Source organism: Ailuropoda melanoleuca, chromosome 10, assembly GCF_002007445.2.
Source record: "Ailuropoda melanoleuca isolate Jingjing chromosome 10, ASM200744v2, whole genome shotgun sequence".
Taxonomy (NCBI): domain Eukaryota; kingdom Metazoa; phylum Chordata; class Mammalia; order Carnivora; family Ursidae; genus Ailuropoda; species Ailuropoda melanoleuca.
The window spans coordinates 83,740,728-83,809,174 of NC_048227.1; the positions used below are offsets into that span (position 1 = coordinate 83,740,728).

At 42.4% G+C, this 68,447-nt stretch overlaps 1 protein-coding gene across 3 annotated transcripts; it reads left to right on the forward strand.

The window, feature by feature from the left end:
- The first annotated feature begins 4,669 nt into the window (after positions 1–4,669).
- On the forward strand, positions 4,670–19,909 carry TNFAIP3 (TNF alpha induced protein 3). Of its 3 annotated transcripts, none has more exons than XM_011219537.3 (9): positions 4,670–4,836; positions 8,195–8,504; positions 11,710–11,900; positions 12,570–12,717; positions 12,876–13,046; positions 13,858–14,038; positions 15,430–16,349; positions 17,003–17,199; positions 17,911–19,909. In XM_011219537.3, the coding sequence occupies exons 2-9, from the start codon at positions 8,210–8,212 to the stop codon at positions 18,193–18,195; spliced, it is 2,388 nt and encodes a 795-aa protein (XP_011217839.1). In that variant the 5' UTR covers positions 4,670–4,836; positions 8,195–8,209; the 3' UTR covers positions 18,196–19,909. The 3 variants fall into 3 exon arrangements, with proteins under 3 accessions (XP_011217839.1, XP_002915133.1, XP_034525087.1); XM_002915087.4 differs by having other exon boundaries at positions 17,003–17,184; XM_034669196.1 differs by having other exon boundaries at positions 15,430–15,998.
- The last annotated feature ends 48,538 nt before the right edge of the window (positions 19,910–68,447 follow it).

Below are 68,447 nucleotides of genomic sequence, written 5' to 3' on the forward strand. Positions count from 1 at the left end.
CCACACCCAAACTTTGTCACAAACTGTCACATCGCTTATTTGTTCTTCTAAGGGCCCATTCATCTTCCCTAAAAACCATTTACTTTCCCCTAAATTATCTACATCCCTCCCTCCCTTCCTCTACATAAGCTGTCAAACCTCACCACTGTTTGGGGTATACACTGTTTTCCTATGGTGTCCCCATGAACGTAATATTAAAAATTATCAAATTTGTATACATTTTCTTCTGTTAATCTGCCTGCTGTCAGTCTATTTCATAGACCCAGCTATCGAATCTAGGAGAGAGGAGAAGTCTTTCCTTCCCCACACAGAGAGAAGAAAGAGGAACGTGATGACATCAATGAATGTAGCCCATTGTCAGTGAGTAAAAGAAGGGCCGTGTGTACATTTAATATTACGAGGCTGATTCTCCCACATTATTAAGTCTATGGGGTGTCTTACAACTACGGATTCCCACATGGAAATATAACAGCTTCTTCTCCAGCCTGCTAAGATGCTTAGAATTTCCACCATTAAAGCTCTAGGAAGTTCTGATTTCAATAGGAATGTTTCTCAAGAAATATAGCACAGTAACACATTGCAATCTTTTTTTTTTTTTTGGAAAATGAACATGATTTACCTTACTAGATAGCCAGTCCCAGAAGACAGGCCCCTGAAAATGTGAAAGCCAAAATTCTTTTTTTATGGAGATGAGGTGGTGGTGGAGGGGTAGGATGGGAGAGGAGGCAAGACTGGTAAGGAGACAAACATTATGGCCATCCCTAACTGGACCGAGGGAGTTCAGGCACAAAGGAAGAGAAAAGGGGAGTATCAAAGGCCAATTTTCACAACAGCCGCACTCTTCGAAATAAAAACAAATTTATTTCAGTTAACATCCTGCTTACTGCTAAACCCCACACTGCATTCCATCTGGTTGCCAGCACCACTCACTTCAGATCTAGCATTGCTCATATTTGGTCACCAACAGCAGCTTCCACAGAAACAGAAATGAAACCAAGAATTGAATATTTATCCATAATGTAATAAAATTATTTTTCCAGGGACTTCAGCCAAGTATTGACAGGAAATTCAACCAGAATTCACAGGAAAATGAATTTTCTGACAGGTTTTAGGTTTCAGCCTCCCATAGTTTCAGGCAAAATGGAGTAAGAGGAGTTGTGCTTGGCAGGGAATCAACTCCCTCCCTTCCACTGGAAGGTCTTTGTTCCTGTTACCAGTGACTCATTGGATTATCTCAGTTACGTCCTTTTACCATGGTGGGTCTTTGTTTCTCCACACCCCCAGATAATACCTGCAAAGGATCTGAGGTGCCTAGATAAGAAGTAGCATTTCAGGAGAAGTTGGCATTCATATCGTAATGAAATCTATGACATCATTTATCGCAGTTCTCCTTGTAGCTAGCGCCCACAGAGAGCCTGCATTGTCTTCTTGGCATTAGGCTTTGAGAAGGCGAGCACCACTTGTAATCTCAGAGCCCAGCCAAGGGTTATTAAAATTTGAAGCAGTTTTCAAAGGAGCCTGCAATAACTAATCTGCTATACTCACAAGAGGCTGTTTCCAAATATGTTTAGTGTGGGGACCTTCCTTCACAACAGAGCACAATGCCGGGGGAAAAAAGGAAGATTGGCACCATGGCCATGAAATGTGCGATTTTAGTTTGACCCACAATTGCTGTGCCCCATTCCATAAAGTCTTAGAAACACACATGGCCATATCTTGATTAAGACTCAGGAACTACAGTTAGTGCTGAGTCAGATTCAGGTCCCCTTCGCAATTGTCTTATCGGCCTCTCCGGCCTCTGGTTTCTCCTGCTCCCTGCCCCCTCCCCCAACCCACTATCTTGGGATGCACATCCTTTTCATTATGTGGTATACGCATACAGGCTGCAGACACCGCCCTACAGACGAACTCCAAGAGGTCACACGTGCTCACTCTCTGTGGTTGGTGACATGCAGACGTTGGCACCACAGTGAAAATGGCACATCATTCAGGAATTCTCCAAAATGCTCCATATAATCAGAATTCAATTTTCATTTAATAAGGAAACAGGTTTCTTCCTCCTATGTGTCCACTAGATGTTAACAAGCACACCTTCCACCTTGCGGAGTTCTTTTCATGTTGCTAAAGACGATCACGGAAATTAAAGTGCCTTGCAAGGCTTTGGGGCACTCTGCATCTGTTTGGTTTCAATTTATTCCACCAATCTCTCCAAATTCTATATTTCCTTTCCCATACACCCATACGGAGTCTCTCTGTTTCTCCTCCGCTGTTCCCTCTGATTTACCACTGAGAAAATCCTTATTGGTTTTGCCCACGTGTTAAGTTTTAGAAAGGGAAACGTGTATGCCAGAGCCTTGTCTTAGAAGACAGAAAAGGACAGTAAGCACTGGGGGAGGACAGGATTGAGGATGCCTCCGGGACAGAGACAGTCACTCCAGCAGAAGAACTGTGGGAAAATGCAGAGAGAGCAAAACTGAGGGTTACAGACCACTCCTGCACCTGACCGCTATTAACGTGTCACAAATCCCGGCAGGCAAGATGGTATAGTGGCAGAGGTGGTCATGGTCTTTCAGGCTTGTTACTCCCACGACTGAATTCCCAGCTCATCAAACCAAGCAGCAGGGGCAAAGGAAGCTGCAGGAGGGGCTGAGGGGCCAGAGCCAAACAGGACACAAAGAAGGCAAATTCTGTTTCCAAAGAAATGTAAGGGGAGCGTGGTCTGAGGATGTTCATTCAAAGACACCATCTTTCATCATCTCAACTAGTCCAGGAAGTTTCCCGAGGATGGAACCAAGACCTATCTGGCTCCCACGCCCACATTCTGCCACTGCCCAGCATCCACGTTTGACTAAGGGACTGCCGTGTGTTTGTGAGGCTGGGGCCAGGGTAGAAACAGGAGCCTTGAGGTTTTAAATCCTGGAGGATCTTTCTGAGAGTAATAGTTAAGACTTAACAGCGCTTACCTTGCTCGGAGTGAACAGGCCCAGTTCCAGTCGCAGCTCTGCCACTAACTGATTGTGTAGACTTTGGGCAAATGGCTTAAACTTACACTTCAATATCTTCAGCTTCAAAGTGGAGCTGTTTTGAGGTTTAAGTGGCGGAGTGCATTTCAAACACTTAGCCTGGAGAGTGGCATAGAGTAAGGACATAATCAACATTATTATTATCTTATTCACTATCCATTGTGTGAGAGTTGGCAGCTAAACACATTTGTGAATGAGTAGCTTATACCAGCAAGTATAAGAAGAAATACCAGGAGGTTTGGAGTTGTCAAAAGTCCCAGCTATCGGTTTCAAATGGCCAGCACCAGCCTTGGAAACTTGACCACTACCAACTCTCTGCTTTAAGTCTCCCTCTGCCAAAAAAGTGCCACCCTCTGCCCAGCCCCCATCCCGGTCTCCGCAGGTCCTTACTGGAGAGGGAAGCATATTTTTCTAATTCCAAAGCTGAGATACAAGGCCTGACAAGCGTAGTGAAGTCAGAAGGGGATAATGCCCAGAATGTTTCAATCTGGTTCTAGTTTAGCTATACTGAGAAATGGGCCTAGGGGGACTTCTAGACAGTAAAAGTGCCTGCCTCTCGCTCTGCAGTTCATGCACCTCCACTGCCCAGGTGCCTGATACCTGTTTCCACAGGACGTCCTTTGGGTAGACAGTGGGTTACCACACTATTTAATAAGGCGTAGGGATGGTGGGTGGGTAAAAAGTACTATCAGCCTTTGGCACCTTGGCATGAACCAACTGTCAGTTCATCTAAAAGAACTCCTAGGGGCACCTGGGTGGCTCAGTAACTTAATCGTCTGCCTTCCGCTCAGGTCATGATCTCAGGGTCGTGGGATGGAGCCCCCCACATCTGGCTCTCTGCTAAGCGGGGAACCTTCTCCCTCTCCCTCTGCCTGCCTCTCTCTCTCGCTGTCAAATTAGTAAATAAAATATTTTTTTAAAAACTAAAAAATAAATAAAAGAACTCCTAGTAGGGTCTTAGAGAGACATGTAAAGGATAGTAACGAACTAGAAATGATTTCTAAACTGAAATGCTACCTGAACATGGCGTCACCTGAGCAGAAATGGAGAAGGGGAAATCAATTAAGCGCAGGACAGGGCTGATAGTTGCTCTGATTCTTAATTTCACCTAAGATTGGTTTTGCCCCTGCAAATTTCAAGGCTGCGGGGCCTCGGGATGTCACCTCCACCAGCCTGGGGTCTGGGTGGCGGGAACGCTGGGGTGGGGACCGACAAAGGGCCGTGACCGCTTCTTTTTCTCGAAATCCCCACTGGGGCCCAGAGTAGGGCGCTCCCCTACGAGCTCATCACGTGCACAGCCCCAGCTTCTCAAACCCGACCCGAAGCCTGCAGTCCTGGACGCCCGGGTGGTTTTTAGGGTTTTCTTTCTTTATTATTTCCCTTCTTGTTCTCCACAGTTGGTGATTTTCTGCAGAAAAACGGCTGAGAAAAAAGAACCTATTTCATTTCCAGTTCCCATCACCGCGATTTCCACATGGATGTGACGTTGGGCCAGCTTCCGAAATGCCCAGGTGACTCACGCGGGGACACCCGGGGGCGGAGCTCAGGAGTTTCTCGCGCGGGGGGCGGGACGGGGCGGAGCGGGACGGGGCGGGGCGCCGCTCGCCTCCTGCGTGCCGCGCCTCCCGCGCCCCCTGCNNGGCGGCGGGGCGGCAGCGGGCGCGATCCACACCCCCAGCCGGCCCAGCGAGCGAGCGCCGAGCCCCGGCGTCCATGGGGCGCCTCCTCCGCGCGGCCCCGACCCCCGCCTGCGGCGCGCGCCTGCCCTGACCCGGACTTGGGACTTCCGAAGAGGATCGCGCGGCCGGGATAGGTAACTGCTGCGTCCCCTTGCCGTCGGCCACCGGGTTCGCGGGGCCAGGGCTGCGGGTGCGGAATTGGCAGCGACTCCCGGGCTGGCCTCGTCTACCTGCCATGGGTTTTGCAACGGTCCTGGAGGGAAATTTGTTGGCTGTTCGTGGCCACTGTAGGTTTTGAAATGCTAGGAGTCGAGGTCGCCGCGCCAGATGTTGGGGTGACAGCTCTGGAATCCTCCAGCCAGCTGTTCCTTTTAAATCCTGCAAAGAACTTAAGCTGCAGCAGACTGCTGGCGAGTAGCCTCCGGACTCCCAGGTCGGGTGGTTCTTGGTGCTTTGCTCCTTTTCGTGCCTTTTTTATTTTTAAATCGAACTCTGGATGCTGTTGGCCACGTCGACCTCGCAGAACCAATGTGGCTTCTTTCCAGATTGTGCAGAAGCAGCCCACCGCGGGTGGGATGTCGGGAGGCCACAAAACCCGGCGGGGGTGGGGGACTCCGCCACCCAGCCTGTCCAGAGACAGTTTGCAGATACACGGAGTGAAGTGCAGGGAGGTGGGTGGGGTCGAGGGACAGTGTTGATCTTCAGTGGCAGCGCTGGAAGAGAAGTGTGCATGTTAAAGTGGGTCGTTGGCCTGCTTTTCGGGTGCTCCAGTTTACAGGGATCTGCAGGCCCCTGCCACAGCCCCTAGCCCACAGTCAGACAGTCTTTGTCAGCCCGGGTCGTCCCACATCCTGCCACCTGGCCTCTCAGGAAAGCAGTGGTATTAAGTAAGGAAGGAGCTCAGCTCTTTTGAGACCGCTTTGTTTTCAGTTCTCCCTGCCTCTGATCTTCTTTCCTTGGAAAGCTGGTGGCTGGTCAGGTGTCTCAGGGCAGCATTTGGGGAGAACCGTTGTCCATTCAGCAGTCCTCTGGACCATAGCCCTAGTGCCCCCAATTATTGAGCACCCAGTTCCATTCTCATTGTCTGAGGTGCTGCTTTGATTTTTATGGTTCTTTGTACAGTTTTCGAAGTTTGGGAGGGAGACATTCCCAAAATTCGATGAGGCATTTGTTGATAAAAAGTCAGTGAGGTAACAAGTGTAAAAGAAATGTTAAGGGTGATAGCGTATGTCTTTACCTGTAAGGACGTTACAATCACAGGTCAGGGAAATTTATTCTTTAATCTTAGATGTGGAGAAGTCCAAGAACTGGGAATTTGGATGGTGGGTTTTGATTCTTTTAAGGAGGCGATTCTGCAGTCAGTGCAAGGCTAAACCTATGAATGAGATGACCCTGGGCTATGTGGTACTGACATTTGCATGTCTTGCTTACGGCTTACAGCTCTCACTATTTGAGGTCTTAGCAGAAAAATCTTTTAGTGAGAAGAGAATAATAGAAGGCTTAGAAAAACAAAAAGGCAACACCTAGTTTGTTTCAAATCTTTTTACTTCCCGCCTCTTCTCCTCTGAGAGCAGGCACTAGAGCCACAGGGGTAGTGTTGTGGGAATAGCAAGGGGCAGGTGTTAGGAAGAATATCTGGCGTCTAGGCAAAGCTGTCTGCCCTCGATGGTGTGGAACCTGAGCAGGGCCTGTCCTTCTGTTGTTTTGGCTGCAGACAGGGAATAAGGCCACCTTGGATTTTTAGCCCCAGCATCAAGCATGACACTCAACCTTCAGTAGGTGGGCAGGCAGTGCTTTTTGAGTGATGGACAGATGAATGAGTGACATTGAGAGACTTTGGCCATGCCACCAAGTGGAAACGGTGTAATGTTTTTATCCCCTCATTGTGCTTGTGGTCCTGCTATAATTTTGCCCAGTTCCACCTTCAGGGAATGGCTGACGTCAAAGGAAAGATTACCAACTGACCCAGAGAATTACTTCTCCCAGGCCTCACTGGCAATCAGATTAGGAATCCTGATCCAAAACTATCACCAGAAAGCAACCTTGTGGTCATCTAGTCCACCTTCTCTACTTTGAGTGGACCACAAGAATTTAAACCACTTCATCAATGACTTTAAGAGAGCCTAGACCCACCTAGGAATGGCTTCCCTAAAAAGCTAGGTTTTTTGTCACTCTTACATAGGTTTAAGGTCTTCCTCAACTAAAAGCTTGCCCTGGCAAATAGTAGGATACAGGAGTGAGATTAACAATTGCCATGAAACTTCCTGGGGAATATGTTCAGGCTCTGAAACCATCTTTGTCTTCATCTTGGAAACCAAGATGTGTGGTAAGGGACCCTGCTAAGGCTTGTGAGTGACAGCTGGCTTTCCACACAGCTCCACACTGCAAGGATCCCATGTCGTGTCAATTCACAACATCCCAGGCTGTTGGCATGGGTTGTAGATGGTGGGTTTTGCCCCCTGCTTCCTTCATTTGTCCTGAGTGTCCCCCTGGCCATCTTCCCTTGCCTGCTTCCAGACTTTCATTTCCTTCCAGCAGTGGATTATGCTTGAAGATTGCAGGGTGAAGACGGGGTGGGAAATGCATCTGAGTGTTGGTACCTGGAGCATGGTAATAAATGTGGTTGGCACTTGAGTTGGAATAATGGAACTCTACTGCCTGCTCTTGAAAGTGTTGAAAGTTGAAAGCTCTTAAAAATTGATTCTTCTATTATTGTTAAAATTCTATTTCTTATTCTGATGTTGTAAAGTTCAATGGAGAGGTTCCGAAAGACTTATTGTTTGCTCTTAAAATTGCAAAGCATCTTACTGGAGATAGGCTTATTCAGTTTTTAACCTTAAAAATATTATAATACATTTTATAAATGAACTCTTTGTAAGTATTTCTCTTTGGGGCTGAAGAGCAAACTCTGATCAGCGGCCTAGGTGACAACGTAAAATTGCAAGATTTTTCACAAAACATTTACTTTGCTGTATAGAGAGGGAGCGCTTAAAAGAGATAAATCAAGGCTTTGCCTGAGAGCAGGGGTTGCTGAGCAGTGGTCTTAGGGGAGGAGCTACAGACTTGTCAGGGCCGCCTTGTGGCCGCCACTGGCATCCAGAGCTCCTGAGATCCAGGGGCTGTGTCAGAGTGGCACGAGAATGGGATGGGAACTTGTTGGTTATGAGGTGCAGTACCTGTCGCTGACAGATAGGCTTGGCTCCCTGACAGACGTTACTGAAAATACGGGTTATTCCCCTCCTCCTCAGCACCCACTCCCCGCCTTCCTTCTCTTGTTTAGACTAATCTTTAAAAGTGATGTAACTTAGAACAGTCCAGTGTGAGTTAATCTTGGGGGCCAGCTAGTATCCTGGGAGATGAGGTGACTAAGATCTTTTGCCTACAGATGAGGGTAATGACAAGCTCAAACCCCGGGGTTTCCTGCAGGCAGGTATTTAGGAGTGGTCCTCAGAGTCGGGCTAACGGAATGGGTTTTGCTCCCCTCCTCTTCAGGTCTTACAGAGCACAATGGCTGAACAACTCCTTCCCCAGGCTTTGTATCTGAGCAACATGCGGAAAGCTGTGAAGATACGAGAGAGAACTCCAGAAGATATATTTAAGCCTACCAATGGGATCATTCACCATTTTAAATCCATGCACCGATACACACTAGAAATGTTCAGAACTTGCCAGTTTTGTCCACAATTTCGGGAGATCATCCACAAAGCTCTCATTGACAGAAACATCCAGGACTCCCTTGAAAGCCAGAAGAGGCTCAACTGGTGTCGGGAAGTCAGGAAGCTGGTGGCTCTGAAAACGAATGGTAAGAAGCTCTCGTCTAAGGCTTGGCACCCACAGCGCAGGTTCCCTGTTCCTTCATTTTTGATAGCACTGGCCCAAACTCAAGTCTCTTGAGAGCATAGACCCCTTAGCAAAGAATCCTCTATAAAAGGCATGTGATAAAAGCAAGCTTGTTTTTCAACCTTTTTATGAAGGATATTTTGTTAATTGTGCGTATTAACAGAGCCACTGCGGCTGGAGGGTGCTTTTCTAAACACCGTGCCTCCCACTGGAGGACTTAGGTATCTAATTTTTGTGGCTGTTTGTGTAATCATTTGTAAAATACCCTTTCCTGGCCAGTAATGGAAACATTAAAAGCCTTTAAGTTCAAAAAGAAAAGCGTGGTGTGAAAACTAGTATTACTATCGTTTGCCACTCTCATTAGAAAATGCTAGTAATGACGACCTTGCACATCTTGAATTGATGACATTTTATGGCTTAGCCAGTGAGTGGCTTCTGTCTGCCTCTCCCTGACCTAGGTTCTGTTGGCTTTGGTCCCGTGACATGAAGTAGAAAGATACTCGAGATTTTTAGCACAGACTTTAGACCTTTTCTTCATTATTTTTAGGGATTCCTAGTTCTGAATTTCTTGCTATCTGTATCTGCCCAGTGGTCCTTTACCACTAGGAACTGTTTGCTGTTCTAAACTTTATTGTTTTGTTTTTTGATTATTTCCTTTGAGCAAGAGTATGTGTATCATGGCCAAGCACACTGTTTCATGCAGATACATAAACCTTCATTATAATGTCGCTAATTATTACAAGAAGCAAGGAGACTGCCACAATCAATTAATGCTTATAGTCTAGAAGAGGGCAGGAACCAGGTTCTTATTTAAGTAACAGTCCTTCTTTAAGACCACCTCGATTAAAATAATACATCCAAGCACAGAAATCCTTGTTGACAGTGAGAGGATAAGAGTATTAATTAACTTTGTGCATTAACTGTGGCCATTTTTGAGTTGGGTAGCGTGGAGTGATTGGAGATAGGTATTTTGCGGTGTTCCTGGGGGTGGCGGGGGGAGGGGGNGGGGGGGGGGGGGGGGAAGGGTTCTTGTGCATTATTTCAACATCTTGCCTCTACTTTTGAAGCACAGATTCTTAGAAACAAAGGTAGAATGAAAACTGGGGAGAGCTAGTGTTTACATTTTTCTTGGCCTTAAATCAAGCGATGCGTAGAAGTGGGTAATTATGTTAAGTCATCATCAAGGGGTTTATATTCCTGACAGTTTGTGGTTTTAACTCTCTCCCATTTTGTTACAAAAAAGAAACGGAGTGAACTCTGGGAGAGTTGGAAACAGATTCTGCCAAACTAGAGATGTGGTAGGAAGAGGAAAACCTTATCATTAACAGAATTAACTGACATTTTAGGTTGAACTTACTCCTTAAGAAAATAATGGATATAAATAGTAAACACTTGTTTTGCAAAGATCTGTCATTAAAGTCAACAAGGATTCATGCTATAAATAAAGCCACAAAAGCAAGTGCATTTTGATAACATTTTCTTGGAAAAAGGAATGTGGGAGCTCAGATCCTCTTATTTCCCCACTTTCAAGAAAATTCCTTAAAATTCTGGAAAAGGAAGAAAAGATATTTAGGGGAGGGGGAATAGACAAAGTGACTTTTACTCTCTGGCTTTTATTAAACACCTTTTTTTTTTTAACCCTTCCCCTCTAGGAGGGTTCTACAAAGTCAGTGGTCTATTTGGGGAGGGGGTGATTCACAAGTTTGCATTTGAGGATATGAGACTGCGGTGAATGAGGAAGGGAGTAGGTGGTATAAAATTGAAACTTCATGTGAAAAATTCCAGCGTCTATTGGCTGCCGCGATTTCACTTGTATAATGAGTAGCCCTATTCCAGCTCACCCTGACCACACCCACTTGGAAAGTCCAGGGCGCCCTTCGCAGTTTAAATGTCTACACACCAGAACAAAAAGTACAATAGCTGTTGCTCAATTGCTAGTCAAATAACTTAGCACTGGGGAATTCCAGATGTTGCTTAGGGAATTTTGTACTGGTGCATCTCAATAAAGAACTGAAAGTAAGCGCAAGAAGAAGAAAAAAAGCCTTATCTTTGCTCTAGATTTTGCAAAGGGGAAATTTCAACAGAATGCAATTGTTGCCACACTTCTGCCAAGACAAAAGGCTGAGCGATCTTTTTTCGTTCATTCTTGTGAAGACTGACTTAGCTCGTCTTTCCATATGTGTGAGTTGCAGGGATACTAGCTCTGGATATATATGATTGAGGAGTTTTCTTTGTTGTTTTGTTTTTGTTTTTTACAGTTTGACTGTACTTAAGATTTGATATAAAATTTCAAAAAGCGTTGATAACCCTGCTTGTAGAGTAATGTAAGAAATTAGTTGACCTCTTCTGCATAAAAACAGTGGTGTACTTGGCCACGAGATATTAAGGTGTTGACTTTTTTGGTATTAAACATTCCCCGAAATGTTTATTGCATGGAGGTTGGGAAAAAAGTCTGTGTCCTGAATTGTAGGTTTTAACCTGTGAAAGTAATAAACTAATGGTAAAATTGGACCTGTTTCTCACAATGCTCAAAGGCAGGCTGAGGAGATAATGCGGTGTCCTCCATCCCACTTTACAAACCAGGAGAGGAAACTCCCAGGCCCCAGAGGCCTCAGTGGAATGGTCAAGTCATTTACCACTGAGTCATAGCCAGACCGTCCCTGTCTAGTAAACCGAGCCCAGGCAGCTTCCTGCTTTGTGCATATTGCCCTGTGTGTTCTCTCCAGAGCTTCAGAGTGACAGTGACAGTGCCAGTGTCTTGGGCAAAACATCAAGGAATACTGGAATGCAATGGACTTTAGAGATCATAATCCAATACTCTCATTTCACAAAGTGAAAAAAAAACAACACTCAGATGCTGAGGAATTTCCCCCAAGGTCACACCTAAACCAGTTAAGGCAAGTCAGGCTAGAACCAAGGTCCCCTGATAATCAGTCCCTGGCCCCTTTGCTCTCTTGGTGTCAGTCATTAAAAATAAGAGTGAAAAGAATGGTTTTTTTCCTCAAAGCCACCATCAGCTTGTGAAATGTTCTCAGTTGGCCATTGGACTAAGAAAGTAAACCGTTTGCATCTCTCACACGCCCTGTTGGGTCCCCGTAGCAGCAGCAGGGCTGGTGCATTCTGCAAACCTATGCTCGGCCTTTGATGTGTGTGGCTTCTGTCCTCAGGTGATGGAAACTGCCTCATGCATGCTGCTTCTCAGTACATGTGGGGTGTTCAGGACACAGACTTGGTCCTGAGGAAGGCGCTCTTCAGCACTCTCAAGGAGACAGATACACGCAACTTCAAATTCCGGTGGCAGCTGGAGTCCCTTAAATCTCAGGAATTTGTGGAAACGGGGCTTTGCTACGACACTCGGGTATGTTAACAAATGTTCCCCCAGTAAGTATCTATCGCTAGAGCTCCCTGGTAGGTGAAGGGTCTCTCTGGCCAGCCCCTGCTCTCAAGGAACATATGATGTACTAGGTCACATGAACTTGGCTAAGCAAAGCATAGTCCATGGAAAACACCAGAAAGCTCCTGTGGGGTGAACCTGAGGCTTTTGTCACTTCTGGGAGGCTTCCAGGCAGCAGATTCCCAGCTGTGGATCTCTTCTGTTGAGCAGAAGGGCTTCTGCTCACGGCCTTTCCTATGGTGCTTTGGTTGCTTTCCAATCTGATCACCCTTTGCATGCTTGACTGAGCCTGCCAGTCAGACTCAGACATGGGGCTCACCATTCTCAGTCACGGGCTTGGAATTTTTGTGTACATTTGGATAAGGGGCTTTGGTGTTATGCCTCATCAGGGATTTTTTTTGAAAGCAGGTGCTGTCCCCATCCTCCCCCGCTTTTAAGTTGGCCTTATAGTGGAAAATAGTAAAGGAAGAAAACCAAAATGGGGAAAAAAGGGTGATCATTTGAACGATGATTTCCAGAAAGGGGAAAAGTAAGCTGAGTTATATAAATGAATAATTGTAAAGCAAAGTCAGACTCAGTTTTTAATGCATAGTACATTCAATCATGATTTTCCCTTTACCCACTTCTCCTTAGAATTGGACGGATGAGTGGGACAGCCTTGTCAAAATGGCATCAACAGACACACCTGTGGCCCGAGGTGGACTTCAGTATAACTCACTGGAAGAAATACACATATTTGTCCTTTGCAACATCCTCAGAAGGCCCATCATTGTCATTTCAGGTGAGATCCCTGCAGGTTGCTTATTTGTATTCACGTGCTGCTTGGCCGTAATGCTTTAGCTCTCAGGAAAAGACCCCAAGTCACGCACGATAGAAGCTGAAGGGAATTCGATGGAAATCACCTGAGGGCCTTATTTCTCTTGCTCTTTCCCTAAACAGACAAAATGCTGAGAAGTTTGGAATCGGGTTCCAATTTCGCTCCCTTGAAGGTGGGCGGGATTTACCTGCCTCTCCACTGGCCAGCCCAGGAGTGCTACCGATACCCCATCATTCTCGGCTATGACAGCCAGCACTTTGTACCCCTGGTGACTCTGAAGGACAGTGGACCTGGTAAGAATGCTGAGCGTGGATTCACGTTTGTAACTGCTGGTAGATACTGGGACGCCCTGTTCCCACTGAACATCGGGCTCTTTGGGGACCTCTGGCCTCATTTATGTTTTTTAATTATTTTTATGTGAGTACAGTGTTCTGTCATTTGCCTGATTATCAACAGTAATGCAATGACAGTAATCCCACTATTTTTGCCTAAGGCTTGGAAGCACTTTCCACAGCTTAGTTGCAAGTGGGAGATGTAGGTATACACGTGACTACCGCCCTTTGATACATGACGGAGTAAGGCCCACAGAGCCCTGGCGTGGAGCAGCTAAATGTCAGGGTAGCTATTACTATGATAGCTTCCTCTGCAAGAGGCAGGGTGAGAAGTGCTTTAGGGACATCATCTCACTTTATTTCATCCTCTCGGCATCCCTGTGGACTGTAAGCCCTGTGAGCTTTGTTTTACGGACGAGACCCTTGAAGCTCAGAGAGGTTCAGTAACCTGCCTGATGTCACAGAGCTTGCTAGTGGCAAAGTCAGGATTCAGACTCAGATCAGTGTGATTCTGAAGTGTGGCAATTTATCTGACGAGATCCACTGCCTCCAGGCTGGCTAATATTCTCTGACCTTCCAGAACAAAGCCTTTTATGTTAGAGTTTAGTGTTTTTCTTCCCCATCTGAGTTTGGCTGTGGCTGGATGATACTTTTCCACCCTTTCATTGTATCCTTTCTGTGTTTTCGAAATGTGATCGTTATATATGCGGCCTCACACATAATCTCATTTAGTAGAATCATGTGTCGCTTATGGTATTTTTTTTTCCCTCAGAAATCCGAGCCGTTCCACTTGTTAACAGAGAGCGAGGAAGATTTGAAGACTTAAAAGTTCACTTTTTGACAGATCCTGAAAATGAGATGAAGGAAAAGCTCTTGAAAGAATACCTGATGGTGATTGAAATCCCTGTCCAGGGCTGGGACCATGGCACCACCCACTTGATCAATGCCGCGAAGTAAGAGTTTATCCTTTGCTCTGTCCTTTGCCATCTTCAGCCGTTTTACTTCGGCCATATAAGCTGATGCCACCCCAGAGCTCCACCATAATGTTATTTGAAGCCAGTTTCCTCCCATGTGAAACAAATTCAGAGCGGTGTACATGAATCAGAGAGGATGACCAGAGGCCGTACTAACTTGAGTTTCACCTGGGAACGAGGAATTTCTCCATGGTGACTTCCCTGCGTATCTGGATGCTGACAGTCAGAACTGTGGCTTTTGAGTATATTAAACCAAAGATAGTTTTGCTGCGTTTTGTTCAATTGCCCTAGTCCTAGGCTAGCAAGTGAAAATTCTTGGAAACACCTTTTTCTCTTGGCTTATGGGTGAGGACAGACACAGCAGACAACAGACGGGGTTGTAGACTGTGTGTATGTGGCAGCCATAGGGTTTTTGCCACGTGGAAGGTGGAGGAGAGACCCAGAGCGCATGTTGTGCACGTATCCAGATCATAAACACTGGCTTTCTGTTGGAGAGATACCTGTTTGTTAGGACTTGAGATAGAGCAGAGGGGACCATGGAGGCATAGGAGAATCAGTTTCTCATTGTGGAGGCGGACATGTGACGGAGGCTCAGAAGTCCATGGACGCACCTGTGGGTGCGTCGCTGCTCAGTCACTGTGCGGGGTGGTTCATGTGGATAGAGACCAGGCACGAGTTTAAGATTAATAACTGAAATATAGGCAACAAGGTCCTTCGGTGATTTGAACTGTAACACAGACTAGTCCCAAATGAACACCCAACATAATGTTTTACGAGAAGTTTGATCTCTGAGACGTTAAAAAGAAAAGTGACTTTTTAAAAGAGGAATAGAGGGGCACCTGGGTGGCACAGCGGTTGAGCGTCTGCCTTCGGCTCAGGGCGTGATCCCGGCATTATGGGATCGAGCCCCACATCAGGCTCCTCTGCTGTGAGCCTGCTTCTTCCTCTCCCACTCCGCCTGCTTGTGTTCCCTCTCTCGCTGGCTGTCTCTATCTCTGTCGAATGAATAAATAAAATCTTTAAAAAAAAATAAAAATTAAAAAAAAATAAAAGAGGAATAGAGTAACCCACTGTAGAGGCATCCCCAGAAGAGCCCTTTCTTTAGAAGTATCGGTCATTTGGGGTGGACCAAGTTGATTAAGTAAGACTGTGATTCTTGAAGTAGCGAAATCTTCTTAGCGGTACTAGACTGTGCCGTGTTGGAGGTGCGGACTCTTAATCATATGACCCTGCATTTCAGTGATGGGTTATCAAGTCATTGCCATAATCCACATTCTACAAGTTTGCCCTATGAGCTCATGATGTGAAAGCGTGTGTGTGTGTGTGTGTCTGTTTGTGTGTAGTCTCATGTTTTTCCTTTTGGTCTTCAGGCTAGATGAAGCCAACTTACCCAAAGAAATAAATCTGGTAGACGATTACTTTGAACTTGTCCAGCACGAGTACAAGAAATGGCAGGAGAACAGCGAGCAGGAGCGGAGAGAGATGCGTGCTCAGAACCCTTTGGAGCCTTCCGTTCCCCAGCTTTCTCTTATGGACGTAAAATGTGAAACACCCAACTGTCCTTTCTTCATGTCCGTGAACACCCAGCCTCTGTGCCATGAGTGCTCAGAGAGGCGGCAAAAGACCCAGAACAAATCCTCAAAGCTGCACTCCAAGCCAGGCCCCGAGGTGCTCCCCGGCATGGCTCTTGGGGCCTCCCGGGGGGAGGCCTGTGAGCCCATGGACTGGAGCCCCAAGGAGCCAGCTGGGGGGCCTCATTCGGCCCCTCCAACGGCGCCCAGCCTCTTCCTGTTCAGCGAGACCACTGCTATGAAGTGCAGGAGCCCCGGCTGCCCTTTCACGCTGAACGTGCAGCACAACGGATTTTGTGAGCGCTGCCACAACGCCCGGCAGCTTAACGCGGGCCACCCCTCGGACAGCACGAGGCACTTGGACCCCGGTAAGTGCCGAGCCTGCCTGCAGGACGTCACCAGGACGTTTAATGGAATCTGCAGTACTTGCTTCAAAAGGACTACGGCAGAGCCCTCCTCGGACCTCAGCTCCAGTGTCCCTCCTTCCTGTCACCAGAGGTCTAAGTCAGACCCCTCACAGCTCATCCAGAGTCTCTCCCCACATTCTTGCCGCAGAGCCGGGACCGAGGCTCCCTCTGGCTGCCTCTCTCAGGCTACACGGACTCCAGGGGACAGGATGGGGACGAGCAAGTGCAGGAAAGCCGGCTGCATGTATTTTGGGACTCCAGAAAACAAAGGCTTCTGCACGCTGTGTTTCATCGAGTACAGAGAAAACAAGCGTGAGTGACAGGATGGACTCCTAACCCCCGTTTCTAAACCCCTGGGCTAGATGCAGTTTTACTCCCCAGCTGCAACAGAGCAGCTCTGGGCAGTGGGGGAGAGAGTGGCTGGCCCAGAGGGACAGTCACATGAAGGCGAAAGACACAGAAAACCACCTTCCAAAGCCCTACAGCCCCTCTTAGATAGAGTTCATAGAATTTGTCTTCACGAGGTCATTCAGTGTCTGGCCTTTGTGTGATAGAGTTTAAACAAGACTTCTTTGGACACGTAGGTGTAATAGAGAAAAATCCAAAGCTGAAGGGCAGTAGCTGGAGAGGGGGAGGTCTCCGCTGACACTGTGAGAAAACACGGGTGGTTTTAGAAATCTCTCGTTTGCAGAGGGACAGACGGGCAGTTAGTGTCTCTGCCTTTTCTGTTCCTATGCCTCGCCAGTGTGGCATGTTCAAAAGCGAGAGGCTTGTAAAGTCAAAGATGTTTCGGTAATGGCATTATTGTTTTTCCTTTGGCTGAATTTAGAAAAGGTTATGCTCACATACGCACAGTCCAGGCTGCCCTAACCTGTATCCAGAACCTGTCTGTCTGTCCCACAGCGGTGTCTCTCTCTCTGCTTAGAGACCACACGTGGCACTGATGAGCTCCAACTCTCTTTTAGATTTTGTCACTGCCTCCACGAAAGCCAGTCCCACGGCCCCCAGGTTCCAGAACGCTGTCCCCTGCCTGGGGAGGGAATGTGGCACCCTGGGAAGCACCGTGTTTGAAGGATACTGTCAGAAGTGTTTCATCGAAGCTCAGAGTCAGAGATTTCATGAAGCAAAAAGGACCGAAGAGCAACTGGTGAGACATTTTGAGGTACTTGCCCTCCCCCATTGGGCCAGCCCTCTCGCTGGAGCCCAGACAAGCAGACGTTCCCCCGTGCCAAGTTCCGGGAAAGAACCTGAGGGGGTGGGGGGAGAAGTCACTGTGGCCCCCGGCGTTGGAAGTGCAGCAGCTATTCTTGATGTTCATGGCCTAAGTGTGCTCTAGAATTCATTTAAAAAGTAAAGCAGGTCAGTCATAGAATAAAACCTCTTGGAGTCTCCGAAAAGCCGGATGCTGAGCAGAGACTTCTGATTGGTTAGTAGCAGCACAGGCGTGAGTGGAAGTAATCCTTTATCCCCAGACGCAGGGGGGAGGCAGCAGCCCGGGTGCCCCCACACAATGGCATGTAAGAAAAGCAAACTTTGGCTGGTGGTTGCCTCCCCTGTTGTTTAGAGAATGGTAGGGAATCTGTCTCGAGAAGGGCAGCTTATTATTCATGCAAGCGGAGGCGAGCTGGGCCAGGGTTCGGAGGCCCCTGGGTGGTCGCCCTCGGCCTCCAGGGGCCAGGCCTGCTGTCATGGGACTGGGAGGAAGCGTCCTTGGCCAGCTCCCAGTCACAGCACAGGGAGCTCTGGTTCCCTGGGTCAGGCGGCTGCTCTCCAGCCCGCAGAGTTCTTGGGACCACCCGTGCTGTCAGACGGGGTTGCCTGGTGCTCTCCCTGAGCAGTGGGGCCAACAGTGTTCTCTGCTCTTTCCACTCAGAGATCCAGCCAGCGCAGAGACGCGCCTCGGAGCACAGCGAGCACCTCGAGGCCCAAGTGCGCCCGGGCCTCCTGCAAGAACATCCTGGCCTGCCGCAGCGAGGAGCTCTGCATGGAGTGCCAGCACCTGGGCCTGCGAGTGGGTCCGGGGGCCCACCGGAGCGAGCCAGTTCCCGAGGAGCCCCCCAAACAACGCTGCCGCGCCCCTGCCTGTGATCACTTCGGCAACGCCAAGTGCAGCGGCTACTGCAATGAGTGCTTCCAGTTCAAGCAGCTGTACGGCTGACGGATGCGGCGGGCCGGCCGGGCCACGGGGGACCGCGAGCCTTAGCCGGCGTGGTGCTGGCCCCTACGTACTGCGATGCCCAGCAGGGAGCTGCGGGCGGCCTCGAGCAGGGGAGCAGAGAGAAGCTCGGGGCGCCGTCGCGGCCGGCCTGCCCCGGGGGCCTCGGAGCGAGAGCGAGGCCAGGGACTGGCAGCCCATGGTGTGTCCGCTCTAGCCCGGTCCCCATCGGGGCTGCTGCTGCTCCTCGCTGCCTGCCACGCGGAAGGCCGGGAACTTCATGGACATGGAATGTGTGCCGGGACAGCTTCATGGTCTCGGGAGAGAAGGGAGAAGATGCCCCCAGCTGTCCCCCCGCGCGCCCCACGGGGGCCTGGCTCGGAGCCAGGGAGCTGGCCCGCCGCGCCCACAGGTGCTCTGCCGCAGGTTCAGAAGCTCAGGGAGAACGGCCGGCCGGAGCCAGAGTGTCAGCGGGGAACAGCCTTTCCCTGCCGCCTCGTTCCTGTCCGGCGGACGCGGCGGACACAGAGCCACGCAGACTGTGGTTCTGAGGCTGCTGAGGCCGAATCAGTTCACACTGAAAAGCAAACCAGCTGCTCTTTACAGTATGCACCTTGGAAAAAGTCTGAATATTCTAGTGGGAAGATGTGTGACCCTTGTGGTTGTCACTGTCTTCACTCCTGAAGAAGTTAGCCAGAACTGAGGCGTGCATAAAAATGTGTACATATATATTGTACCCTTATATTATGTATGAGGGAATTTTTTTTATTATGTTGAAACACGGCCCTAGAGATGTAAGTAGGAAGACTGAATAATAACCTATTTTCTGGTTGTTGTTGGGGCGCCATCTGTATACAGCTAGCATGAATTCAACCAGCTGCCTTGTTAGAGTGAACTCCCTATTGTGTCTATGTAATTCACTTTATTTATTTTATTTCAAACTTCAAGGTTATTTAAATGAAGACGTTTCTTCTGCTCTGGGTAAAGTGCTTGCTGTAGTGTCGAAATAACATATTCCTATTAAGTCCTCTTTCAGGAGGGCACTGCGTACCTTGGGGATTTGGTCTCTGTGATGTGATGTGGTTGTCTTCCCTAAGAAAGAAGGAATTGCATCAAAGGGATATTCATTAAAAGCTCATGCTTCTTAATGAAACTTGGGTCAGAGCCCCTTGCTAGCCAGACAGAAAAACAAAAACCAAAACTGCTCTCCACAGTAGACAGATGCCTTGAATATCCTACCTCCTTAGAAATAAGATTGGGAAGGAATGGGGATGAGATTGGAGAAGGTCACCGGGAAGATGTGACCTTTAATGATGGTTCTATTTGCTGTTAACGCTGTGTCCTGGGGTGCTGGCAGTGACCTCACAACCAGTGGCACCTTAGTGCTCGGACAGCAAAACTCTGTGACCATGAGCATAAGGAAATTTCTTTCTGTCCTTGGCCTGCAGATTCTCTATTTGCTTTGTGTTGCTGCCATACTTTTTCTAGAAAAAAAGGGGGAAAAACATTGTCCCCAGAGGTAAAGGCTGCCTTTTTTTTTTTTTTTTTTTTTTTTTGTTGTAACTTATGACCTGAAAATATTAGCAATCTATAACTCTACACAGCCTTTCCTGGTGTTGCCTGACATGTTTGCCACCTCAAGTGCCATTAAGTCTATTTCCTGGACATCTTAATAATTTTTTTCTAAAGATATCAAATAAACTTCAGTGTTCATCCAGTTCTTCTAAAGTCGATATTTTAATATTTTGTGTGTCTCAATATTTTCATTCTTAATGTGAAAAAATGGAATTATTTATACTTATTATAGAAAGCATTTGAAATTTGCACATTTAGTTGTCCTTAATAGAGAGCTGTTTACTCTGTTGGATTCCTTCAAGCTTTCCTAAATATGTGTAACTTTTCCCAAAACTCAATATTAAAAAATAAATTATTTAAGAACAGATTTTGATGTTTTCTGTTTACAAATGGTGAGAGAAAGAGACCCGAATAGTAAGGCCATGTTTCCCAAATAGCTTCATTTTGAGGTACACCCGGACAGCGGACATGTGTCCCATCCCCATGTAGTAAGAGAACTTGGTGAATGTTATGAGGGCAGGGCATTGTTCAACCGAGGGGACACCAAGGCCCAGACAGGAGTGGGAAGGGTCCACCTGTCCCATTCCCAAGAGACATTAGGTCTGTGCCCTGTGCCCCTCCAAATGTTCCTGCCCTCCTCATGCAGGGCAGAAAAGGAATGCAGGAGAGAGGAGTAGAGAGAGGCTTGAAAAGACAAATAGGAGGGAAGAGGGAAGCCTGGTGTAAGATTTCCTGGGTCAGACCTTAGCAGAGGTAACGGATGGCCATGATGGCTGCGAGGACTGGCAGCACCAAAGTCCTGGGAAATTGTGAAATGACACGTTCTTCCACCCAATCAAACATACCCACAGAAGATTGATTCAGCAGGACTGCAGCTCCCGGAATCTCTTTTTTTAAAGCTCCCCAGGAGATCTGATCTTCAGCAAGATTTCAGAACTGTGCTTCAACAAATCATTCGTGATCTTTTGTTAACTTACTATGGGAAATGTTAACACAGAAGAAAGTAGGGTCTGATAAACCCTCATGTATCCATTATCTGGTTTCAACAACTGTCAGCATTTTGCCAAATCTGTTTCATCTTTCACCCCCTCTTTTTTTTCCTGTATGATTTCAAAGCAAGTCCCAGCCATGTGTGTCCTCACACCCATAAATACATCAGTGTGGATCTCTAATTGATGATTTTTTTTTAAAGATTTTATTTATTTATTCAACAGAGATAGAGACAGCCAGCGAGAGGGGGAACACAAGCAGGGGGAGTGGGAGAGGAAGAAGCAGGCTCATAGCGGAAGAGCCCGATGGGGGGTTCTATTGCATAATGCCGGGATCACACCCTGAGCCAAAGGCAGACACTTAACCACTGTGCCATCCAGGTGCCCCCTGATGATTTTTTTTTTTATACAACCACCGTTTTTACACCTAGCTAAATGACTTTTAGTGTCATCCAATGCTAAATACGTATTCTAACTTCTCGGGTTGCCCACTGTACAGAGTCTGATTCCTTTGGGTTGCTAGCAATGAAAGAGCTTAAGCCTCTTTTATTCTGTAACATTCTCTTTTCATTTTTCATCCTATTTATTTGTTGAGGCAATTGGGTCATTTATTCTGTAAAAGGGCCCACATTCGGAATTTGGCTGACTGTTTTCTTATGGTGCCATTTAGCTTGTTCTTCTCTACTGCACTTTAGATCCAGTTCTGGTTCATTGAGGCAAGAATCGTGCACAGGTGGTGCCATAGGTCCCATCGAGCCCCATCCTGTGTGAGCTACGTGAATGTCAACCCGGAGGAATCATGAAGCCCCAAATTCACCTCTTCCCTTTTTATCCATTCTTCCTCCCATCTCTCACCCAGCATTAAAAACTACAATTCTTCAATCAGCATGATGAACATAAGCATTTGACCATAAGTCATCAGCACTTCTAAAATAGGAAGTGACTTAAAATTAGCAAATTATCTCTGACTCAGAAGAATGGCACATAAAGAGGGAAATAGGGCAGGTTGGGAGGACAGCAAGGGAGCCCGTCGGGGCAGGGCTCCAATCTGGAGTCATGGGTGGGCCTCTACAGATGGGGGGCCTAGAAAGCATATGTACAATTTTATGTCAGGGTGTGTACATTATTTTTCTGGAGTGAAGCCAATCAGTGGCTTTCTTCAGAGTCTCAAAGAAAAGATGACTTTCCATAAAGGGCAAGAACCTTAGCATAAAGAGGGCCGAGGAATAAGACTTGGGGGAAGCTGATCTTTGCTTCCAGCTCTGCAAATGTCACCCTCATATCACACAGGGGTGGAAGTTCATATCCAAAATTGAGTTCCTAATATTCTATCCCTGCCCCCTTCTTTCCATGCTCAGAAAAGGGCATTATCTTCCCAGCCACTCTAGACTTATTCCCCCTCCTCCCACATCCAAACCTTATGAAGCATATCTCCAAAGTGTCTCTCCGAATCCATTCCTCACGTCTATCCTTCTGCTGCTCTGGCCTGGGCCCTAGGCTCTTTCTGCCTTTTTGCCTCCACTCTCCACTTTCTAGCCCATTCTCTCAATGTAACTTTATTGCTCACCTGTGCTTGTAGACCAGAGACCTGGTGATGCGTCTCCTCTAATTAAAACTCCCTGATGGCTTTTCCAAAGCTGGGTGCGGGCAACAGGAGGTGCAGGAAGAAAATAGGAAACCTCTGAGTTCATTTGGTGAATATTTGATACATGAATTACTACTGGCGTTCTCCCTTTCTCAACATCAGAGCCCCCTGTCCCCTGAGCAATCCTAAAGGAACGGTGAGCTGCCCAGCTCAGGGGGTAGTAGTGATACCTGCACTCATCTGCTTTCTGCATGTTGAGACACTACATTTGAATTCTCCCACGCTATGTGATTTTAGGGCCAAAACTGATGGAGCCATGCCCCCTATAAACTTTCCTATCTGCACACCTAAGCTTGGAAACCACAATTTTTAGTCTGCTTAAAAATTATCCAAATGAAGAGTTTCAGGGGGTTTTGAACCCAGTTATCGAAACATAACTCTACATCTTCCCAACAAATTGACATCAAAGATTGGAATTTACTGACTTTCAACAAAAACCATTGCATTGTCGGTAGCTAGAATGAAATGTAACTCATCACGAATAAGAACGCACAATAATTTTTTTCTTTCTATTCTGCTTTCTATCCTCTGTAGGTGTCCTTTCCAGCTCTGGAGGTCATTAACCTCAAGGATCACAACAAAGTGAACTTAGACTCAGACTTTGGAATAGCTTTATCACAAAGTGATAATGATTTTAAAAAAATAATGAAGTATATTTATTGATTTCATTATGTCTTATTGAGAGCAAAAGGTGTTTTTACCATTAATAAAAAATAATCACTTTAGAATATTGCTTCATCTTTATCTCAGTGCTTTGAAATCCCTACATTGTGTGATTTTTTAATGTTTTCTATAAACAATAGTATATTTTCATTGATTTAAAATAATACATATATTGTGAATGCACTCTCAACAATGTTTTTAAAGATTTAAATCATTATATGAGATGAGACCAAAAGCCTTTGGAGTTGAATTTCCAACATGTTATGCAGTGCTGTTGACAATTTGAACCAATTTAAGTATTCATTGTTGTCTTCTGCCACTATTTTAAGTATCTCACGAACTTCAATACTCTCTTCTGTATTCTCTAGAAAAGACAACTTTTGGTCTCAGGACCCCTTTACATTCTTAAAAATTATTAAAGACTCCAGAGAGCTTTTGTTTATGTGTGTTATGCATATTAATATTTAGCATTTAGAAATTAAGCTAAACAATGTCAAAACACAGAATATACAAGCAAACATTCCATTAGCTTCCAAAACGGTGATATCCTTACATGTCATGGAGCCTCTGGAAAACTCCACTGCATACTTAGGAGGGTCTGAGAACAAGAAAGGCAAGTAACACCTGAGTATTTTTATGCACATAATTTTTGACCTCATGGAGTCCCTGACAAAGTCATAAGGACCCCTGGAGGTCTCCAGACAATACTCTAAGAACCTCTGCTCTAAAATAATGATTCTTATTAACACAAGGTTGCCATCACCACACCAGTGACACCTGTAGAATGTTTTGAGAATGTCTTGTGTCTGTGCCCTGCCTGCGGCCAGTAATTTGTGCCTATTGCCAGGCAGTGGCCTCTACGCAGCCCTAATGGAGAAGATCTTCTCTAAACAATGGACTGTGTGTCCCAACCAGTAAACATTTTTTGAGCATGTACTCCATTATATGTGTATTTATTTCTTTATAAATTATATACATATATGACCATATCAATGGAATCTGAACCTTGTAAAACATTAAAAAAAAAAAAAAGAGAGAGAGAGAGAGAGATAAAAAAACCAAAACAAAAAAATTCTACATCTTCCAGCCATGCCCCAGGGAGTTTTATGCACACACCTTGAAGACAGTTGTAGAGATCATCCTGCAAAATTTTCTACCTCTTTTCCTTTTCTTGGAATGTCTTTCTGGATGCCCTTTCTGCCTTCCTCTCCCATCTCCCTTCTCCCTTCACCAGAATCTGGCAGAATTATTTCTTTGTGTTCTGCATTCTCTCGGACAGCATAGAAAGAACTTGATATTTTGTAAAAGAAATGTTAGGTTCGAACTCTGGCTCCATTGCCTGTTAATTATTCAGATTTGAGCAAGTTGCCTCCTGTCTCTAAGTCTCAGCTTCCTCAACTATAAAATGCTCCTTAAATGTTTTCTAAAATATATTAGGGAACTTCTCCCCATTCATCCTACCAGAAAATGTTCGTCTCTATCAGTAACTGAGCTAATGGTCCTCATTGCTGAGAACATATTAGAATCACCCAGAGGGCTTTTAAACAAAGCCAATGTCCAGAGATTTCCACCTTTCATTGGCCTGAGATGGTGCTTTTGGGTATTGGATGTTTTTGTTTAAATTCAGGTGAATCTAATATGCAGCCGGGATTTGGAATCAGTAGTAAACCGAAAGAGCACTGTTTTCACAGACACAGTGAAAGAAAAGAGAATGCAGTCACACTGCACACCTGCAGCATTTGAAGAAGGCAGGCGTCTCCTTTCAGGTGGTGCCTTCTGCAGGTGATCAACTTGTCATCTGCAACCCCACTAGGTAGCATTGATTATCACTATGTGCCTTTTTTGGCATAAAAGCCCCATCTTCCAGAGGCAATGTCATGTTAACCAAGATCAGAGATATACTAGTGTATTGGTAATTTGCATGAGAAAAATTTACTACCAAAGAGGTACAAACATTTGCACCCTCTGGTCAATGCACCCCTTCATCAGAGGCTCAATCCACGAGAACCCTTATTAGGATGCCTGGCGAGCCTGGAATCAGATCGAGGGAGCTAGTGTCTGAGTTCACAGGACAGATGCACCCTTCTGTGTCCTGGGACATGCCCATCTCTAGGTCCCAATGGTCAAGTCTTCTTTCCCTACACAGCAGGAGTCCAGGATGTGGCCTCCTACCCATGGTACTTCAATGGACCATGTCTGCTTTTGAGACCCTGCCTGTTCTTTGTGTCACTAGCCCAACTTCTGATTGGCCCACTTTCCTCTAATCATGTCAACACCTTCAGTTAGGCCACAATCTGTCTCTTCCAGTGACTTTGTACACTTCTGAACTGGTTTGTTATTTAACTCACAGAGGAAATTCCTATTTCCAAGCTACGCCCTCATTCAGTTAAGACCTAAAAATCTTGAGTTACAGGTAGTAACTTGAGAAATCCTTAGAGATTGTTAGAATAAGATTCAACATGATATTTTTAAATATTACTATAATATTTTATTATATTTAAAATGACATCCAGCTGTCAGTCTATACAGAAATCAATGTAAGAGAAGACATTATTTGCAGCATGAGGAATTATGACTTTGCTAATATTAAGAAACTTGGAGTCCTGAAATGACCAAGGAGAAAAGTGGAATAAATCCCTCTCTTGCTCTCCTCACCCACACCTACCCCTCACCTACCTACCCCCCGCCTCTAAAACAATACTGATGGGCATTTGGGTGGCTCAGTCGGTTACGCATCTGCCTTCAGCTCAGGTCATGATCCCAGGGTCCTGGGATCGAGTCCCACTTCAGGCTCCCTGCTCAGTGGGGAGTCTGTTTCTCCTTCTCCCTCTGCCCCTCCTCCCCACTCGTGCTCTCTCTCTCTCTTTCAAATAAATAAATCTTTTAAAATTTTTTTAAAAATAAAGCTATACTGATTTATTTATTTTCCAGTCCTAGTCTGCAATTCTGCTCAGGGCTTAGGGACCCAGACTTCATTCAAGTCCTTGCTCCCCAGATCCTCCTGTGTCCTCGCTCGACAGGCTTTGTGAAGTGAAGTCACCGAACGTGTTGGTTGACTGTCGAACACGTTTCACAAATCTACACTGCTGCTCTGTGAATTCCAGTTTTATAGTTAGATTTTCCAGTACAATAATGAGTCAGAAAATAGGAAGTAGCTAGCTAGCACTTCACAATTTTCATGCTCATCTTTAGAAAACTTAAACAGAAAACGACTTAAACTCAAGTTTTAGAAAATTTAAAATGACTAGATAGAAGCCTGGTGGTTGTTTTATATTTTCCTCAGGATTTAAACACATCAGGTTTGTGGGTTTTAAAGCAGGTACTTGAAAGTAAAAGTAATTGTCATGTTATTAATTGTTTCTCAGTTTTCAAAGTATTATATTTTCTAACTCATGTCTGAAATTACATTTTGTTTAAAACGTCATATTCAAAGTGGAGAATATTTCAAATATTCAACATTTGAATATCTAAAATGGCAACTGACCTTTTCTTATCTGAAACTGAGACCTCCAACTTTCTAATAGCTGAAACGGACTAAAGGCCAAGCATGCAAAATTACTGCTGGTAAAAAAAAAAAAGAAAGAAAGAAAGAAATTTTTTTTTTAAGATTTTATTTATTTATTCGACAGAGATAGAGACAGCTAATGAGAGAGGAAACACAAGCAGGGGGAGTGGGAGAGGAAGAAGCAGGCTCATAACAGAAGAGCCTGATGTGGGGCTCGATCCCATAACGCCGGGATCACGCCCTGAGCCGAAGGCAGACGCTTAACCGCTGTGCCACCCAGGTGCCCCAGAAATGTTTTTAATAAATAAATATTGAAAAGGAATGGTCTTTTTCACAGGGGGAAAAAAATTCAGGAATAGTTTTGAAGAGTGGAAAGGAAATTGCTTCCACAGAAGTTTCTGGATCCACAAAAGGATCTGTTGGCCCAGCACGAGCTACACAGGAACCCTAGGGACAGCAGAATAGTTTTTGAGCCTGTGGAAAATGTACCACAATTATTTTTAACCACAGAGTTTAGAAATATATTGCTTAAACTGACTTTATGCTCCTTTTGTTGTCTATGTAGGGTTTTGTATTTTTGAAGAAAGGACAACTTGGTATTTCAGGTCCAAGTAAATCCACTCCTGTCTCTTCCATCCCCAACCCATGTTCAAGATCACACCTGATTGTCAGAGCATTTGCTAACGGATGTCATAATAATATAGTAGGGATATGTCCCAACCATCAGGTAAATACAGAATCATACTATAAAATATTATGTAATACAAATGAAAATGAAATGAAATGAACCAGAAAATTTTTAAATGAAAAAAAAATTGTTTTTAAAGGAGAGAGGAGAAGAGTCAAAATCTGTTCATTTGGAATCTATGGATCTGGTCTTTTAGGCTTCCATATCATCAACCAGATTGCCTCTCATCTGGACCACTGTACCTACCAGCTTGTTAACTGGTCTTCTTGCTCTCAATTAGGACCCTGAACACCATCTTTTGCAGGGCAGCCAGTGGGATCTTTTCAAATGTCCATCTAATCAGGTTTATGTACCTATGGGATACCCTAGAACTAGAGGATTTCAGGGACAAAGACTTGAATGAAGCTGGGGGTGCCTGAACTGAGCAGAATTTCACTGAAACACAGGATCTATATTTAATGGCCCTCCATGGACTTTCAGCTAAATCCAAGCCCCTACGCATGGCCCACAAGGCTCTTTGTGATGTGGGCCTGGGGTCTCTGCATCCGTGCACACCCACACAGAATCCAGGCATGCCGTGAGCCCACAGCCCAGAGCCTGCCTCTGTTAGTCCCATTTTCATTCTTCACCACTTTCGTTCATTAGCCAACTCCTATATAGCTTTCAGGTGTCAATTGCAGAGTCCCCTAAGAAACACCTTCTGGCTCACTCTTCAGTCTGAATTAGCTGCTTTTCCTCCATGCTCCCATTAAACTGTCACTATTTTGTAATTATTGGTTAAGCTGTTTATCACCAATGTGAATTGTTTAAAATAGAAAAACTTACCTGTTCTGTGTCCCAAAAGCTTAACCCAATGTCTGACACAGTTTAGTTTAGACTTTGTCTGAAGTAAATGCTGAGACAGTATTGTCTAATATGTTTAATGTCTGATGTCTAATATGTTTATTAGGGATCAGAGTTTTAGGTTTTGCTCGGGGTCCACCCTCTCTACTTCCAACAATGGGCCAAAACTGGACAACATGTATGTAGTTTGTCTTACAGTGATCACCACTAATGAACTTCAGTGAGAAGGCATGTCACCATTGAGTTTAACCCTAACAAGAACATCAATGCTAATTTGCAGGATGTACAAATACATTCTTTTTGTGATTCTTAAGAGGTCCAAATTGGTTATAAAGAGGTTTTATTTGCATAGAATTTCTTAATTAAGATAGTGCTGATTGAATGAACTAGTTGACCAACTAAAACCAGTCTGGGACTTAAAGATTAACACTTGGAATATTTTTTTTTCCCCTACTCAGGATATACATTTCTTGGCTCACTCCAAAACACCTCACTCTCTCCTTACTCAAATTTATTCTTTGTGTATTCTTTCAACATTTATTGAGTGCTTTTTATATTGCAAGCATTGGGATACAAAGATGAATAAGACACATCCATGTCTTTGAGAGACCAGAGAAAGCAACATTCAGAGTAAGAAACAAATATGAACACCAAAATTACAATACCATGGGGAAAGTGCTATCGTCAGTCAAAATTAGGTCAAGAAATGCTACCACTCTATAAATGCTAAGCAGGAAGGGATTTAATATAAGAAATGCAATGCTACTAAAATGGAATTGTTGGAGGAGAGAAGCTCAGAAAAAAATGCTGTTGATTTTCAAAAATGTAGGGAAATGCAAGAACTGCATTTCCATTCTGCCAATATCTGCTACCCATCTCAGCCACCACGGGATAATGGTTGCTTTTGTTTTTCAAGCTCTAGTGAGTTCCTCTCAGAGGGCCACTCTAAACAACAGTCTTGCTAGCAAGATAGCCTGGGAAATGTCATGTCCAGGCCTTCAACCCCGACATAGAAAGGGGAGTCTGGAAGGGTTGGCAAAGATGGTAGCAACTCATACTACCTATACACTATATATAAGATAATTTTTCTATTCTGGAGATAGCCAACTCACACTGCCTATACACTACGTATAATAGGAAATTTCTCTATTCAGGAGAGAGCCAAGTCAGCTTGGATCTGCAGAAATCCCATACAGAGCTCTGTCCCCAATAGGTTTATGCCAATAAAAGCCATATTGTCACATAGGAGCTAGTTCTATATTCAAGAGACCAGTAGAAATTTAAGGGATGTTTCTCAAAGGTCCTTAACATCCACTGGTTTTTATCCTACTAACTACACAGTATCTGATATTGATACCCATTGAGCAGCTATTTGGAGGTTAAAGTATCCTGGGAGGCCTGATACATTAATCTTTCATGCTGGCAAGTTGGCTGTCTCCTGAGATGAACTCTAAGGTCAGTTCAAAGTGAAGGTTAGTCGGGGCACCTAGGTAACTCAGTCAGCTAAGTGACTGCCTTCAGCTCAGGTCATGATCTTGGGCTCCTAGGATTGAGCCCCACATCTGGCTCCCTGCTCAGTGAAGAGTCTGCTTCCCTCTCTCTCCCTCTGCCCCTCCCCCTGGCTGTGCTCTCTCTCTCTCACTCTCAAATAAATAAAATCTTTAAAAAAATAAAAAGTGGAAATTAGTCATCTCTGGCCCACATCAGATGGAAAACCACTGAAATAAGACACAAAAGTCCTGTGTTCAAGACCTAAAGACCAATTATTAACTATGTAAATATCAATATGTCATTTGACTTCTTAAAGTTAATTTCCTCTTCAGTGAAACAGAAATGTAATAAGACTTCCCTCCTACCTCTAATAGTTACTTTAAGACTTAAAACTAGAATGAGAAAAGGCATATGAAGATATTTTTGCAAGCTATAAATGTTGTGAAGTTCAGAACCCAGGAAAGCTTACATGAAAAGTCTGCAAAGACATTGGCAGAGGGGAGATGAGGCTAAGAGGGGAAGCCAGAATTGATGTGGAACAAACCTAGCTACAGAACGGGGTCCTAAAATGGGCAGCCAGATTTTCAAGTTAAAGTGTCCAAAGAGATTAGTAAACTCCATGTGGTATCAATATCTAAGAGATCCAATTTGGGGCAAAACAGGACAGTCCAGGCAGCGGTGATTTTCAGAATCAGGCACTTAGCAGGTTGACCGAGGTCTATCTGTTTTGAAATGATATCTTATCATTCATTTAGCAGCAGATCAAAGCCCAGGCCATAGATCCCCAACCTAGTACCTTGGCATGGAAGAGGTAATCAATATATTTTTATTGACTTGACTAGCAAAATAAATTAATAAATATCTGGTGATAAGAAAGCATGCTGTCAAGGCCCCAGAAAAGCTAAGTACAGTTTTATAATCTGGCTCCAGGAACATATGAGGAATTTTAGTGTTAATCAGGATTAGCTGCCCAGTGACATGGGCTGAGCAAGCTCAGTGCAGGCCAGAAAGAAAAGAAAGGATGCAGCTCAGTGGGCTAAAGATGTAAAAGCCCACCCCATGAACAATGGCAGGGCTCCCACGTAATTTAAAGATTACATCTATGGTTAGGGTGGGGCACTTGATATACCTCCAGGCTTGATAAGGCCAAATAGGTCAAGACTAGTTGGAGCTAAGAATGAACACAGCAGGTGCCTAAAGCTTTATAGGAAGTGAAAATTTACATTAATAAATTATTATACTAAGTTTTTAAATAATTACTCACTTAAAAAATGAAAATTTTGCTCTAAGATCCAGAGGGAGCATAATTTGGATTCACTTTAATAATTAGCTTAATATACAGCTACTAAAATTCCTGCAAATGAAGTTGAAAAAGAAGTAAAGTACTACATACTATGATCATAATTCTATGTGTGTGTATGCATGTGTATGTGTGTATCTAAGATTATGCAGAGATATATATGAAAAGTAAATTGGACATATTCTGCACTAATTGACAAAAAGTTCCGGGAGAATATATACCAAAATATATTAAGTAGTAAATTAGCAGTACTTCCTAAATACTAACAGTATTTAATAATACTAGAAAGGAGATTAAATCAGCAATAAAAACCTCCAACAAACAAAAGTCCAGAACCAGATGGATTTGCAGGTGAATTCTATCAAAGATTCAAAGAAAATTTAATACCCATCCTTCTTAAACTCATGCAAAAAACTGAAGAGGAAGGAATCCTTCCTAATGTATTTTACAAGGACTGCATTACCCTGATACCAAAACCAGACAAACACACTATGGAAGGAAGGAAGGAAGGAAGGAAGGAAGGAAGGAAGGAAGGAAGGAAGGAAGGAAGGAAGGAAATTACAGGCCAATATCTTTGATGAACATAGATGGAAAAATCCTCAACAAAATAGGGGGAAATCAAATTCAATAGTACATTAAAAAAATCATATACCATGATTAAGTGGGATTTATTCCAGAGATACAAAGATGGTTCAATGCCTGAAAATCAATCAACTCTACAGATCACATTAACAAAATGAAAGATTAAAAGCATATGATCCTCTCAATAGATGTAGGAAAAGCACTTGACAAAATTTATTATAAAAATCCTCAATAAAGTAAATATAGAGGGAACCTACCTCAACATACTAAAGGCCATATATGATAGGTCCACCGTTAGCATCATATTCAATAGTGAAAAGCTGGAAGCTTTTCCTCTAAGGTCAGGAACAAGACAAAGATGCCCACTCTTGTCATTTTTATGCGGTAAAAGATTAGAAGTTCTAGCCAAAGCAATTAGGCAAGAAAAAGAAAGAAAATCTATCCAAACTGGAAAGGAAGGAGTAAAACTGTTACTATTTATGGTTGACATAATTTTATAAATAGGAAACCATAATTTTATAAATATAAATAATAGGAACTAACAAATTCAGTAAAGTTGCAGGATACAAAACTAATATACAAAAATCTGTTACATTTTAATACTCTAACAATGAACTATCAGAGAGAGAAATTAAGAAAACAACCCCATGTACACGTGCATCAAAAAGAATAAATAGAAATAACTTTAACCAAGGAGGTAAAAGACCCATACTCTGAAAACTACAAGATTTGTTCTAGAATGACAACTTATAGAAAATAATACATCTTGACATTGGCACAGGGAACAACAAATTTTCAATGGAACAGAGAAGAGAAGTCAACTGAACAGTTGTAAGATTATATCTCAATAGTCCTGTTTTGCATTTCCTTGATCATTAGTGAGGGTAAGTATCACTTTATATGACATATGGATACACGGAAATTAGTTACACGGGGATAACATAGCAGAGCAATAGGGAAAGGAAGGAATCTGTAATACACACAGCTGGAAAACTGGTTAAAATGAGGGACCAAACTGAAGTTGGGAGGCCTAGTCCACACCACACACAAAAATCAATTCTAGATAAAGCAAAGATATGTATGTCAAAAGCAAAACTTTAAATCTCTGGGAAGAAAATACGGGTCTGATCTGGAGATAGAAAACAATTTCTTAAACAAAACTGAATATGCTGTCCTAAAAGAAAATATTAATAAATTTGATAAACAATTACCCTCTGATAGAGCACCTCCTTTCAAAGTTTTATACCCAGATCTCATCACGTTGTTCAACAAAATAAAAATCCTTCTGTTACCAGATTTATCCTTCATAAAAGACACTGGATTTACAAAAAAACAAACTCTCATAGGGTATCTATTTTTAAATGCAATATTAACCATAAGAATTTTTTGTCCATTTACTCTAGTTCAGGGAAAGCTGTGGGAAAGCATCTCAGTTTCCTTCTTCAAGCAAATGTTAACATTGTCAAGAAAAACTTGGGACCAATTTTCTAACAGTGGGAGCATACTTGTAACTGGAAAACAGAGTCTATATTCAAAAATTCTACATACAGCTCGTGCAAAATGCATTTAATGGATAGGATCATATTGATTTTCAAGGTCAAAACCCAATGCAGCGTTTCCCCAAAGGAGGGAGGAAGGAGATGAAATTCAAGGGACCCTATTGCTCTGGGCCCCAACGCCTGGGCTCCCCTCCTCAGAGGATGCCAATTGTCCAAACACCTTTCAGTCCCAAGTGATATCTGGGGATCCTTATTTCTTTAAAGTGAGTGTGAGCAGTCTTTGGGCTCTCTGAAGTATTCTAGCATGTGCTAGAGAATAATAATAGTGAATTTTGAGTGGTTCCAGAGAGTTGCGTTTTAAGGATTATCTCAAGTTCTGCTTGGGTTGACAACCATCCCACCTAATTGGGGGTACAGCTGTGTTATGAATGTGATAATCCACCCCCCCAGGTGAGGGAGTCCTGTGAGGCTAACACGAAGTGTCGACTTTACTTTGGTGGGCTGGTACGCTTTACACCGCCCCTTAGTGGGAAGTTCACCCGCTAGAAGCATATCTCCAATAGAGGTTACCCCAAGAATGCCAGGGGAGGACTGAAAAACCAGAGTCAGCAGGGACAACTCTGGGTCCTCAATCCAGGGGCGCCTGGGTGGTTCAGTCGGTTAAGCATCTGCCTTCAGCTCAGGTCATGATCCCAGGGTTCTGGGATCGGGCCTGGGTGGGGCTCCCTGCTCAGTGGAGGTCTGCTTCTTCCTCTTTTCTCCCTCTGCCCCTCCCCCTGCTTCTGCTCTCTCTCTCTCTCTCTCTCTCTCTCTCTCAAATAATAAAATAAAATCTTGAAAGAAAAAAAAAAAAGAAAGAAAAGAAATGAGTTCTCAACCCCACTACAGGTGGACAGGATCTCCTCTGGACCAATATGTTACTATAGGTAAATCTTTCCAGTTTTGAAAACCCAGAAAGCAGAGAAGGGGACTGGAAATTAAATTTCTTATTAGACCTTTATCTTAGAAATGTGTTGGGCAAGAAAGGCAGCACAGTGCCCTGGAGTTCCCATCTGGTCTGTGGATTATCAGGGGGCCCGTCCCAGGGGTTCAGGTGCCACAGATACCCCTGCACAGTGGAAAAACTCTTGCTGCTATTCTTATGCCCAAGGGGCGGTGCTGTCGGTGCCGAGGACACCTCGGTTACACGCGGTTGCTCATTCCAGACCTAGATAAGGCAGTTACATTGAAACTACTGCATCACCTTGCAGCAGTCATGCATGATTAAGTAGATATGCTGGAAAGAGAGAGGAAGGAGGCTGATTACAGAGCTGAAGGAGTGTCATTTATGGTAAAACAGATTTTTCCTTTAGCGTGTAGTAAAATCAATCATAGGTGGTGGTGATGGCGGCATCGCGCTCCTAGTACTGGTTTGATTTCTACATTTCTAGATAGTGTTGCCCATTTGTTTGGGGGGTTTTGTTTTGTTTTTAAGTGGCCCCAAAGCAACAGAAGATCAAGTTTGGACCGAGGGTGGGTGAAGGGGACATGGAGTATGATAGTCACTTTTGTTCCAGTGTTAATTTTCAAAAACTCCGAATGTCTAATATTGAAAGCCAGTCCAGAGCGAGCAGAGTTAAAGAACTCACTACCTACCCCTCCTCCAGGCCGCAGGGCTGAATCACACCCGGGGAGGAAAGTCTGTCTCACAGAATTATTAATTCACTACTGTGATTTCTTTCTCTGTTGCTAAAGGGGAGCCGGGGGAGGGGGTGTGGTAAGTTGAGTGGGCAGCCAGGAAATGTGATCTTTGTCTTGGTTCCTTTCGATTGGAGGAAATTCTGTCTTCTTTTGGTTCAGAAACTTGAGCAGTGTAACTTTTTTTTTTTTTTAAGTCGTTTGACTTTTATCAGTGGAAGCTACCCCAAACCCACCTCTCTGGGGCTGTAAAACCAATTGGCTTTGATGTAAATTTATCAAATGATGTCATGCCCCTGGAGTGTGCACATAAGACCAAACTCCTGGGGGGCTCCCTGCCTTCCTCTCAGTCTTGGTGTCATCCAGAAGAGGCACATCTCAGCCAACACTGCTGGGACCTGTCGCCTTCAGTTTCCTCTTTGAAATTCATGTCACTTTTTTCCTTTATCTTCTTTCAAAGAGAAGTGAACATTAATATGAATCATCTTCAATGCTGGCTGTCTGAAGACCCGTAGTAACTAAGAAGTCATCAAGCCTAATGTTATGGACAAAATGCGAGTAACCTGTCAATGCCCCATGCGAAACGGGGTGTGACACAGTTCAGATGATGTGCAGCGATTATTTTGAGTTATTCCGATAAAACATAGTCCTCAAATTTGGAAGGAATATTATAAATAATGCATCATGTTTAATATAACCTCAGTATATTTCATTTCAAAAGACTGTGAGTCCTATTTCTGTTTATTTTGAAAGAACTCTTCACTCTTGTAATATGACATTTTAATAATAATTATTTTAAAATTACATATAGTGTATACTTATTATTATATAAGGGTCCATGAGCTAGGCTTAAACAAAAGATCTTCTTCAATCATAATATACATTACGAGTTAAGTATTATGCCCATTTGATACAGGAAAACACTGAGGCTCTGAAATATCAGACAGCCAAGATTAAAAATGCTGCTTGTCTAATAAAGCTTTCTCTTTTTCAATATTTTTATTCTTTGACAAAAAAACTGTAAGTAAATAATACAAAAAAAAGCATATTTTTAACTTAGGTGTAAAGTCTAAAGAATAATTATGGGCTGGATACTTGTATACCCACCATGGAGCTTATGAACTTGGACAATACTTTTGAAGACCCGTGTAGCTTTTTCCAATCCTATTCACCATTCCAGAAACTTGTGATTTAGTGCATGGGGGTAAGTGATCTCTCTGGTTAGAAGGTAGCCTTCATGAGAAAAGGGCTGTTTTTTGTTATAGGTTCATGATTCTTTTGTTTTTCTTCCTAGTTTTACTACAGAGGAATTTATTCCTGAACAGTGTATTGCTTTATTTTGCTCAGGTTTGAACTTTAGATGATTTTCTTTTGTGACTTGTTCTTTTCAGAGTGATCTACGCTGATGAGAATAGTGTGTAATTCTCCCTTTGCATCACGACATAGTATTCAGCTGTCTGAAGAGATCACATTTATTTAACCGTTCTGTCCTTTATCTAAAGCCGTGTCATTTCTGGGTTTTGCTGTTAAAAAGCAACAAACATTCTCATCCAAGTCTCCTGGTACACACATGCTAAACTTTACCTTGGGTGTATCTCCATGAGTAAAATTGGCAGGTCGAAAGGTAGGTCAGTGTTCAATCTACTAGAATGATGCCTATCACTTTTTAAAAATATTTTGAAAAAAAAAAAAGTTTTACAATTCTGCTTATAGTATTTTAGATGTTTCGTTGGTTCACATTCTCACCAACACTTGATGTTGTTCAAAGAACTTTTGATTTTCACCAATCCAGTAGATATGAAACAGAATCTCATTCTGAGTTTGGTATAAATTTCCCTGGTTACTAATGAGCTTGAAATTCTTTTTCTATGTTTATTGGTCATCTGGGTCTGCTTTTCTATGACAAGTCGGCTCATATTTTTTGCTCATTTTCTATTGTTTTTCTGTTCTGTTTGCCATTTTTTAAATTAATTTTAGGCTGCCTTTCTATATTCTTATTACTGTTTTTTTATTAGACATACGTGTTGCAAATATCTTCTCCAAATTTTTGTGTGAATCTTCACAAAGTCTTAGTTTTCATATTGTCAAATTTAATTTTCTTCCCTTATAAGCAAAAATCTTATGAAATCTTTTCTTTCTCAGAGGTCGTAAAAATGTTATCCTATATGTTCATTTAAACCTTTTCTAAGTTTTGCTCTCTATATTTAAATCTTCAGTATCTCCAAAATTGATTTGGGGATATGATAGAGAATCGTGAGGAATTTGGTTTTACTCTTTTCCTTGAATTCAGGAAAGGCACATCATCTGAAGTCAGGCCACCTGTGTTCAATAATTAAAATGTTACCAGATTCTCAATAACATTCTTGCTCTTCTTTTGAAAGGAGTATTTCTGTGTACCTTATTTTTTATTGCTTTTGTGAGTACTATCTTTTTTAAAACTTTGGTTATTTTTTCTAACTTATTTACTGTTATGTAAAAATACAATTGACTTTTGTGTGTAGAGTTTGTGTTTTAATAAACTACAGATTCATATCCCTGTGAGCACAGTTATATCATGGGAAGTGTGATTTTCAAGTTTTGTGTCTGTGTGTGTCTGTGTGTACACACATGTGTATAAAGATACATTAAAGACTAAAAAGGTATCCATTGTTCTGTTATTTTATCACTTAAAAATTAATTTCATTTTTGTATATTTATTTCATTCTTTCTCCATATACATTAAATTTTCTATAATATGAATTTGGTATGTTTTCTCATTTTTAACTAATATCTATTAGTTGCAGAAAATTTACAAAAAGGTGTAACAAGAAAATCAAAATCACACATAATTCCATTACACAATTTAATAAAATTCACCCATGTTTTTAAATAACTTACCATGTATCTGAATGCAGCTATTTATTCCCTATTTTCAAGGATTTTGCTTTCTAGTGAAAAACTACTTTTTGAGGTTATACTTATTCGTCCTTTATTTGAATAATAAACACATTGTTAACAAAATGAGGTAATGTACATTCAATTATGTAACCTGAAATTTTTCATAAACAATATATGCAACCATTTTTTCACACTACTGGAAATTCATTATTTTTGATAAATGCATAGTGTATTCCATTGTATGTCTAATTATATATGTATGTGTATTATAATAATTATTTTATTTTGTGACATGCAGACAGTATTCAATTTTTGTTACTATAAATAGTTATAACTTTCTACCATTCCATAATAATTTAGTCAGGAAAAACTTTCTGGAGTACAAAATTCTAAATTAAAAAAAAATGATATGCCAAACGGCCTTCCAGTAATTTTGTTTTAATATGAAATTCCACCAACTATGTGTCTGATCTAGTCTATAGTCTTCTCCCCCCACCCCACTCTCTCTCTCACACACACGCACCCACCCAGGAGTCTAAACTTGAATCATTAAATGGAACCAAAAAACTTCCTAAAAGTTTCACTAAAACTACCTGGGAAAACTTTCTGCAAAATTACCCACCCTAGAAATTGGTGTGCTTTCTCCCATGGAGTTTAAAAAAAATGTGTTTTCTCTGGGCACTTTTCAACAAGATGTCTGGAGTATAAAACTTTATCTTTCTAAGGTGAGAGAAGCTTTTTATTTTAATTTTATTGTGTCTGATGGAATTCCTTCATGCATTTATTGCTTTGTTTCTAAATATAAGTATGACAAGCTCAGTGGAGTCTGTGGTCACACAGGGGTTTTTGGAAACAATTTTAACTTGGGGCATACCCCTGAACGTGGGCAGCGCCCACACATTGTCATCTCAGCCTCCTCTTACCCTTTTGGGAAGTCCTGATACCTTCCAGAGGAGATTTTTTTTTTCTGCTTTATTTTACCCTTCTCAGCTCAATGGGGGGTTTCCTTATATCCCCAGCCCAACTTAAACTTACACAATTTTAGTAGGCAGTACCATATTGAGAATGCAAATTCTAGAATATTGTTTCTCACATCTGGCTACGCATTAAAATCACTGAGGGAGTTGTTTCTTTTTTTTCTTTTTCTTTTTTTAAGGCCCATATCTAAGCCCCAGCCTGAGATTAAGATCGAATTTGTCTGAGGTGCAGCCCCAGTCACTGGTGCTCTAATGTGGGTTCCATCCTCCACCTTCTCTGAATGAAGTTGGAAAACGGTAAAACTGAGCATGAGCAGGAGAGAAGATACTCAAGAAACAGGAGTAGAAGTTTCTCTGTTTTTCTAGTAAAACAAGATTCTAAAGTAGAAGAAGGTTAAGTCATATTGTTTAGGAAAATTAGATAATATAAGAATTTGATCCTTTCATCGTTGTGTTTAGAACATCTATTACAACCCAGTAATCTGCTTCATAAATCATGAGTATCTTCAAAAGGCATAATTTCATGGTTAATTACTTCTCATTTCCCTTCAAGAAAGGAGGCCAGGAAGGAAGAATAGAGATGGGTGAGGGGAGGGAGAGGGAAGGAAAGTGGACACAAAAATATGTGAAGGCCAAAAATAAGAAAAAGGAGAGAAAGCATGAAAAAAAAATCAGGGAAGAGAGCAGATGAGCACGCATGGAGAAACAGCAGATCAATGACAGAGAGAGGACCCCTGGAGGGGCAGGCAGGGGTGCTCAGTAAACTCTTGTCCAGAAAAAACTGTTAGGAAATAAGTCATAGTAGAGGAAGACTGCTAGAAAAGGAAGAAAAGGCACATGGAACAACAAGACCTGGGACTCACCTCAGCCAGAAAACTGAGGCAAAACGTAGGAGACCAAGAATAGAACCTTCCCATTTGTTCATATGCTCCCACTCTCGTAGTGCACGTGAGTCTCAAAGAGGAGGTCATTCAACCCCCAACGCTCCGACAAGACTGCAATTACTTATAGTATCGTACATGGAGATACTATTAAGTTTCCTCGGTGAACTGTTTAACCTGCAATTGTATTTTCCTCAATTCTTGTCTTCTTGAACAATGTCTATGCATTCATAAATTAGAAACAAACATGCTTTTTATCTCCTTTTGTACAACACTGGCATATGTACATACATAGATCTATAGGTATATGGATATAGCTATAGATCTATGTATGTATCTTTCATATAACTTCCTTTTCTCTTAAGTCAAGTGGTAAAAGAAAAGGCATATGTGTTAGAGGCAGAGTTGAGGTGAGAAAAATCTTGCTTCTACTAAACTGGCATCATCTTTAATCATTCTATGGGAATGAAGATTGCTACTAGTGGCACATACCCATGCTATGTAGCTGTCGTATTTACAAGAAGTCCGAAGGTAGGTGCTGCTAGGGATCATTGGGTGGCTGGACAACTGTTACGTTTCCAAGCCATGTGTCTTTCTGCTCAGTCAACCTCAAGGTGTATTTCCTTGCGGTTTGCTTCATGGTTTTAAGATTTTGTCCTCAGTTCAGCATCTCAAGTAGGAATCAGGGGCAAGGGAAAGTTTCTGTCCTTTTAATCAGAAAGCAAGATATTTTTCTCAAAAGTCCCCCTGCAAATCTACTTAATGCCTTCTTCACCAGAAATCAGTCAGATGGCCACCCTCAGTCCAGGGAGCGTGGGATAGAGACTCTGTGGCTGTTCAGGTTTCATAATGGGAAAAGGAAGAGGAGAAGGGGCTGAGACTGGCTTTGGGGAAGCTAAACCACAGGGACTTCTATACCCTCATCCTTCTCTCCACTTGGATCCCTTTCTGTGCTCCTCTCCTTCTTCATGACTTCGAATAGAATTTCCAAAGTATGTTCTTTTTATGGAAACACAAGCCTGGGGAATTTCCACCAATTAAAATAAAGCCCAACATCTCTACATGTATTTTTGAAATACTGTTTTTTATAATACCCATATTTCCCCCCCCCCCGGGGCATTACTTAGCTAATAGATTTTTCTAGGTTCCTTGACTCTTCCTTGGCATCAACCATCTTTAAAAGTTCTGACTTCAAATGTAATATAGCTAAAGCTATTCTTGCAGCAGCTATGAATAAGTCAGAGGATTATTTCTTGCTTTCACCAGTTAAGCTACATATCCACTGTGAAAGAAAGAAAGAAAGAAAGAAAGAAAGAAAGAAAGAAAGAAAGAAAGAAAGAACAAAAGATCCAAAATACAGTTACTTGCCCCCACAACAGCAAGTCAAGACTTAACTGAAGAAATGTGACCTTTCACTGTTATCTGGAATTTCCTGATCAGCACTAGTGAAGTCATCTGCATGATAAACCCCTGCCCTTCCCCCAAAGGAAGGTTACCTTGCCTAAAACCTTTCTTTTCTTTTGCTAATAACTTGTCCAGCTCCATTTCTGCCTTAAAAAGTCTTCCATTTCATGTAGCTCCCTGAAGCTCCTTTCTGTTTGCTAGATGGGATACTGCCCAATTCATGAATTTGAACAAAGCCAATTACATCTTCAAATCTACTCAGTTAAATTTTGTTTTTTAACAGATTTGGTGGCAGTGGTGGGATCTGATGCAAACTTCTGATGGTATTTGGGGACAAGAAACACGTATGGTACCCTGTGAACTCTTTTGAGTTCTCTTTCTCGCTGTTTCCAAGGATAAGTTCCTCTCAGTTCTTAGCTCCACTTTGCCTTGAGCTCCCAATCTAATTGGTTTTCCATTTTTCACTATTTGGTTGGAAACTTCAGCCCTTGTTTTTTTCCCCAGGTACCCAGAGTCCATGCTGGGAGCTACTGGTGGCAGCTACGGTTCCCCATTTGTTTGAAATCAGTCCATGGTCTCCATTCTTTAAGGTCTGCTTCATTCTTTTCCCCAGTCTCCAGATTTCGTGTTGGGAACAGTTGGTGGTTACCAGCTGAAGTTGGACTGGGTCCAACTTAAACTGGACTGGATGCAATAAGGAAAGGCTAATGCTAATGGGAATCTCAACCCCCCCACCCCCGCAAAAAAAAGCCACAAAATCAGTGGGCAAGGGTTGAACATTTAAAAGGTGTTAGAGTGTTACAAGTCCGACTATCATAGCCACTAACTCAGGAAACAAACAGGTAAGCCATGGCGTACTGCTGTGGACAACAGCTCCATCCTGGGGAGTCCTGAGGGGGCTCAACAAATTGAAAGCTTAGCTCCTGGCTGGGAGCTGCCAACACTGTTGTCAAACAAACTTAGATAAACTTGTTGAAAAGGAGTCAATAACTTAAGAGAGGAGGGTTTAGAGAGAGAAAAGGAGAAATTTATTTCGGGTGCCAGCAGCTGGGGGAGGTAGAAGGCTCAATTCTTAACAACCGACTTCTCCACCAGCAAGATAGACACCTAGAGTTGTATAGAGAGATGTTCAACGGGGTCCATGCAGGAGAGCAGGCAGGGAGCACGTGATCATGGGTGGCGGTTGGTATGTGTTCCCCCAATCCCAGGCAGGGAAGGAGATGCGTGGGGTGTGTTCTTCTATGCATTCTGTTGCTATCAGGGCTTTCCTGGCCTGGCGATTGGAATGTTCTGGTCATTTTCAAACACCTTCATCAGTGTATCAAGAAAGTGCAATAAGAAATAACCGTTGAGGGGCGCCTGGGTGGCGCAGTCATTAAGCGTCTGCCTTCGGCTCAGGGCGTGATCCTGGAGTTCTGGGATCGAGCCCCACATCAGGCTCTCCCGCTGGGAGCCTGCTTCTTTCTCTCCCACTCCTCCTGCTTGTGTTCCCTCTCTCGCTGGCTGTCTCTGTCTCTGTCAAATGAATAAATTTAAAAAAAAAATCTTAAAAAAAAAAAAGAAATAACCGTTGAGGTCTATAGTTGAGCAAGAGTGTTCACTGACAACAGAATTTGCCACCTAACTGAAAGACCCCTTTGTTAGGATAATTGGGTCATGAAACAGGTTAGATTAACACCACGTCCCCCACCAAACCCCAAGAAAATTTCCATGCAATGGAGTATACTGTAAAATATAACACAATCCCCAACACCACAGCACATCCCTTTAGGTATTTATCTGCCTTTGAAAGACCCAAAAAGGATTAGCTAAAAGAAATAGGATCTTGTAATCTAGAGTTAAGTGCACCACTTTCTAGCATACCTGCTTATTTCATGTCTAAAAACTGTAGTCCCAGAAGCTACAGCTATCTACAAAAATGGCAAAGTCTTGCTATAATTAATCCTCTGAATTAAATAAATAAAATGGGCCAGAAGCTCCTAAAGGGTTTCGAGTTGCCAAAATAGCTTCATTAAAAGATTTGTTACAAAAGTCTAATGAAAAATTAAAGATACAGAAGTACCTAACACAAAAGACAGTAAGATTGGCGTGATTCCTACTGCCTCCCTGTACCCTTCTTTACCTAAGTGTTCATGCTTTCCTAACTGTCTGAATTGCCTTTCCACTTAAAGACACTATTAAAAGTTATCTTTTAAGATAAAATGACCCCAAGATTGCCGGAGATCCTCTTCACACATCTTTTACTTCTTGGTCAAAGGTCAAACTTAGAGCCATAGTTAAAGAACTACCTAACCGTACGAAGGACCCCAGAAGTTTTTGAAGAACTTAGTCATTATTGGGAACTATGACCCTGGGCTACCAGATCTTTATCCTCTTGTGTGCATGGTGAAACCCAAAGTTAGATGCAGGAGGCAAAATGGCAAACCTCTGAGGACGTTATTTGAGATTCTCAGTCTTCAACATGCTCTCCTCACAGACCAGTAAAAGGTTGCAAAATAGCAACTGATCTTTTACAAGCCATTCCCGAAGTCTTCCCTGGCAGAACCAATTGGTCTGTTATTCCGACATGCAAATAAAAGAGAGCTGAATCTGTGGCAGACTTTAAAGCCCATTTGAAAGCTCTTTTCCTACAGCATTCAGGGCTCCGCACAATAAGTAAGGCCACGACCTGCTCTAGCTGCCCTATTTGTAAAAGTGAAGAGGGAAACTGCCCAGAGCAGGCCCAGGCCAGGAGGCCTCAGAAGATGGAAAGTTACTAGCAATAAGCTAGAGAAAACCAGAAGCCCTACTGGGAGTAAGAGATAACCAGCCATTTCTGCTTCTGTAAACAGGCTTCCCACCACAGGCTCCCTGCGCTCCTGTTCCCGCCTAAAGCAGCCCCCACTCCCCGAGTTCAAACCCACCTACCAGCAGTCAGCATAGCCCTTGGAGCTTGACTGCCTGCAGTCCCCTGTAAAAGCCCTGTAACCCCATTGCCCGGGGCCCAGAATTTGGAGCACGAGCTCAGCTGGGTCCGCCAGCGTAAAATAAATCCGAGTTCTCCTGCTTCTCCGAGTGTCACTTGGTCTCTCATCGGTCTGATTCTTATTTTTCCGCAACAAAAGGATTATCTTCAGAGATCTGTGGATTGATAAAAAGGCAGAAAATAGGATAGGAGGCCACCAGACAGACTCATGATCATAGCCCAGCACTTTGAAAAGGCTTTGGAACAAAACCATAAATGAGGGTTCACCACTCTCTTGGCTTCACAGCTGCAAGAGCTCTGGGCCTTCCATATTGCACCCTTCTAGGGATCCGTTACCAAAATGCAGGGCCAAGGACAGATGTCTAGTTGTAGTCAACGGGGACACCGAAAAAGAGATTGTTCTCAAAGGCCCTAACATCAACTGGAATGCCCCCCTATCTACCTTCAAAGGAGGGCCTCATAGGAGGGGACTCTGAGGGATTGTCTGATAAAATGCAATGTTATTTCCTTAAACAGCTAAGGGGCAACTAAAATTAAAATTAAGGGGGTTGTTCAATACTGTCAGAAATATTTCCTGTTTGTCCCAGCTGAAATCTGACAAGATACTTGAAAAGATTTAATAGCTCTAGGATCAGAAATTTGGCCAAATTGGAAGCTGATATTCAGAGCTTGGTAGGAATTTGCTTTTTAGGTCTTTTCCCCAGAGCTAAATGTATCCAGAGGGAAAGAAAAACACTCTTACTAGATGTCTGAATGTACCAGTTCTTGATATCATTCGGGCGGCAACCCAACCCTTTGAGGAATTAAAAACAGCTGTCTTCATTTTACAAACCTCGTCTTTACAGGACCAGAGAAGCAGATCCTAAAACAATTCAACGTCCATGTATCCTTTTTACCAGTCCCGAAACCTCCCAAGTTTATCTCAACAGGGGTACAGGAATTTGCACTTTTCCCCTGTGCCCTTGATATGTAAGTGTTCTATTCAGGGTTCTCCACTGTTCTTATCTAGATCGTGCAAACTTGATGTGCAAACTTCAGAGAGGTAATTCCTATCAAAAGAAAAAACAAAAGGAGGAAGTCATTTGGAACTTGACTTGTCAAGGACAAATACAAATCCTAAGTGTCTTCTCCACAAATATTAACACAAAAATCTTTAGTCATCCGAGCAGCTAACCTTAATTCATTTCATCTACCAGAAAAACAATTTAGATCTAATTTCTCTTATAATCGGTGAGTTTTGTATTATTGTACTTAACTCATGGCAGTAATTTTAAAATGAAAGCTATAAGGTCTCAGTTTATACCTGTATGTTTATGTGTGTGTGTGTATATATACACATATATATGTGTGTGTTTTACATACGTGGGTATTTCTATATCCAGATGGCATTGTCAAAATTAATTTGTAAAAGACCTCTATTTAATGGGCTTAAAGAAAATGAAATGCCTATATAAATAGAATTCTCAGAACTATAATAGAAACTAACCCAAATGAATTTCAGGTTCACATGACCTGGGAAAATATTTGGTACCAAAGCTATTTTAAGTTTGTTGGCTTAGGTAAAACAGTCTTGTCTTTAGGGTTATCAGCAATAAATATAATACTTTTATCCTACCTAGGCTTACTAAAGGTCAAATGGGTTCATGTTATGTCTTACAATATTTGTCAGTAAGAAAAATAGCATGGGATGATGGCTGACTTTGTCTAATGTCTCATGAAGTCTTGTGGGCCATAATTGCTAAGGACAAGTAAATCAAATAGATGAAAGTAGGAAAAAGTTTCTTGGTGAACCTTTTAAATAGTTTCCCTAAATCTTAAGGTCATTAAGTAACCAGATCATTTCCAAGTAAGATAAGGTATTGAAACATTAGTTACTGAGTATAGGCTTATCCATTTTTTTGCTTCCTTTTACAGAGGAACTACAGACATTTAGTAAGTATGTTCTGTGCTACGCTGAGAAATTTACCATGAGAAATTATTAAAAGAACGTTAAAATAGTTCACAACTGCTTAGTTCTTAGTTTTCAGTAGAAATTAAAGGTTCCTAAGGACTAAAAATTCTAATATATGTAATTAAACCTACTAGAAATAATTAAGTAAATGTGTATTAATATCATAAATTAAGCTGGTCCAAACTTAGAATTTGGTTTTCTCTCAGTTAAAAGGACAAAATTTGCTTGGACTACTGATCTGTTCTTGCTAATAAGAGAATTTTAAAAGGTTTTTCTTTCTTTATCTTTCAAAATTAGCTTAGAAAAAACAAAGATCTTGTGTTTTGTCAAAATAATCGCCTTTGTTCCATGCTGTCCTTATCAGGGCTTTGAAAACTTTAAGCAACCCTAGTTGTCTCTACAGTAAAGGACCTAAGTTTTTTGCTTAGAACTATGTAACCTATACTTGCCTGTGAAGTCTTCAGCTTTCACCATGTGTAAATGGATAACTAAGAATTATTTCACAGTGACCTATGACTCAAGTTTTTAAAACTTCTGTTATTTTTGACAAACTTTCAAAATTGAAATTGACATCTTTCTGACCTTGAAATAACTTTGGGATGTTTCCCGGAAACATCTTAAAAACTGTTTTCTCTCCTTATAAAAAGGGAGGTGTTAAACTGATAGGTATATTTGATGTTTTAAATCATGTGGGAAGCATTGTCAAATAAGAAGTAATATTAAAGCTTCTTTATGTCATATTTGTATATGTTATAAGTGTTGTAGAAATTGTATGAAATTCCTAAAGTCTGATATCTCCTAGTAAAATGTTATTGGTCATAATTCTAGTTATTTTCTTAAAATGTATGTATGTATTGTTTGGTCAATTCCATTATGATGAGCTCTCATCAGATTTCTAACAATGGACTTTTTTTAAGTCTTTCATAATTTACAGTTATTGTTTTACTCTGACCCTTTGTAAAGGTGTTCCTGCAAAAGTACTTAATTTTCAATGAGATTCAAGGAGAGGACTTTTGACAAGTATAGGTTTCTGATAACTTCAAAATCACAAAACTGAACTAGGTAAGAATTTCCAGAACTAACAGGAAAACTGGATTCAAGTGGAACAAATATCAGTTGCATGGGACTGAATGAATTGAGGAAGTTGATTATAATTTTTACAACTTCTTGTTTAAAACATTGCCGCTTCTTTAATATTTTATTTTTCCATATTTTAGGAAAGCTTTTTTCTCTTTTCTCTTATGCTATCAACAATGTGGTAAAACATACATTTGTGGGGGCGCCTGGGTGGCACAGCGGTTAAGCGTCTGCCTTCGGCTCAGGGCATGATCCCGGTGTTATGGGATTGAGCCCCACATCAGGCTCCTCTGCTATGAGCCTGCTTCTTCCTCTCCCACTCCCCCTGCTTGTGTTTCCTCTCTCGCTGGCTGTCTCTCTCTCTGTTGAATAAATAAATAAAATCTTTAAAAAAAAAACACAAAAAAAACACAAAAAAACATACATTTGTGAACAAAGATGAAACATTTACTTTTCCTTCCTACCTGATCCCTCCAGAATTCAGAATCTCTTGAATATTCTTTTCACGGAAATATAGTTACTTAACGTAAGTTCAATGAGAATCTGTTCATATAACAGGAGACCACTGGAAATATTTATTATATCACTAAGACTTTGACTGTAATGTCATATTGGAGAGAGATGTGCATAGACTCTAATATGACCAGACAGTTTTAAGGAACTAAGGTTGACTTTATGGAAGCAATAAAACCCCTTGGAAAAATTGTCCTGTTATTTTTCTTACAAGGGTTTTGAAAAGCAATCTTAAAAAGAGCTAATATGGTCAATCAGTATTTTACTGCACTTATGTGAATGATCAGGCCAAGTACAATGCAAGCAAATTAGTTCTATAATTACCCTTGCGGGGGAATGGGGGATAATTATGGAGAGAAAAATTATGTTTACACCTTTGTCTCTATTAGATTCTAATCCTGTTAGTTGTCTTCGAGGTTCTGTTATAAACCTGTAAACTGGACTAGATCCTGAATCCTTCTAGTTTCTTCAAATATCTGGCAGTAACTCAGTAAACTAATGTTTCCAACCCCACCCTTTTGATTTGGAATCATTAAGAATTAAAGATGGCTCCTGAATCTTTAGAATCATTAAGAATTAAAGATGGCTCCTGAATCCTGAAGGGTTGATCCCAGGTCCTTCTCACTACTTCAGGGACTTGAAACTTGAGTGCACATCTCACAGCTAAAGAAAGCTCCACCTGACACCTGGTCCTGTTCAAATGCTGGAGACCTTGTGAGAAAGGTTGCTGGCACGGAGGTAGACAGCTCCCAAGACATCGCTTCAGAACTTCACACTTCAATCATGAAAACCTTTCTTCTTGCTTTTCGTTCCTTTACCCTGGCATTGGCCTGGAAAAAGTATGTCGGCATCAGTATCTCCCTAGTCATTGCTAAGGTGGTAACTTTTGAAATTTAGAACCTAGAAATTTAGAATAAATTTAGAAAAAAAATGTATTTGATTGATTTTGTTTTATTTTAATTTCAGGCCAGGAGAAAACCTAACTGACCCTCGGCTTGAATAGGCAAAAGCAACAACCCTTGTGAATGAATTTATTAACTGTGCCACCTTAACAAGAATAGCTGGTGTCTCCACAGGCTTTATTTTTGTCTGCAGTGGTCATTATTCTCCTCAGTACTTGGCTCGTGGCTGGGCGATGCCCCTTAGCTTACCTAACTGTGCCCCTGACTTATCACAAACAAGCTAAGACTCCTCATGGGCGGACTGCCCTGAATTTACATCATCAACTTAGAAAGGATCTGCTGGGAGGTTTTCATGTTTCATGGTCCGCTTCCTTTGGCAGGTCCCTGCTTCCCTGGACAGGAGTAAGTGCAAATGTGGCTATGACCAGAAGTCTCTCCTTAATTCACAAAAATATTGCAGAATCTGCTGCAAAAGAGTTAGCTGCCCAGCAAAAATCCTCAGACTCTCTGGCCAAAGCCGTTGATGATAATCAAATAGCTCTTGATCATCTGGTAACTGAGCAGGAGTGGTCTATGCTGTGACCAGCACCACCTGCTGAGCCTGGCTTACCGCTTCAGGGGAAGTTGAAAGTCAGTTACACAAAATCACTGAGCAAGCCCCTTGGTTTAAAAGGCAACTCCTTCCATGGAACCCTTTCTGTGACTTACTTGATTTTGGTTGGTTTGGGCCTTGGGGACCATGGCTCTGAAGTCCACTCCAAACATCGTGCATTATCCTGCTTATAATAATCACAGTAAACTTCCTGGGGCATTATATTCTCTCAAAGGCTTTAAATGAATGTTTGTAGCCACTAGCCACCAAGTAAATGATCTCCTAAGACTGGAACACCAGAAAAGGAATGAAGAAAACGACTGACCAAAAAACTGTGAACTGGAAATCAAGTCCTATGAATGTCATAGAGATTCAGAAGACATATGACCTGTAAATATCACAGAGGATCAGTAAAAGCCATGACAGCTACAGAGCGGTAGCTTAGAGTAGAGCAAATGACTTAAATTTTGATCACACCTCTCAGTCAGGCTGAGGGTCTGATCAAAAGGGGAGAATTGTTAAAACAAACAAACCATGGGTTCAAAATAGAATAACTTGCTTCCATGATTCACTGCAGAAATGTGACCTTTCACCAATCAATCTGGAATTTCCTGATCAGCACCGGGGTGGGGCCCTGGGAAGTCATCTACATGATAGACCCCCTGCCCTTTCCCCAAAGGAAAGTGACCTTGCCTGAAACAGTTCTCTTTTCTCTTGCTAATAACTTTTGTCCCACCCCCTTTTTGCCTGTAGAAGGCTTTCATTTTGTCCTCCTTCTCAGAGCTAGGTTCTGTTTGCTAAATGGAATGCTGACTCATGAACCACTGAATAAAGCCAATTAGAAATAGCAGAAGACAGGAACAGACACTTCTCCAAAGAAGATATACAAATGGCCAACAGACATATAAAAAAATGCTCCACATCACTTGCCATCGGGGAAATACAAATCAAAACCATAATGAGATACCACCTTACACCAGTAAGAATGGCTAAAATTAACAAGACAGGGAACAACAAATGTTGGCAAGGATGTGGAGAAAGGGGAACCTTCTTTACACTGTTGGTGGGAATGCAGGCTGGTACAGCCACTCTGGAAAACAGTATGGAGATTCCTTAAGTTAAAAATAGAGCTACCCTATGGACCAGCAATTGCACTACTAGGTATTTACCCCAAAGATACAGATGTAGTGAAAAGAAGGGGCACATGCACCCCAATGTATAGGAGCATTGTCTACAATTGTGGAAGAAGCCGAGATGTCCTTCAACAGATGAATGGATAAAGAAGATGTGGTTCATACTCTCTCACACCATACACAAAAATAAACTCCAAATGGATGAAAGACCTCAGTGTGAGACAGGAATCCATCAAAATTCTAGAGGAGAACATAGGCAACAACTTCTATGACATTGGCCAGAGCAACCTTTTTCACGACTCATCTCAAAAGGCAAGAGAAATAAAAGATAAAATGAACTTATGGGACTTTATCAGGATAAAGAGCTTCTGCACAGCCAAGGAAACAGTCAAAAAAACTAAGAGGCAGCCCACGGAATGGGAGAATATATTTGCAAAGGACACTACAGATAAAGGACTGGTATCCAAGATCTACAAAGAACTTCTCAAACTCAATACACGAGAAACAAATAAACAAATCATAAAATGGGCAGAAGATATGAACAGACACTTTTCCAATGAAGACATACAAATGGCTAACAGACACATGAAAAAATGTTCAAAATCATTAGCCATCAGGGAAATTCAAATCAAAACCACACTGAGATACCACCTTACGCCAGTTAGAATGGCAAAGATAGACAAGGCAAGAAACAACAATTGTTGGAGAGGATGTGGAGAAAGGGGATCCCTCCTACATTGTTGGTGGGAATGCAAGTTGGTACAGCCACTCTGGAAAACAGTGTGGAGGTCCCTTAAAAAGTTAAAAATTGAACTACCCTATGACCCAGCCATTGCACTACTGGGTGTTTACCCCAAAGATACAGACGTAGTAAAGAGAAGGGCCATATGCACCCCAATGTTCATAGCTGCATTGTCCACAATAGCCAAATCATGGAAGGAGCCGAGATGCCCTTCAACAGATGACTGGATTAAGAAGCTGTGGTCCATATATACAATGGAATATTACTCAGCTATCAGAAAGAACGAATTCTCAACATTTGCTGCAACATGGACGGCACTGGAGGAGATAATGCTAAGTGAAATAAGTCAAGCAGAGAAAGACAATTATCATATGATTTCTCTCATCTATGGAACATAAGAACTAGGATGATCGGTAGGGGAAGAAAGGGATAAAGAAAAGGGGGGTAATCAGAAGGGGGAATGAAACATGAGAGACTATGGACTATGAGAAGCAAACTGAAGACTTCAGAGGGGAGGGGGTGGGGGAATGGGATAGACTGGTGATGGGTAGTAAGGAGGGCACGTATTGCATGGTGCACTGGGTGTTATACGCAACTAATGAAGCATCAAACTTTACATCGGAATCTGGGGATGTACTGTATGGTGATTAACATAAAATAATAAAATAAAATTTAAAAAAAAAAGAAGATGTGGTTCATATATACAATGGAATATTACTCAGCCATCAGAAAGGATGAATACCTACCATTTACATTGACATGGATGGAACAGGAGGGTATTATTCTAAGTGAAAGAAATCAATCAGAGGAAGACAACTGTCATATGGCTTCACTCATATGTGGAATATTAAGGAATAGCACCGTGGATCATAGGGGAAGGGAGAGAAAACTGAATGGGAAGAAATCAGAGAGGGAGACAAATCATGAGAGACTCTTGACTCCAGGAAACAAACTAAGGGGTATGGAAAGGGAGGTGGGAGGCGCTGGGGTAACTGGGTGATGGGCATTAAGGAGGGCATGTGATATGATGAGCACTGAGTGTTATATGCAACTAATGAATCACTGAACAGTGAATCAAAAACTAATGATGTACTATATGTTGGCTAATTGAATTTTAATTTAAAAAGCCAATTAGATCTTCAGATTTACTCAACTGAATTTTGGTTAACACCACAAATTCTCTAACTTCTTCAAAATCTCCCTCCACCTCATCAGTCTTACTCTTTTCAGTAAGACGGAATTTTCTGTTTCCATTTTATTTTCCTATAAGTAAACAATGAGCTCAGCTGTTTTTATTATTAGAGTGCCCTTGTGGACATTCAATGTTACTGTCCACTAAGAAGTCTTCCCTCAAGGGTTAGAAGGTTTGGAAGGGTTGGAAGCTGCGTTATGTGCCTAAATTAGGTTCCTGGATCCAATTCCAATGGACTGGGGGAGCTTCCCACACAACAGCAAACAATTCTTGGATACAGGTGGGGTATCCAAGAGTTCAACTCAATTCTGACACTATCTACACAGAGATAACATCAGATTCCACAATTTAAGGGTTCAATCCTGTAAGACTGCTCTCCCCTCCACTTTAGACGCTGGTCCTAAACACAAGTTGTCACCTGTGCTTCTGACTGAAGGGCCTATAGATTGGGGGTTCCAACAACCCCCTCCTTGAACTTTAAACACAAGTTCAGGTTGTTGCCTCTAGTTCTGACCCCCTGGCTAGAGATCAGACAATCTCATAACCCCCTTCTCAGTTCAATTCACAGAACTCAAAGAAACATTTTACTTACTAGATTACCAGTTTATTATAAGTCGGGAACAGTCAGATGAAAGAGATGCATTGGGCAGGGAATGGGGAAAAGGCACAGAGTTTCCATGCTCGCTCTAAGCTTGCCACATTGTCCCAATCTGCACATGCTCATCAATCCGGAAGCTCTCTGAACCCTGTCCTTTCGGTTTTTTATGGAGCCTTCGTTACAGACACGATTGATTAAATCATTGGCCATTGGTGATTGAACTCAACCTTCAGGCCCTCCTCTCTCCCTGGAGGTCTGAGGGCAGGACTGAGAGTTTCAACTGTCTAATCATATGGTTGGTTCCACTGGCAACCAGACCCCATCCTTAGATGCTGTCCAAAACTCACCTCATTAACATAACAAAAGACACCTTCCAGCTCTCTAGGGTTTGGGATTCCAAGGGTTTGGGAGCTAGGAGCCAGGAATCATGGATGAATCAAAATGAATAAATATATATTTTGTATAAATCACAATACTGCAGTGCCCTTCACTGTGTTCTCATAGTTTCCCATGCTCCCATTGTTCGGTCCTGTACACTACAGATTCCACCACCAGCCCATAGTGCAAGCATGCTGTACTCCCATCATCCCTCGAGCCCAGTATAGCCCCTAGATTAGGGTGGGACCTCAGCATAGACACTGAAAAAGGCTGATTGGATTGAAATGAACTAATGTAACTTCAGTGTCCCGTCTGGCCATATGACTTTCAGCTGGTTGCAGCTGATACGCCCAGACCGGATGCTGGTCTGTATTGGCAGTCCCTCTACCTTCTGTCTGCCACTGTCTCTTGCCAGGCTGTTCTTCATCAAAAAACTTCCCTCCCATCAAGTTAAGCAGAAAAATCAGCAGATTTAAGAAATGAATGAAAGTGAGGATTGATGGCTAAAGCTATGCTTTTTTTTTTTTTTTTTTTTTGGCATCTTTGCTGCTCATTTGTGCTGGGGAAACACCTTTATGCTACAAAACAGGTCCTTTGGCTCAACAACAGGCAGGGAATATGTTAGGAAAACAACAGAATCCTGGAGCCAAGTTGTCTCTCTCTTGCCCCTTAAGCTCTTCTTCTTTGGTGGCCATTCTTTTCATTTTAATTCATTTCCTATTTAAAGATTCTCGCAGGCAGGCCCTGAGGGTATCCTAACGAATTTGTCCAGCAAGCACAATTGCTTCCTTTTTTGTCAGCCTAATATAGCCTCGTCATTTTAACTCTCTCTTAATCGAACTCTTTGAAATCAAATTGAACTATATCCAAAAGCAGTCTTTTCATTTATCAGTGCAATTAAAAAATATACCTCTTGCTAAAAGACATAGGATTAATCCCACCTGACTTTATAATCACCCGTCAAAGTATTAGAGCATTTATATTCCCAGCATCCCCCTTCAGCTTGTTATATAGTGTGAATGAGGGATCTCTCCAGTTAGAAATCAGGCTTTTTGAGGATAGGACTGTGTTGTGTCCTACTTGACAGTCTTGTTTTCCCACGAATGTGCTCAGCATTCCATTGGTATATGCAAGTCATGAACCTGCAGTGGGTTTAACCTGACCCAGTTACAAACCAATCCTGACCTACAAGAACACTCAGTTCAGTGTAAAGTCATTTCTGTTCTGAGTGGAATCATATAATGAGCTACATGTTGTAAACGTTGAGTACTGCCTGTTAGAATACAAATGGTGTGTATGTATATCAAGTCAGATGATTGTGAAATGCATTTCTCAAGTGTGTACTCTGTTGGGTATTAAAGATGACCACAGAGGAATTGAAAGCTATATTTATTAACATTGGAGAAAATCTAGGTGACCTTGGGTTTAGCGATGACTTTTAAGACACAATACCAATAGCATTATTCATGAAAGAAAGCATTGATCAGTTGGATTTCATTAAAATTTAAAACTTTTGCTCTGTCAAAGACTGTTAAGAGAATGAGAAAAGACAATCCACAGACTGGGATAAAATATTTGCAAAATACATATCTGTTAAAAAACTGATATCCAAGATATACAAAGTACTCTTAAAATTCAACAGTAAGGAAACAAACAATCCAATCCACAACATCTGGACACGTCACCAAAGAAGTACAGATAGCACGTAAGCGTAAGAAAAAATGCTCAACATCGTATGCCATCAGCGAATTGCAAATTAAACAACAAGATACTACTGTATCCTATTGGAATGGCTAATGCCCCCCAAAAACTAACAATACCAAATGCTGGTGAGGATGTGGAGCAAAAAGCACTCTCATTCATTGCTGGTAGGAATGCAAAATGATACAGCTACTCTGGAAGTGAGTGTGGCGGTTCCTTGCAAAACTGAACATTCTCTTACCACACAATCTAGCAATCATGCTCCTTGGTATTTATCCAAATGAGCTGAAAAGTTATATCCACACAAAAACCTGTGCAATGAGTGTTTGTAGCAGCCTTATTTATAATTGTGAAAACGTGGAAGCAACCAAGGTGTCCTTTACTAAGGGAACAGATCAACAAACTGTGGTCTCTCCGGACAATGGACAATGGAATATTACTTAGCACGAAAAATACATGTTACCAAGCCATGAAAAGACATGGAGGACACAATGCACATTGCTAAGTGAAAGAAGGCAATTCGAAAAGCCTACATGTCGTATGATTCCAACTCTATGACATTCTAGAAAAGACAAAACCATGGAGAGAGTAAAAAGCTCAATAATTGCCAGAGGTTTGGGGGGCAGAATGTAAGGATGCCTAGGTGGGTCACAGAGGAGTTTTAGGGCAGTGAAACTACTCTGTATGATACTATAACGGTGGCTACATGTCATTATTTGTTTGTCAATCCCACAGAATGTACAAGTCTAAGAGTGAACCCTAACATAAACTCTAGACTTCAGTTTATAATAATGTACTGGCCCATCAATTGTTACAAATATGTGACACTAATGCAAGATGCTAACAATATAGGAAACAAAGGGACAGGTGAGGAAGCATAAGGGAACTTTCCAGAATTTCTGCTCAAGTTTTTTGTAAACATAAAACCACTTTAAAAAATAAAGTCTATGGACTATGAGAAACAAACTGAGGGCTTCAGAGGGGAGGGGGTGGGGGAATGGGATAGACTGGTGATGGTAGTAAGGAGGGCACATATTGCATGGTGCACTGGGTGTTATATGCAACTAATGAATCATCGAACTTTGCATCAGAAACCAGGGATGTACTGTATGGTGACTAACGTAATATAATAAAAAAACATAAAAAAATAAAAATAAAAAATAAAGTCTATTAATTTGAAAAATTAATGTGCATGGCGCCTGGAACACAGGCAACACTCAATAAATAATAGCTATTGCTATTTGCTGTCTCCCTGGTGAGCGTGCTGTTCTGAGCACTGTAGGATTTTAGTAGCGCCTGTTCTCTCCCCACTGGAGAGAAACTGCTTCCCACCCCGACCCCCACCTCCCAGGCCCCATTTTATGACAATCAAAAATCTTTCCAGACTTTGCCAAATGCCCCCTGAGGGGAACAAAATCACCCGCAGTTGAGAACCACTGCATTAAATGCTTTTGAAGAAAAATAAAAGAGATCCAAAGATCTTAATCTGTACCTCTGTCGCATTAGACAAGAGTTTCCGAACTCTAAATATAAAATGTATGCCATTAGAAATAAATTATATCTTTTGGGGATTTTTTAGTTCATGATTTTGGCTTTGGGACCAAAATAGAGTGGGGACAGATTCTAGTTTGGCATTATTTGAAAGCTGGGAAGTTGATCAGTCTCTGCTTTTGGATGTTTCTGTCCAAACTGATCCAAATAAAACGAAAACCGTATGGACAGAGCAGGGATATGACACCCACCTTTTTCCCCTCTTGCTTTTTGAAATAAGCACGGGAGCCAAAAGCAGCAAATCCCTTTGCCAGAGATCATTTTCAGCCTAGTTTTTTGTTTTGTTTTGCTCTAGGATATTTTGATACATCGTGGCATTTTCCTTTCAAAAAAAGTTTTCAGATTAGTAATATTTTTCTCCACTAATCCCACTCTTAGCCACTAAACCTCAATCAAAGGGTCCAGAGAAAAGCAAAAGACCCCGTTGTTTGTTATTTGTTAGGCTAAAGGGGGATTTTATGTGTATACCTTAATTGGGTCGAATACTCTATGACTATCTTATTGAAGTTTGAAAGCTGGGAGTTTCCAAGATATGTGCTAAACTTGATTTGCCTGTATGAGTTTTTATTAGGTACCAGCCAAAAGATTTTATTTATTTGTTTATTTATGTAAAGAAAGAGGGATTTCGGCACTAGGCCTGAATCCAGGGGAATTCACGGTTCAATAAAGACTAACAGCCCAGACAGGATGAGTGCTTCCCCCACTTGGTTTCTCCAGATCCATTATCAAAGGAAAACAGGGCTTCTAAGAATGAGCTTCAAATGAATCATTCCTTTACGCTAAAACTTCTTAGGACAGCCAAAAGATACTCCAGCTAGTTCAGAGATGGGAGGGAGTGGGCAGAGTGTTAAAAGAAATACATACTAGATGGGGTCTCAGCTGGATCTACCCTCAGAGAAGACCCCAGGTTACTGGCTGCCCAGCAGGCCCACTGCTACCATTGTAGAGCTTCCCTGGGGTTTGAATGGTGTTCGTTGTTAAGAATGTTTAGAGTTGGGGCGCCTGGGTAGCGCAGTCGTTAAGCGTCTGCCTTCGGCTCAGGGCAGGATCCCAGCGTTCTGGGATCGAGCCCCACATCAGGCTCCTCCTCTGGGAGCCTGCTTCTTCCTCTCCCACTCTCCTGCTGTGTTCCCTCTCTCGCTGGCTGTCTCTCTGTCGCATAAATAAATAAAATCTTTAAAAAAAAAAAAAAGAATGTTTAGGGTTATGGGTTGATACGAGGCCAACACTGGATGACAGATCCCAAGCCACAGAGCCACCCATGCGTTCTTCAGTAAATTAATTTTGTGTGTGTTTGTGAAGCATTGGGCCCTTTAAAGTGCAGGGCCTAGATGATTCTCACTAAATAAATACATGACATCAGTCATCTAAATCACCAAAACACTTCTACTCAGAGGTTTTAGCAAAGGCGGCAAGTTGCCAACTCTGGCAGAGTCACCTGTGTCATTTTTTAATACAACAGAGACACCAACTTCTGCTCTAGCTCTTCTTCATTAGCTCTCTGGGGGTTAAGTTCAAGTGTTAACATCAGTTTGAGGTTGGAAGCCAAGGTTACGTAGGCTAGGTAGAAACAGTGGTTACAGCATGTCACCCAGCCGTGTGTTCCCTTTGGACACCTGATGAGTAACAGAAGCATATGTCATGCCCAGTCCTGGGGAAGATACCAAACAGAGAACAAAGGGTGCTTTTCTTCCCTAGCTCACCTTGGATGGCCGTTGCCTCAAACTTTCCAAGTCCTGTATCCTACTCCTTATAATACTATGATCATAGCTTCCTCTCCATGCTTAATAAATTAACTGGTTAAGGCAATAGATGCCTTATTCCATTCTCCTGGCTCCTATTTCAGTCTTCTCAGTCAGGAGCTAAATAAATATTAAAAGAAGCAACACACATTTGAGATTTCCGAGGGATCTGAAATAATCTCCCATGGGAAAAAACAGTTCCCCTAAAAGGTCATATGTACAAAACCTGGAGAAGCCCTGCCAGAAAGTGACCTTTGTGGGGAACAGTTGAGCATGTTCAGAATTTTAAAAGTCCTTCCATGTAAACAAATGTTTTATGTGAAGAAAGTTTTAAGTTTATGTTCAAGAAGATCTGTTTGAAATGGAATTAAGGAAATGGCATATTAAGCAAGATCCCTTTGGCCTGGTCTAGGAAAGACCTGGAGGTGCCATCTCTTAGAGCTGACATTAGAACCAGCCAGCATGGTGACTTAATCTGTGCTGCTCTTAGCTCTGCCCGTGATGCACCATGACCTCTGGGGTTCACAACCCCATGAGGCATGGACAACCCCATGAGATAGGATCTTCAAAGATGGAGCTTTAGGATTCATCACTGAGCAAACTCTGCCTCTCCTGGAGTCCTGAGCAACAGGGCCTTGCAAATGGGCACCTTGAGAGTTCAACTGTGAAAACTGACTGTGGTGGAAAATCATCTCAGAGGTCAAACCACAATCAGATGGATAAGCTGTGAATCTGCCACTAAATAACCCTATGTGAATTTGGGGATATTAATCCATTCATTCATTCATTCATTCATTTATTCATTCATGTACATGTTATGTGCCAAAAGGTGTGTCAACAGAAAGTGATGTGATGGTAATCAAAATAGAGAGCCCATGCCCTTGCCTGGTGGGGAGACAGACATGGAACAAACCTTTGCACAGATACATGGAGAAATACAACTTACAAGGATTGGGAAGGGATGGTGTAACAAGGGGGTTCCTCTATTAGACTGAGGGGTCAGGGAAGATCTCTCAAAGTAGTTAAACTGAGACCTAAAGGACTCAGACAAAATGGTGTGGGAAGAGGGTACCAGACATTGACAACAGCAGGTGTGAAGGCTGGCACTCAAAAGAAAGTTTTTGGAGAGATAGACATGGTACTTAAAAGTATTTGCCTCACAGTGATGAAAAGGGCAGGTTCTAAATTGGGCATGACAAAAGGAGGTGCTGAAAGAGGAGAGTGAGGCGTGCGTTAATGACCTGCCCGTGCTGATGAGATTGGAGAGCTGTTGGAGTGGACAAACTAGGGCCTGCTCTGAAAGGACAAGGTTTTCTCCCTGGAGATGTTCTAGTTTGAACTAGAAATAGAGGAGATGTGCAGGGGGAGGCAATGGGTGTGGATGGCTGGAGTGGAGTGCAGGGGAAAGGTATGAACACAGAGAAGGTCATTGGAAAGAGCCTGTTCACCAGGCCCTGTGTTGAACAGGCCTCTGGATATTCATTTCTTAAAATAAAGATTGGCTTAGGTGCTAAAGTCTTAAGTGAGTGAGGAGAAGTGACCAGGAGGTTTGCAGACAATCTCCTCACTGCCCTGGGGAGCCGCTAGGATCCTGGCTGTAAGCAGTAACAAGATTCACTGTTTCCTCAATTCTGCCAACATCGTGGAGAGCACACTATACGAAATCAAAAGACTGGGGTTCAAGTTCTGGCCCTGTGACTCTAGATGTGGCCTTTACCTTGACAATATCACTCTGACTCTTTGAATCTCGATTTCTTCATCTGTTAATTACATAAATGACCTTCAGAAGGTTGGTGAGAGGTGGGGAAAGAATGACCTGCCTCCCTAGGGAAGTACATGAGAATTTCTAGGGCAGTGGTTTTCAACCCTCCTTCACATGAAAATCACCCAAATTTGGTCTAAGTTGGGCCAAGCTTTGGAATTTTTTAAAAGGTCCCCCAGTGATTCTAGGGGCAGAGTTTGGGAACCACTACCGAAGGAAAACAGGTATCATTTGAGAAGCACATTCAATATACACCACTAAAATAAGCCTCATTTTTCTGCTTTGTTCACTGAAATTGCCCTACTGCCCAGAATATCTGACATATAGTAGGCACTCAGTAAATTGTATTTCGGAAATATCATGATTATAAAGCAGATCTGGGCATTGCCCAGGAACATAAACAAAGTAAAAATTGTCACTGAATTTCTTACTCAATTACTTAATTCTCTGGTCCTTCCTGGACACAGATCTGGGGGTGATCCTTTAGCCCCAAACATAATTTTAAAATATTAAGTAGGATTTATTTACATATAATGAACCTCCTTGCAAATGTCCCCCAGCCCACTCTAACCCCCCTACACACACACATACACCCACAGGTGGCTTCAGTCTTATGAGCAGGTCAGTATTTGGAGAATTTCTTCTCATCACATCACCAAGGAGACTGAGACACCTTTTTCTCTCTGCATCCATAACGCCTTGAACTTGTTTCATTCCTCAGCAATCACACACTGTTGAGATTGTTTATTTGTAAGTCTTTCTCCTCCCTTTATGTGAAGTTCCCTGAAATCAGAGAGTTGGTATCTTTCTTGAAATTTCAGCAGCTTTTGATGGTGATGATAATAATGATGATGATGTCCCTGGCATCAGGACAATATTTTATCTTTTCATGAATAAATTTACAAGCTATCTGGGACACATTGGGGATTTTCTTAGACTGCATTTTCCCTCTGGTAGAGAAAGAACCAGGATTAGACCACAGAGGCCAACCAGAAATGTATGGTGGCCAGCAGTGGGGTAACAGATGTTTATACTTTCCTGGAACAAAAATAAGAGGGAAGGAGTAAAAGAAAGCTTTGGTGGGCTCTGTCACCTGGGGAAGGCTGGTGAGCTCAGGTGACTGGTCTTTTCCTGGCCAGCTTTGGGGAAGTCAGCCAACCTTCTCACCAAAAAGACCATAATGAAGTTTGAAAGAAGGAGAGCTTTTATGGAATCGGAGAAAGGTGTCCCTAGTTGCAAATTCTTCCACTGTGTGGTCTCCTAGAAATAACTGAAGAATGAGAATTTGGAAACTCAGTCTCCTGTCTTCTCATTAACCAGCTGATTAATATTGGGCAAGCCACTTAACCATTTTATGGGGTAGCTTTTCATCCATAAAAGGAAGGGTTAAAAATTGTTGCCTTACCCACAGTGTAGGAGTAAAAACAAAAACTAGGTAATATGTATTAAACCTCTTTATAAGGAATCTCTGTGCCATATGAAATGATAGAGATGGCAAACAAAACATTGCTCATGCTGGTTAGTCGCTTGGATGCCTGAATTTGCCCCGTAAGCTCCTTGGGGCAGCACTCTTGTGAGAAGCCTCGTGCTCCAGTACAGGGCTGGAGAGGAGGTGCTGGTGAATGGCTTGTTGCCCATATCGCCTGTCATTTTAGCTGTGTATGGTGCCCTTGTCTTCCCCAAGAACAGGTAAGAAAGAGCCTGTTCCAGCCAAGGGAAACTCGAACTTTCCAAGATACTTCAAGCTATCCATTCCCTCCCCCACCTGAGCCCACCAACTATAAAGTAATAATGAGAGCTCCAGTGAAAACGTTGAATATCTGCCCAGGCCCGCTAGACCTCCTACCCATGCCCAGCACAGACCTGTGAGGCAGCCTGCAGGCGGGGGCTCACCCACAAGGGCCTTCACCTGTCCCTGTCCTTTGCAGCTATTCCCCCACGCCCACTTTTGCACATGCTGACAGCCCTTCTCAGTAGCTGTTAATCCACAAGAACAATTCCTCTTTCTTCAGAGAACCATCCTTGACCAACTAGCCGTGAAGCTAGCTGAATTCTGCCTTCCCCTTCCTGCTCAAGGCCTGTAAAACAGTGCACTTTTCTTCTCCAAGTTAGAAAACTCTCCTGGAGTCTTCTCAAGCCTGGCATTCTAAGGAAGGGCTTATGTTAATGTTGTTCTTGTTATTTTGAGTTCCTCTGCTCTAAGGGGCCTAGACTCTGTCTTTATGGCAGGTGGGTGCCAAATAGGGGACACACACCAGTTCTTATTTTCTCCCTCCCGTAGTCAGTAAAAACAAAACAAAACAAAGCAAAACAGGTACATTTCCTTCTCTTCTTGCTGTTGTGGTCATTTAGATGGATTTGAGTATTCTCAGGAAGGAAAAAAATTTTTTTCCTTCTACCCATCTTAGGTTCTCTGGGGGCACTGTAAACTGAACTGACAAAAGACAGGTTAACAAGAGAACAACAAACAGAAGCTTATTAACACATGTATCACACTCACACATGGGAGCCCTTAGTGATGAGTGACTCAAAGGAGTGGTTAGAACTTGGGGCCTAGGTATCTAACTTAGTAGAGGAAAGGAGGGGGAGAAAGGGCACTTATGGAAAAATCCAATGACGTTTTGGAAAGACACATGGGCCCTTAGGAGAATAGATGGGAGATATGGTAATTTGGAAGACGTCTGCCTTGGGTGTGGTGCCGATTTCCCGCCTCCCAGAAGAGAAGAGCAGAGTTGCTTCCAGGGAGAGGATTTAGGACATTTGAGTTATTTCGGGAGGCTCTGCTTTGGGGCAAATAAAGGATTTCAGGAATTCAAATGTCTTCAGCTCAAAATAATTTTTATGTCAAAGTGGCATATTTTGGAGTGGCATACCCTGCTCCCCTTCAATCTTCTATACCAAATTACTATACTTCAGGACTAAACAAATCTTCAGCCTTGCTTTGAGTAGCGCTGGGACTAAGGTGAGACAAGCACTCACTTCGACTGCAGAATTTAAAGAGGGCAGCTCAAAACTCTGTCATTAAGATAGTTGTTTTACCGTAATATTTAAAAAAATTTTTTAAAGATATTATTTATTTATTTGAGAGAGAGAGAGAGAGTGATCGAGTGGGGGGAGAGTCAAAGGGAGAGGGAGAAGCAGACTCCCCACTGAGCACGGAGCCCTACATGGAGCTCTGATCCCAGGATCCTGAGAGCATGACCTGAGCCGAAGGCAGAAGCTTAACCGACTGAGCCACCCAGGTGCCCCTGTAATATTTTTAAAAATAGAAACGAATGCAAAAAAAAATCCAAGCTGAGCAAAACATGAAAATTTTAAATTAAGCTAGGATCAGTATTACTGAATACAGGCCACTGGCCTTAAGGATCCATATCTGATAGTGATTTATATCGACTAATTCATTTTCAGGAGCCTACCCCCAGGGGGGATTTTCCTAAGCCACCGCATCCCCCAAAGTCTCCCAAGCACTCCTGTCCTTCCGTCACCTGTGATCCCATCCTCATGTGCTTTTGCTTCATGACAGCCACCAGCTGTTCTCAGCCACGTGCCAGGCGCTGAGTCACGATCTTCATTTTCATTACGTCAGGTGAGCCTCACAATTTCCACAGGTACCAATGAAGCAAGTCTTGGTATCATTTATACAGATTTTATGTGTATGTGTTAAGTTGAGAAAGCCTCAGACAGGTGCTATCACCACCACGGATGACACAGCTAGTCCACGGCACAGAAGAAATGGGACCCGAGCCCACCTGAGCCCACCCCTCTATGCTGCTGCTCACAGACAGAGTCCTCGGTGTTGTCTGTTCTTTGTACTGACCATTCATCAAGGGTGGTCACTATCCCCTTGGCAGGACCTCCAACTTTTCTCTGTAGGTGTGGTGTGGTGAATTAGAAGCTGTGCCGAAATTCATCTTGCTAAAATGTAAAGCTGGAAGGGAACTTGCAGAGAAAGCATGTAATTTAATGCCTGTCATTTCCTCCATTTGCAAAATAGGAAACTGAGTCCTGGAAAGGTGGTAGGATTTGCCAAGTTTACATGTCGGTAATACCAGCAGAATCGGCTCTGCCTTTACTCTTTCTACTGAACCCTGGCTCCTTCTCCTGCCGTCCTGTCCTGGGTACTCCCTCAACCATCTGCCCACTGAGGTTTTTCCATCAGTTTCCAGGGTATGTGCTTCTTTCCCAAGACTGCTCCCCTTTTCTCCCCTTCGAGCCCATTTGCTCCCCACACTCCAGAAATAGTCACTGATCGCCTCTTATGTGTGAGGGGTTTCCCTGACATCTTAGGCAGCACTCCAAATTCATACATGCATACGTATGTACATGTGTGCCTGGCTCAGAATACAGTGGTAGGACTGGGGGGGAATGGGGGTGGGATGGGATTCCAGCTTCAGAGAGAAAATCAGCTCTGAACTTTATAGTTCTTGTTTGCTTCTGAGTACAGTTCAGGATGCTGGTCACCCTCCCTAGACCAGGACCAGCTGTGCATGGAGAGGTCCTCCAACATCCAAAACATCTCTTTCTTCTGACCCACCAGCTCCCCTGCACTGTGTGAGCTGCTATGAAGCCATTACGGTCAACAAGCGGGCGGGGGGGGGGGGGGGGGGGGATGCGCTTACAAGGCTTCATTAAAATGTACTAAATTCCCTTTCTCTTATTCCCAGAAGCTCATTGATAGATCAGTTGTCAACCTCTTGGAATGCACCTTGGAAGGGAATAGAATAGATGTAAGGAAAATTTCCTCAGGATGAGACGCAGCTGGGTCTAAGAGTAGCCCAAAATGGCCCCAACTCATTTAAGATTGGCAGCCTTTGCTGCCTTCCTACCCGTGGTTCCCAAAGGCCATCCTTGGGGTGGGGATAGGGGGCAGGAAATAGTCTATTTTCTGAGTAAATCTTTGTAGTCCAACCTCTCTTCATGGGGCTATTGCATTTTAAAGGGATATTTTTTGCTTTGCTTTTTAAAAATGTTTATTTTTAGTTCTTAAGCAAAAACGCTCATTCTAGAATTTATTTTTTCTTGACTCTACTTTTGCATCATGTGTAAGTGATCTTCTAGGTTCCACAGAGATTCCTGTGGCTTGCGGGTTCCAGACCGAGCCTTCAGAGCTCCCAGAAAAGTGCAACGAAAGCACAGCTACACAAGTGAGAGCCCCCTGAGAAACCACTGCCCAGATCTGGGACATCTCCTTGGTGAAAACCACAATATAGATTTGAAAAGTACAGAGAAGCCTAAAAGAAGAAGGGAAAAAAAAGTCCCTTATCATTTCACCACTTTCAGCATTTTGATTAAAATATATTTTTGTCAATGCAGTGATGCTTTCATACATTTTTAAGAAAATGTCTTCATTCCAAATGGAACCCCAAGGTCAAGGAGGCCAGAAAAATGGAGAGTACTGCACCATGTTGCCGATGGCTTGAAAAGCCATGAGGGTGAAAGAAAGCTTCTAAATATAACAAACTTCCCAAAAATGCGATCTCAACCTTAACTGAAGTCATACTATTTTTGAAAGTGGAAATCCCCTCCGGCACCACACAACTCCGTGGTCGAGCCGTCTAAGAATTCAACTTCTGGGTGGGCAGTAGGACGTGCTGGTCCTTCGGCGAATACCACGGTCACTCCTCTTCCTTCCTGCCACCCACGGGGTCAGTAACAAGAGCCATCAGTTAAACGTGACACCCTCCCGGGGGAGCTGAATGCGTTCCCCGTGCTGTGCTGTGCGTGGGGCTCCTGCCGAACCAGATGTTCGTCAGAAGCATTGCTCTTCAACCCTCATTTCTGTTCTTCACGGTTTCTGGACTCTCGCCAACGCTTCTCCATGAAACAGTTTGTAGTTACTTAAATTAAAAAAAGAGAGAGAAGCTTGTATATTGGAAAATATACTTCATTCATGTCTCTAGGTTTGACACGGCCTGAAGAAGAAGTCCAGCAGCTTCTTTCTGCAAATTTTCAATCTATCCGTCACTGTATAAAGAAAGTCAAGAATTTCCAGGTCCTGACACTCTCCCTCAAAGTTCATTTCCACGTTGGATTTGAGTTGGGTTCTATCAAGGGTACCAATCAGCCTGCCCAGGACCCTTGTGCTTTCTGGATGTTGGGGCAACATTCTTTGCAAGAACTGGTGGGCCCTGTCACCAACGACACAGCTCCTCATGCCTTCTGCCACCTGCAACCCCTGCATGACAGTGGATGGACACCCGAGCCCCACTAGAGCAAACTGCTCTTGTCACCTACTTTTTAAAAAAAAATGTTTCTTTAAATTCAATCTCATTAACATATACCGTATTATTAGTTTCGGAGGTAGAATTCACTGATTCATCGGTTGCGGACAACACCCAGTGCCCATTACTTCAAGTGTTCTCCTTAGTGCCCGTCACCTAGTTATCCCATCCTTCACCCTCCCCTCCAGCCACCCTCAGTTTGTTTCCTGGAGTTAAGAGTCTCTTGTGGTTTGTCTCTCTCTCCGTTTTCCTCTTATTTTATTTTTCCTTCCCTTCCCCAATGTTCATCTGTTTTGTTTCCTAAATTCCACATATGAGTGAAATCATATGGTATTTGTCTTTCTCTGACTGACTTATTTCACTTAACGTAATACCCTCTAGTTCCAACCACACCATTGCAAATGGCAAGATTTCAATCTGCAAATGGCTGAGTAATTCATCTTCCCAAAATTGTCACTCAAAACATTTTAGGAAATATTCTTCTGGCACTTTTTTTTATACTTATCAGCACAGGTGGCCACCCTCCCCTCTAGCTGGGATCATGCTAGACCTACTGTTTCATAATACACTTTTTTTCACCTACTATAGTGTAATCATTTTCCTATTATTAATTTTGCTTATCTATTGTTTTATTAGTCATTATAAAAACCCAGAGAAATAGCAAAGCAGTTATTAGCACCATTTTAGAGATTAAGGAAATGAGGCACGAGTGACCATATTAAAGCCATAGAGCAGCTCAGCGTAGGTCTTCCAACTGCCAATACAGCACTCTTCTCCTCCATCAAATTAAAAGGGCAGAAAAGGGGCGCCTGGGTGGCACAGCGGTTAAGCGTCTGCCTTTGGCTCAGGGCGTGATCCCGGCGTTATGGGATAGCCCCACGTCAGGCTCCTCTGCTATGAGCCTGCTTCTTCCTCTCCCACTCCCCCTGCTTGTGTTCCCTCTCTCGCTGGCTGTCTCTATCTCTGTCGAATAAATAAACAAAATCTTTAAAAAAAAAAAAAAGGGGGGGGCAGAAAAGCACAAATTGAGGTATCATTAATCTTCCTTTGCAAGGATTAGAAGAATTAATGATAGGTAGTTGCTATAGTGACTTCTTAAGAGAGAAAGTCTAGATAATAGTTTACTATTATATCTGTAATGATACTAATGTACAGATGAGAGAAAATACAATGTTTTCAAAAATTTAAAAATATTTGGGAAAGGTTGGTGAAGATGTGGGATTCTCATCCATTGCTGACAGTAATAAATTGGTATGACCACTTTGGAAACTAGTAAAATATAAGTAATGTACAACTATTCTAACACCCAGCATTTCCAGGCATAGATATAGACCTGAGAGCAGAGCAAGGCTCAACAAACTATGGCCAAATCTGGTCTTTATAAATAAAGTTTTATTGAAATACAGCCACATCTATTTGTTTATGTATTAGGTAGGGCTGCTTCTGCACTACAATGGCATAATTGAATAATTGTGACAAAGACCACGTGACCTGTGAATCCTAAAGTATGTACCATCCGACCCTTTATAGAAAAAGTGTGTTGCCCCCTGCCTAAGAGGAAAAGTGCACATATTCACAAAAGGACATGTACAACATTTATATGTACAAGACATTTATATGTACAAAAAGACATGTGCGAGAAGAGTTTTATATACATTTGCCAAACACTGCAAACCCATGCAAATGTCTACAATAATAGAACAAAGAAAGGTTGATATATTTACACAATAGAATACTATACAATAACAAAAAAGACAAAAAAGCTATTGCTACCTACAATACAACATGACTGTATCTCAGATGCATAATGTTGAGTAAAAGAAACCAGACACAAGAGAATATCTACAAAATGATTCCATTTACATCAAGTCCAAGAATGGTCCAAATTAATCTGTGGTGATAGAGGTCAGAATAGACTGTAAGGAGGTATAGAGAGGCTTCTGGGATTCTAGAAATCTCTAACTTATTCAGAGTGGTAGTTAAATGGATGCATCCATATTTTAAAACCCATCCAATTCTATGCTTAAAAGTACATTAATCCTCAAAAAAAATTATGAAGAAAACTTGTAAAGTATGAGAAATTCTCTGAAGAGCTAATAAAAGAAGTATACAAAAAAATCTAGGATATTGTCAGATGTGAAATTACCACTATATTATGAGAGGTCTCTGATTAGCCAGAATAAAGTGACAGTGTTTTTAATTGAATTATGTTTGACATATATGATATTGTGTACTATTAAGGTATACAACTTGTTGCTCTAATACATTTATATATTGCAATATGATTGTGTTAGCTAACACCTCTATCACATCATGTAATTATCAGTTCTTTTTTGTGGTGGGAATAACTAAGACCTAGTCTCTTAGCAAGATCAATGTTTATAATATAATATTATCTATTATTAACTACACTGTGCATTAGATCTCCAGGACTTATTTCACTTTAAGTTGCAAGTTAGTACCCATGAACAGCGTCTCTCTTATCCCTTCACCCTCCAGCCCTGGTAACACCATTTTTTGTGTTTGCCTTTTTATATTTGTATTCAATTACTTTTTTTTTCTTAAATCTATCTATATGTATTTATATTTATGCTGGCTGTTACCTATGCCTGGGACTTTCTTTTTATATTTGTATTCAA

What these genes read in the sequence shown, in the direction of transcription:
- TNFAIP3 (XM_011219537.3), top strand. Translation starts at nt 8,210, where the DNA reads ATGGCTGAACAACTCCTTCCCCAGGCTTTGTATCTGAGCAACATGCGG. An exon ending in GCCCATCATTGTCATTTCAG is followed by an intron (nt 12,718 to 12,875) that starts GTGAGATCCCTG and finishes TTCCCTAAACAG; the next exon opens with ACAAAATGCTGAGAAGTTTG. An exon ending in CGAGTACAGAGAAAACAAGC is followed by an intron (nt 16,350 to 17,002) that starts GTGAGTGACAGG and finishes ACTCTCTTTTAG; the next exon opens with ATTTTGTCACTGCCTCCACG.